Source organism: Pomacea canaliculata, linkage group LG13, assembly GCF_003073045.1.
Source record: "Pomacea canaliculata isolate SZHN2017 linkage group LG13, ASM307304v1, whole genome shotgun sequence".
Taxonomy (NCBI): Eukaryota; Metazoa; Mollusca; class Gastropoda; order Architaenioglossa; family Ampullariidae; genus Pomacea; species Pomacea canaliculata.
In genome coordinates this window covers 17143183-17194320 of record NC_037602.1, presented here as the reverse complement: position 1 = coordinate 17194320, position 51138 = coordinate 17143183, and the positions used below count along the sequence as shown (strand labels likewise).

Here is a 51138-nt window from a genome sequence, read left to right as displayed (position 1 = left end):
TAACTTTAGAACTGAAGTCGCAGCAGTCAAGGAAATTTAAGCAGTGCCACTTCGAGAAAGAAAACATTGGGACGATAAATTATGAAGTCTCCAACTTTTCTTCTCAAACTTTTTTTTTTCCCCTCTCTCTCTCTGCGCGTGACAAGAGACTGTCCTCGTGATCTCCACGCTCTAAACAAATGGAGGTTCCAAATGGAAACGGCTTTTGGCTTGGGTTCTCGCCCGTTCGTGCATATTCATCGATTCATTCGTTTCCCGGTCACGTTAACAGAACTGTCCGATCGCCTTACACTCCTCTGCTCTCCCCCTCCGGGGGTCGTTTTGCACTCATCCAACGAAACGGAAGTCAAGATTTAGTTTGGCAAGGGCTGGCCCAGCCTGGCTCTCCCCTTAATGCGTCCAAACCGTCTGTCAACCCAGTGGCCGAGCCCCAGGCACGTCCGCCAACCCCATCCCTCCCATCTCTCTCTCATACAAACAATGCGAGGTATCACTAAAACCAAACTAAACCAACAAAAATCAAAACTGCGCAGTAAGGAAAGACAAAACTTTTCGGACTTTTAAACTAAATTTCTCATTGTATTGATTTTAGACTTGAAACAACTTTGCGATTCAAAGATTTCATTTCTTTAAAAAAAAAATTCCTGCCACAACACAAACACCAGAGCCCGTTTTAAATTTCAAAACCATCTCCTGAATTATTATTTTTTTTTAACACTAGTTCAGGCTCATTCTGATTCATGGCATCCGCGGCGTCTCAGACTTACAGATTTTTTTTTTCAAATTTAAAAAAAAAAGACAACTGAGCTGTGGAATAAGCAACCGTTCATAGGAAGCATTGTTCAGCATCTCTTCGTTCCTTCCTCACCTCCACTTTTTTTAAAAATCTCGTCTTCAGTCTTCATTAAATATTTAGGAGCAAGGATTTAGATTATTGAAAAAATGGTGGAATAAGACGATGAAAACTTATTGTGAATTATATATCACCAGCTTTCGCTTGCGCTGAGACGGATTGTCCTGGCAGTACAAACTGTACAGATGCCTGCACACACGATGCCACTGACTCGCACCATGCTTTTTTTCAAAACTAAGACGTATCCAAGGTAAAAGTTTGTGGTAAACAATTTGTTTCCAAGGACTGCAAGTGTTCGGTGTTTCTCGGTGCTGTACATCAAGGCCGTGGTGGCCAATGGGTATAAAGATAAGAGTATCGCCGCAACACTCGACACTTGTCTTGTCCAATAGGTCCACCGATGGTTGCCGACACCAACACTGCTCCACACTTCTTTTCTTTTTAGCTCAGTAGGTCAGCTTATATCAGCATTCGAGTCGATTGGTCTTCTTGAGAGAGAGAGAAGGTTCGCAAACATGGCGGCCTTTGTCAGTCGACAAGAGTCTGTTATAGACACGAGGAAACAATTGTTTTTCCACCTCAAAGCTTGATCGGGCAAGATTACGAACGCTAGAATCTATCCAACTTACCAAACGATTTGCTTGTCACTTTTAAGTATCACAGAAAGGTGGATAAGTGCTCTCAGGATTATAATATTTAAAGGTGGTCTGCAGAAATGGAACAAGAATCATTTATTCCGTAACATTACTTGAAAATCTCTCCGCCTTTCGTTTGTCTCCTTTTGTTACAATTCAACACTTCACAAAGCAACTTCCTAGTCAACAGGGTTAGTTGAGAACATTCCGAAACATGAAAGATTCTGTGTGGGTGTCTTAGGCCGAGACAACAACTAAGACAGCCCTGTAAACAGATGCCACATGCAAAGAAAGAACATCGTGCCCGAGACGAGAGCTGAACCCAGGACAGCCAACCTTCACTGCGCCATCGGACCACCCTCGACGAAGCCGGTATGAGGCGAAGACAGATGTGACAATGTACAAAGGCAGATCAAAAGTAGAGGATACATTTGAGAAAAGCCTCAGAGAGGAAAAGCAATGTATCGGTAACATCATGTTGAACAGTATGAGGCGAACATCATCAGGGCGACTTCACTACAGTTGATGGTCAAAGCTGTGAGAAACTAGAAAGCCGTTAAACAGATTTAATTAATCCTCTGTGAGACGAATAATTTAATGTAATCCGCATGAAAAAAATGAGAAGAAAAGTGCCAAAGCGCAGTTAAGGTGAAAAAAACAACAACCCTAAATAACATTATATCAAAAAATCTTCACATTTTTTTTCTTTTTAAACACCAACCAATCTGAACAAGTCGTATTTTTGCGACTCAATCCGTCAATTGTCTGATTAGCATATCGCCATTATCTCCCGGGTCATCTCATTTGCATCAAGCTGTTGTCACGTGTCAGGGGCTTGGCTTCATCCTGGCCTGTCAACTTAATCTTGACATTTGTTGTCAGCGTCGTAAAACTGAAGGTCAATGATCTCGCAAAAAAAAAAAAAAAATTCCCGCCACCCATCCTTGGTCGACTTTAACCACAGCGACCTTAGAACACCCTCGTGACGTTCTCTCAACAGGTTAATGGTGACACAACATGCGACTGACACTAGAGGTCGCTCGTGGCACGTCACAGTCAGGGTCACTCGTGATACGTCACAGTCAGGGTCACTCGTGGCAGGTCATAAGGTCAGTTCCTTGAATGTCTCACCTGTTCTCAGTTGTAGAGATGGGGCATTGCTTGCAAGACGGGGGCACCTCTGACGAGACTGTACTTTCCTGTCATCCCAGGGACTTCCTCCCTCAGAAAGCGGGGATGGGGATGGGGATGGAAGGCGGAGGGTCTGTGCATCAAAATCTCGTGATGTGTGTGGCGGGGGTCAGTGTAGCGGAGGCTTTTCTATTTGTGAGTAGCGTGTGAGAAGTGTGTGTCTGAGTAGGGAAGCCTGGTTAAGTGTGGGGGAGACTTTTTTTTTTTTTGGAGAGGGGGAGTGTCTGGGTAGCGGACCTTGTATTGATCTGTTTAACCCCGATCAAACACGACTGGAAATGTCTTGACGGCCCGATCTCAACCTTGATAAGGAACTACGGTCTTCCTCCATTTCCTTGCCCATTCTCGTCCACCGCAACCATTTCGGCTTTTCGTGGTGCAACTACTTGTCTGAGATTGGTCTGGACGGATGAATGCGTGACAGAGGAATGTTTGGAATAATGCTGGATTACGGCTGGCAAGAAGCTTGGCATGCAGGAAGGCCAGGAGGGATATAGCGGAAATGATGCTGAAAGCAGTTTATACTGGGGTCCATCATCGTGGGTGCCGAGTTACAACCTACGACGGATGGTAAACTTTCCCCTTTCGAAACCAGTCTGTTTGCCTAACAGCTTTTCATAGAACTCCTTGCTTCTATGGGAGGATGGGTCCGCAAAACTTTCCTAGTCGGATCGAAAGCATCATACCCACCCCTCCTCTACAAACAACAGCGACCCTCCCGCTACACTTACCATGTACCCGTGTTCTTTCCGTGCTCCTTTGATCAGTTTTTTTCCCATTATGTTCCAGGTCAACATCACCCTCAAGTGCGAAAATGCCTTTGGGGGAAAGCGATTCTTCTTCTCAACAACACCTGCAACAGGTCCTTATAATTCCACATCGGTCGGCTTGCCCCAGCTGGGTTTTTTTTTTCTTCTTTCTCTCAAGTAGCAAAAGCACTCCAACCTGACAATTCATACTTCTTAACTGTTCGAGTTAACCATACTCTATCATCAATGGATCACTGTATTCCATTCTTTTGCCTTCGAGGGATCATGTTTGTCAGACTAAGTTTTTCTGTAGTTATGAAGAGCGCCAATATTTCCATGTTTCTTTGGTGCCCTGAAGACTATCCAAAACAATTACAGAGAGAAGCGAATCGCCGGCGTACGCACTGGATGGGAGGAGGAGGGATGAGTGTTTCATATGAAGCCAGCAAAATAAGGCTATGTCATGACTTTAAAACAAATACCACATGCAGAAAACTAAAACAAACAAACAAAACAGATTGCCCGAGAAGGACGATGAACCCAGGCATCGAGATCCTCACTGTATTTTTAACCAAACCACCACCGAACCGCCTGAACAGCTCGGGAGGTCATAGTTCAACAGGAATCTAACAGAAACATCCATCGATCCACACTTCCGGAAGCTCCCGTCCAGAGCTCCTTCGCATCCGAGGGCTTCCGGCCAAAAAGCACACAGCCCGTGACGCCCGTGACCTGCGTCAACGTAATTTCCGCTCCCGGAGACGCCATCCACAGTCTCATCTCCTCCTTCTCCCCACTTTGCTCCTCCCAGTCTCTTTCTTCCTTCGCGCTTCATAGCCGAGCCATTTCCTTCCCACTTTTGGAGATTGCCGGCGGAACAAAGGCATTGCCAGAGAGTTCTGCCTGTAACTGCGCCTGCGTCAGCCAACGGCGGCAGGGACTGATCCCCACCAGCAGGATACAGCAACAATATTTGCATAGAAAGCCATTTCTCTGAGGCGGCAGGCTTACTAGTACCAGATCAAGTCGAATTTTTTCTTTTCGGAATGCTTCAGTTTTTAAAACAAATATATAATGGACATATATATATAACCTAAAGATATTTTCGAGAGGACAGGCGCGCACGCACACAAACGCATACACACATCTGTTTTATTATTTACATTTCCGGGCTAAGACGTTTCTCGGGAAAATCAATGATATCATCACATGTAGTCTTCTAAGGTTTCTTCCATTTTTTTAAAAAAATTTAAGCCACTGCTCTTTTCATCTCTTTCTCTCTTTCCCTTTTGTATTACACCTGTGATCATATTTCTTACTGGTCCTTAATTAACGATGATTAAAACAATCACCGATCTCCGCAAATTCTCCAACAGTGCAATCTCTTCTGTATATTATGAACACGAAACAGCTTAAAGATACAAATGGACTGCCATGTCAATAAAATGTCAACACCCTGTCAAACGTTTTACATCATTAGTCACAATAACGCACCTAATCCAACAAAACAACGGAAATCATCCATATCACAAAAATTAGCAATCCTCAAACCTCCTCTCAAATTTACTAGAAAAACTACAACATTAAATGTATAATTCCAAAAATACAAAGAATTATTTTGATGTATCTGGGTATTAATACCGCCTCCTCGAGACCAGAGCAGGACGGCGAATATTTTTGTCCCCGGTAAAGGGAACTTAAAGGGGAAAGGAATGCAAATGTAAGTTGGGCTTAAAGGATAGATATTTGATATTTTGAATCAGAATTGATCAAACTTTCGGGTTGCAAAACGATCGTTTATAATAGCATCTAAAAGATGTAATAAACAAGACCAAAGATAATAATAAATAAACATACAAACACCGCAATCTTATGACAACCTATCATGTGACTGACTGCAAAGTTACAGTCTGGACCACGGTTGAAGAAAAAGTCGATGATCATAACTTTATTTCGATTAGATTACCTCCTCCCCCACCTACCATCCCTCCTCCTTTAATTCGCATTGGGAAAACAAAATCAAATCAACCACAGAAACGAAAACCCGAGCTGCTAATCGCTGGAGGTTTGAAAACAAAGGAATGTAGAGCGAATGGAATGACAAAGAGGGTTTGCAGTGGTCGGCCGTGATCAATGCCAGTTTAAGTGGGAGTGCCGCTGAAGACAAAAGAGCAAAATGAAAAAAAAAAAGGTTAGACAACAGGAAAATGTGCGAGAAGACAAATGGAAAACGTGAAAGGGGAACAAAATTTCTTCTGGAAAAATCATTTCCCTCGCAGCGGGAGAAGCAGAGTATCGATCTGGTGGGCAGGGGATGAACATTAGCTTCGTGCCTTCTCGTGGTTCTGGTGCTGGTGAGTCCAGTGATGCTCCATACATGGTCCAGTTGCTTTCTGGGACCAAACTTTAGCACTAGTGACACTAAAGAGCTCCCTATGAAACTCTCCCTGTCCCAATGGGCTGCAAGGTTGACTTGGACTGAGTCTGATCGGAGATGTTGCGGTTCGTATCTCAGCCCTAACAATCAAACAACATAGTCAACATAATGTCGACATCTTGGACAGGTTTGTTTAGGCGAACTGTAGCAAAACTCATTTTTGTATACAACAACAACTAAAACCAATGAGGTCGAAAAGGAAGCATGAAAGAGAGAATGTGTAGCAGCATTGAGATGTAAAAAATCTGGAAAGGCGGGGAGGTGAAGACAGAGGTCAGAAAACCCAACACGTGTTCCGGCATCCTGAACTCTGTTTAAGACAAACCTGTAAACTGATGTCTGGCTGCTCTGCCTAACTATGAAGTAGAAACTATGCACCAGTAACCCAGACTGGTCGCGGACATAACTCACAGTCTGACAAACATGGATCTTACTCACGTGTGACTCTTCAAGAATTTTCAAAACGAGGCCTCATGAGCCTCCTGCTTACGAAGACCAATGTCCGGGAGCTTCCCAGATGAAGTCAAATCGCCAGGCACGCCTGTGTGCCGCTCTGTAAACGATGATAGATGTGATGTGGCGGCCACACTCTCGTTTCTTTCGTTTTCAAGTGACACAAAACTTTGTGAGCTATAAACTTTTACAACTTTTTAATGTTTACACCAACGCACTCCAGCTTTCACGTTTATTTACATGTTCAAAGTTGTAAAATATATCTTCCAGCTATAGCATGCCGGCATGACTTATAAACTTAAAAGCCAGAAATGTTTTTATACTAGTGTGTTTCATTTTAATGTCTGCGGCAAGATAATCACAGCTATTCAGTCGCACATAATCCAAATTTCTGAACTTAAAATATGAACAAAAAATTGAAAACCATGAACACAAGAGATATGAATGTGCATGCAGTATGTTCACAGAGGGAAAGTAGATTATCCATGTTGGTGATACACAACAAATGCAAGAAATATGTTCAATCTATGTACATGGGACAAAGCAAATTATACAGGTTCGTGACACAAATTCAAGGTGGTGGAGAGGAGTGGGAGGGAGGAAACTTGCTGTTTTACCCAAGACACCAACTGGAATATCCCAGTAAAGCAGCTAGCCCTGTAACCAAATGCCACATGCAGAGAAATAACAGCGTGCCTAAGACGAGATCTGAACCCAGGACTGCCAATCCTATCAGGTAGCAGGCGATAACCGTTGCGCCACCGGGCCACCCAAATGTAGCGTTGGCGCCAGACGTGTTCGTCTGCACATGCGCAAAAAAGCAGAGTAAAATAATCGATGTAGAGGGAAAAATCCAGAACCATCCATTATGCTACTACACCTTAAATTATCTCAGATGTTATATTATCAAAGTACGCTAAGATGCACCCTTAGGAAATCTTACATCCATTGATTTGTAAATAGGGTTTAATGCTTGTCCAATATTTGTAATAAAAATCACCATTGGGAAACAAAATGTTCGAAAGTAATCAAAACCAATTGGCAAATTCTTTCTATGATGTAGGAGGTCATACGAGATCCAGTCTTGCGGGAGAACTCGAATGGTCTCTGATCTTCTAATGGCTGTTGTATATTAATAAAAAAAAAATTACCCTCGGGACACAAGCTTGTATCTATTATTTAAAAAAAAAAGAGAGACAGGGAGATTGATGATGATGATCTGCGACTGATGATGATGATTTAGCGGTGACATAAATTTTTGTCTCTCAACGACTGGTCTGAAGCTAAGCTAACTGCCACATTGGAACTCAAAGGGCAATACTGACTCAGTATGGATGCCCGGTCACCCCATTTTTTGTTTTATTAATATATATATATAACTATAACCATTGCATGCTTTTTAGTATCTTTACATATTCTCTTTGATTTCGAAATTGAGGAGGTAGGGGGTCAGTCTGTCCATGCTCCATGCTGGTTTAGATGACATTACGGTTGGGAATGTATGTCACAGCTCATGTAGAAGGGAGTCTAGCCAAAGGTGATGGTCTAACCAATAGTTTAGCAACTGAAAACCAAGTAAGAGACAGGCAGACACCGCCGATTAGACGGGCTAGTAGAGAACTGTCCCACTCAGCTGCGCTCCTCTGTCTGCACACTCCTTCTGTTGCACTGACTGACCTGTGTGCAGGACCTGTGTCGTGTCTGGCTGCTTCCCTGGGACATGCGCCTTGCAGCAGACCACCCTGTCTTGGTGAACACTAGATGCTGCACTGCAGACATTTTTTTTCTTCAGTGTCCCAGGGCCTGCAGAATCTGCTGAACCCAGCAGTGAGACTAACCGAATCAGCAGACCGGTGAACAATGTTCGCCAGACTCCCATGCCATGCCATCAATGCCTCAGTGCACGCCACCCAAGTATGGAGGAGCCTGCTACTAACACACTTCTCTCACGAAACAAAACCATTGAAAAGCCAGACGAAAACATCCATAACCAAGCAAAAGCGGGGGTGGAGCACAAAGCTAACAGATTTTCTCACGAAACAAATTACTTGCATTTATTATAATTATTATTTATCATTACTGACAAACCTAGAAAAAGTCACCTGTTACAAAGCAAAAGCGTGGAAAAGCCAGTCGCAAGCTGTCTATCACTCGTACAATAACAAACACGAATATTACTACTAATAAAAAGGAGAAACCTGTCACAAACAGATGCCTATCCCCAGTGATTGCTCTAGGCACACAAAGGCCACGTATATGCAGACTCTGCCCCAGGAGGGGAGCCACACATTAGCGCGTGCACACCAAAGTGTATTTGCTGTGCCTTCTGTGTGACTCGGTGGCGGCACAAGCTTCCAAGTCCGCAACAAAAAACAAAAGCAGTCCTAGCCCTCTGGACCAGTATAAGCTCTGGAAATAACTTGAATTTATGCTCTACACACAAAGGCATGAACCTCTCTTGTAATAATGTTTTCGGTTTCAATTTGATATGGGAACTATTTCCCCTTTTCACAAAAATTCATGAATGACAATTGCAGAGAGAAAAATTTACTTAAAACGTGTTTTGTGGGTACAGAGAGTGTAAAACAAACCAACAAACATATATATATATTGAATTCTATAAAGAATATTCAGATTCATACGCTTCTTATATCATTCTTGTATGGAGGAACCGGGGGGTCAAGGGAGGAAGCCTCCCTTTTTAAAATGGATATTGAGGGGACAAGAATGTGAATGTTGTTTATTGTTAGCATTGAGTTTCCCCCTCCTCCGAACCCAAGCATCTTCCTACGCCGCAGGTCTGGTCTTCAAGGCAATGTTTGCCTTCCCTAATCAAACGGCCGAAAATGTTCTGAAACATTCCAGATCTTTCTCCTGATAGGCATGGCCAGTTCACTGACAATCAGTTTCTGGCTGTGTGTTGTATTGATATCTTTCACACATACACACATACAGACTGTCTCTCACCTACCCACACACACAATCACAATCTTTCTCTCACCAACGCCTCTTAAAGAGGGAGAGAGAGAAAGAGAGAGCATAACACCCTCCATTGCACAAACAAAAATGAGAAGGATCAAAAGCAAGGTGGATGAGGAAAGGGATTCCACTCACTGACACACAACAATAGTTCTCGCTTACCACTCCCCTACCCATTCACCATACTGAATACAAAAGATGGAAGATAAACCAAACGACACCCAGCAGATCGCTGCCATTGGCGTCTGCAGCTGATCGAAGGCAAGATTGTAGTCAGGCCGAGCTGGCTGCCTGCACCCCAATTACCCAACTACTTGCACGAGAATTAGATGAGGCCTCTAGAGATACCCCCAACTCCAGGACCCTTGTAAATATCTGTTCGTTTTTTTGTTTGTTTTATTTTTTGTCAACCCCATTTAGTACGTATTCACCTTTCACTTTCCTTTGATTTCTTACCTTATATATATTTACTGTCAGAATTTTAGTAAAGATAAAAAAAAGGTGGGCGTTCGTTAGCTGATTGGTTGGTTGAAAAAGAGCTCCATTAATGGCGACCATCATTAGGAGGAGAGCTGATGCATGAAATAAAATGAAGAATACCCTGACAATTTCACACCGTCTCTGCTTTTGTTCCATTGAACCTAATGGTCCTGCATCTTATCTCCATCCTTCCAAAGCATGCTGTATGCCATGACCTCTTTCTTGCAAAGCTGGAAAAAAATCTCTTCTAGAAAATTGTAATAAGTCTAAGGGACACTTACCCCCGCATACGTACGTCCAATTACAACCAGACAACACTTTGACAAGCGCTCTCAGATGAGAGTGAAGGAAAGTGGAGATTGCTGATTTTCTGTTGGAACTAAGATGAGCAACAATGGAGACGGTTGACCTTAAGCTGAACTCACACTAGAGATGGAGAGTGAAGACAGTTGATGTCAGACAGCGGTCAGAAAGGTGAAAGTCCGGAGAAAGTTCGCTGGGCGATGACGTCGACAACTTGTCCATCGGATGGTAGAACCAGAATGTTATTCTGTCATCGTTCACTGAGGACACCACTCATACACAAAACAAACCACTCATACACAAAACAAACCACTCATACACAAAACAAACCACTCATACACAAAACAAACCACTCATTCACAAAACAATACAAGACATAAACTCATTATACGAGGACACCACTCGTACCCGCAACAATTTGATATCTACTACAACTCATTACACCAGGACATCACTCACACACAAAGCAACATAGGATACAATACAAACAATATAAACCACTTCAGTTAAGCTTTCCTTGATTCAAAGATTGACATCCAGAGCACCAGAAACCAAATAATGAAGCACTTGTTCCAGGAATTAGATGAATATTCTGCGACCTTTCCCGAAGGAAATGTTGCACTCCTGTAAAATTTAGTTAGAATCCGATAAACGGTGTGGATTTGTATATAGGACACACACGAACCTCAAAGCTCTGTCTTATTTATAAGATCTGTCAATTACGCCTACTTAAAGTGTCTGTATCTTCCTCCAACAAAAAAGAATCGCCATAAACGTCCTTTTAAAAATCGTCTCTGCACGTGAATAAGCATTGACAATTGTGAACATAAACTTACTGACGCACATGCCAGGGTTTTATGGCCACAAAAAAATAAATAAATAAATAAATAAAAATAAAAAATGGGAGGAGTGGGCGGAAATTGGGTAAAAAGATCGTTGGGCAGACGAGAAGAGTCTTACTGACAGACGATGTTACTAGTGAGTGCTGCTCAACCGTTATTATCCCCACCTACCGACAGCTCTTCACCACTTTATGTGAGTCATAAAAAGTCCCCCAGGCTGCGGGGGGAACCAAAGTCCCCAGCACGTCAACAAAAATCAGCGACCGCTTAGCAAGCTGCGGATGTCGTTGACCCACAATCACGTGACAGCCATCTTATACAACTTCCGCTCACTTACTGGAAGCAAGTTGCTCTTCCTGCAAGCTGTGCGCCCAGTAAGCGAAAAAATTCGTGTGCGCGTGACGAGAAGCGTCGTGTTCTGACAATGTCTCATCGAGGCTGCAACTTCTTTCTGCCAGCCGCTTTCTGATCGATGAAATTCCCGATGTGAAAAGCTACGGTAATGGGATTCCCGGACCGCCACGTTGACACGCTTAGAGAATTCCCATAAGGAATCTTACTGTCCAGAGGGTGCCGAACGAGCTCGCTCACTCCTCTGTAAATCCTGGTGGCAGAGAGAGGCGGGAGAGGAGGAGGAATATTATAAACGGCTGGCAACCTGCCATTTTTGTTAACAACATCTGCACAACAGCCACGTAAGAAAATAACGATGTGAAAATAACAAGCGGGGTAACCCAACTGGTCGTTGTTTTCCCATCCTAGACCTTAAGGCCACGTCATCAAATGTGGCTGTATTTGCCAAAGTTTTCGTATAACGATCATGTAAAAAGTTTTGCCAAGCACACCAACATATTCGAAGACATGTGTCCGGTAATGACTCGCTACCAAACCCTCGTTAACGGCTGAAGGAAGCACATTACTGTAGCCAGCTTCCTAATGACCCGTTATGTGGATCATGTTTACGATGGTAGTTGTCTTGGTAGCAACCGTCGTAGTTGAAGGGTAAACAGGAAATGTTGTAGCAGTAACAATAACAACGATGAGACAATTAAAAAGATGATAGTGACAACGAGGACGGCGACAACAACGACGACGATGATGATGATGTCGAAGACGACAGCAACATTATTTCATCACTTCCACGCAAATCGATGACTTGTTTTTACTAACGAGAAGGCACTTACCTGTCACCTGCAGCAGCAGCAGAAGCGGTTAGCAAGATGTGCGAGTGGCGAGGCACACGATGACACTGGGCCGCCGTGCCTTACCTGGCTTGGGCGCGATGAGGAACGGCGGGACTCCATCTGTCGTCATGGAGACAGCGGCAGGCGGCAGCAGCACGCGTCTGCATCAGGAAGTTCTTGCTGCAGCGCGCGCGCCGCTTGCGTCCACAATGTGTGCGGTAACATCCAGGTAGACGAGAGAACGCACACATCGACTTGGTGCTGTCATATCCGGGTAGAAAAGAGAATGTAAGGGTGAGCATCATCACATACAGACTATGTTATGTCGTGGTTCATAGATGAGATCATGTGGAAAATATCGTTAACATACAAAGACAATGTGGTTATAGTCTGGTACACAGAAGAGATAGTACCTACAGTATCACTGAAAGCTATAGACTGTGTATGGTTATATCCTGGTACCAACAGAATTCCTAAGTAACCAACAGAAGAACTGCCTGTCGTTTGCTGGGCGTGCCACACGACAACTCTACATCCAGACCAGAACATCGCCCGATTTCTGATCAAGCAAATGGTCCTATGGCAGTCACAAACTGAACAATCAGAATAAGTCATACAGGAACTACATCCACTCAAGCTTAATAGATGTGGTGAGGACATTGTGACATGTAGCACACGAGAGAATTTCTTGTAGTCCTAACATTACCCTCAAGCTCAAACATCATCCCCACCTCCCACTTCGCAACCCCTCTGACAGCGGAAATGACACAGCACTGGACCGATGTGGACTCTCACCAATTTACGGACACATCGGGACTAGCCTTCTATGAACAAGAAAAATGAGGGGATGGGTGATGGTGGCGGCTGGATGCCAAGTGCGGTGATTTAGGTTACACCTGGGTGTTACACACAACTGGGAAGTGGCCCTTCGAGGTAAGGTCCAGTGAGCCTCGGGGCAGAACGAGGGGGAAATGCAGGAAGGAGAGAGGGTCGCTTAGTTTTCTCCATCCCGAGACCGCACAAACCATACACTTACACAGAGATCATACAGGTGCACAAACACACCTATTTATGGTTTCTATCGATGTAGGTGTGTTTGTCACATCGATGTCGCAGGTGAGTGTCACTTGCAATCGACTTCGGCAAAAGCGTTGGAGTCAGATGAAAGGCTATTTTAGAGAGTACATCAATCTCATCTACGGACTAGAATATGGTTCCTTACCAAGCTTGGTTTTTTTAAAAAGTAAAATATACAGTAATTATATGCTTGGTCTAATAATGACCCCTAGGAATAATAATAGATTTATAAAGGTGAGGTCGACAGACGACCCCTCGCTTTACAAGAGACAAATGGAGTAGGTAATGAAACCAAGTACAGTACTGGGGTCAGAGAAAGAATGAGCGATAGCCCAACCTCTCCAGTCTGATATGTGGGACTGAGAAAACCGTGGGTACAGCGGACTGACCTGCCAAGATGTTAGGGTGACACAAGCTCAGACAGATGGGGGCAAGGCCACGAACAACACGACCGCAAAGGTATACGAATTAGAAGACTTACACTCCTTTCTATGCATATACATGTATATATATATATCATTACCTTTCATCTGTTATTCCGAATTTTAAGTTCTTCACACATTTCAAGCAGCTTGGGCAAATTCGATTATCCACAGCTAAGAAACTTGTTCATATTCTCTCTCTACCGTGTTTACCCCAAAATAAGAACTAACCCAAAAATAATCCCTAGAATTATTTTTTATGATGCTATGCCCTATGAACGAATTTTGTTCATCTTTTGAAACACATGATTGACGTATTAAATTATAAAGTAATGATATTGATAGCTAAATATTATTATTACACATTAATGCTTAATAAATGATAATAAAAATTATAATTACTTGTAAATGTGCGTGGGAGATAAGTCGCAAGAAATTCAGAGTTCGTAAAGCTTGTAGATCTTTCAGAAGATGGCATGACAATATTAAAATAAATGTAGATTTTTATACATGAAGAAAAAAAATAAGATATCTCTTGAAAATGAGCCCTAAAACCTCTTTGGAGCTAAAATCAATATAAGACCCGGTCTTATTTTCTGGGAAACACGGTAATCGCCTAACTGCCGGTACTTCTTATGGAAAGGAAACAGTCGGGTCGACTTTGTAAAAAACGTATTTTTCTATTTAAAAGAAATTGCATTAGAGTTAATTAGAATAGGGACCATATATCACGAAACAGGTCTTAAAAATAATAATAAAAAAAAAACGTCGCTGTAATTATCTAGAAAACACCTTCAGTGGATGTTTACATCCTCAGTACCGTCTGTGTCGTTTCCCCGCCCTCTCTTGCTGCACTAAAGATTCCCACTTGCAGTCTCTTGACATCTTGCTCCGCCCTGACCCGCTCACTCACTCAAGGCCAGTGAACGTGCTCAAACATGTGTGACGCAACCAGCCGCACAAGCGTTTTCTGGGTTCAAAGGTCACGCACTGCATGTTCAGCCAGCTAGAAAGTTTCACCTCGCTGATTCTAATCGTCGTTATTGTTAGCAGCTGTTCGTGTTACCTGCCACGAGAGTCGGTTTACCTGTGCAGCAAACGTCAGCAATGTTGATACGATGGGGTGTATAGCGAGTTGATGGAGCCAATGTTCTGCATCTAGGGACATCTATGTACCACTTTATGTCAACATGTTTCGTCGGCGAATTCCTCGCCTTGGCGCCCTTCTCAAACAATTAGTCATGGCGGCATGGGCTAAAAAAGAATGTCATTTTTCACTCTATTCGAGTCGAGCACAAGAAGTGGAGGAAAAAAGAAAAGAAGAAATAAATCTAGCGTGGTCTGGCGACAAGATTAAATCCCACACCCTGCATGCCAGCATCCCTGTTGTTAAGGATAATAATAAATTCATATTTTATAGCACAGCCACAACATTAGCGTCATGCTCACAGCGCTAGCCATGGGATGTGTGTGTGTTTGGGAGGGGAAGGGGATTGTGTTTTACACCGACCCAGCAACTAAGGCCATGTCACGGCAAGGCAGCCAGCCCTGTAAGCAGATGTCCCATGCAGAGAACGAACAGCATGGCCGAGACGAGAGCTGAACTCAGAACAGCCAACCTTCGCTGTATTGGTGACAGGCGCTAACCTTTGCGCCATCGAACCTCCCTTCCCTCATCAGGGGCATGAACAATACAATAGATAACACCGATAACAATGATCATGATCGCTAGTATGCATCTTACTTTCATGTGTTGTTACATTGCTTTCGCTCAGATATTTTTCTTTTCTAATTTAATCATTGAGGTAATGACAGCGACGCATGCAAAAGATTAAGTAGCAAAAAGGCCTTCCCTCTTACTCCAACCACTTTTCTTAATTCCCAATCTGCTCAATATTTTTAAGTATTCTTGGCATTAGAGATTTACCAACAGATTTTTTTTTAAATTATTATTATTAAGCTGTCAGTCTCCGACCTCGCGTGCAGAGAAAAGCCTAATGTTGCTGTCACACGTACGTTTCTTATTTGCCTGCATTGCATTAGAGGGGAAAAAAAATCGACATTAAAACCCCCAACAGCCTTTATATCTATGTTATTTTTACTGCTTTTTTTATAGTCCATTGAAACTTCTGTGAGGATACGCCCTATACAAATCTACTGTATTATTATTAAAGCTTATTTCACCACAGGAAAATAAGTTCTCTTTCAGTTAGCTCTTTTGTCAGTGGTCAACAGAGAAAATTAAAATCTGCCAGTGACATCTCATCCTAAAGCTCCTTGTGGCTGTTTCCGTTTTTATCGGTAGATTTGTTTTATCTGCTATTAATGTTCTAGCAGTTGTGGTTTTATTTTATTTGTGTTTGTTACGTTTGAAACTCGCCCTTTGATGAAAACAAAAGCCATCAGCGCTTTTAAATACATAAACAATCGGGTTTCTACGTTGGGATTAACGTCGAATGAAACACATGCACTATATAGTTTAATTAAAAATAGCTAATCCCACTGAAACAAAACTTTAGGCTCGTCAAATGTCACTAAAATAGTCTTTTCTTCCCCAGACATTACCTCACAGCTTGACAGTCTTTTTATTGAGTTATTGAAACTGTATAATACTGGAGTCAAAGGACAGCATGACCAACCATAATACAATGTAGAAACATATCAGTTCTCTCCCTTACGTTCATAAAAATTGGACTGATTTACCTACCCTGATATCATGAACGTTTAAACGACGAGTAGACTGCCTCAGAACATGGTACTTTGAGCTGTAAGGGTAAAAACCAAATTGGAAGAAATGCTGCATGTCAGACGCGTCGTTCCCTTCACTTTTTCGTCGTTGTGATTTTCGGTCCGAAGTGACAAAATATACTTCCGATCACGTGAAACAACATGTCGTGAGGTCTCGTGAATGTAATATTCATTACAGCAATCCCACATCACAAAGAAACACGTTTTCGAGACATGACATCGGCACTTCTTTTATCTGACGAAACTTTTAAAGACAGCAGCATTGTCTTTGGGCGTGTTTATCTGCCGTAGTCCAGTCACTTGAGTAAAACTGACTCATCGCTACAACTTCACAATGACCGTGGGGCTCTCGTCGGCGAAAATATCAAACACTGAAGATTCTGATGCAATATTAAGCATTTCTGAAAAAGCAGAGTGTTTCATAAACGGATTGTTGTACATTTTATGAGGGGATGCCGACAGTTTTCTCCGCATTGACCTGCTTGACAAATCACCCACAACGTGCCTCGGCATCAACAAAAGAGAGACTACTCCAAAAATACTTTTTTTAAAGCCTTGTTCTAAGAATTACTTGCCCGTGGAAGTTGTCTTATAGTAACTTGAATGAGTTGATTTGTAAAGAAAGATTTTTTTAAAATGGATTTCTTGTAAATTTCTAAGACATGTATTTTTGCCAGAAAAAAAAAACAATTTGAATTTCCTTACAGGGGTTAATAAAGATGTTTTGTAACATAAAAGCTTTTTTTAATACTAATCGTGTGATGTAATAAAGTCTAGTTACAACTATTACGACGGACTTCTTTGATCACTACTATTTTCATAAAAATCCTTTTTTTTTGTCTTGTGAACCGCATCATCATGTTTTCTGATAAAAACAACTTCCAGTACTTCAAATCTGGTGACATTTTTGGCTTCTGTTGTGTTGAAAAAAAGAGTAATGTTTTGGATGCTTTTATTCGCTCGTCAGAAGTTCTGTCAATTAGAATATACAATACTGCTCTGTTCTCTAATTCATGTTATCATGTCTCGAAATCTGTATACTAGTAGAAAATTTAATGAGATGATACAGCGTACATGGCGGCAGAACTTCTGTGCCAGTTTTTGTATCTTTTATACATGTCCTCCTACATGGGTGAACACTTGCATTATCTAGTCATTCTAGTGGTTTATTATCTGCATGCTACGGAGACAATTATGAAACATCAAACAGTATAAAGTTAGCCGCAGGTGATAGAGTCAGACCAATGTTTTACTTGAAGAAACATTCATATGATTGATTCCTTCTACCACTCAATATAAATGGTCATAACTAAGCGAATATACTGCCGCCATCATACACCACTCCCTTTAAAAAAAAAGGAAAGTGAAACAAACTGACACAGTCACTTTACAAACCCTGTTTAATCTGCAAAGCCTTCATTTAAAAAAGAACATGAAGCACAGAAAAATTATCACAATGACAAAAAGCTTTCCCCTCCCCATCATTAAAAAATAACAAAAAACAATAAGTTAATGAATCATTACATCAATTAGCAATGCAGAATGCCAGCAGCACTTTGGCAAGATCAAGGATTGCATCAAGGCAAGTTTGCAGGTTGCAACATCTAGCACTACACTAGAACAGCAGGATGACAACTGTTCACCCTCAAGCTTTGCAGTACCTTTTCTTCATCATGCAGGTGACCACATTTAGGCATAGCTCACAACATTCTGGGAACACTAGTTTGTGAAACTGGAAAGAGACTACATCATCAGCCTGTATATGCAACAGCAAGCAGTCACCTGACTAGAAGAACACTGTGGCTGCAGAAGCTATGTCAATAAACCTGTCTCGGCACCCCAAATTCGACAATCCAGGGTTTTGATGTTCATACAATGAAAATTCTTAGCAAAAGCCCTAGCAGGTGATGTACTAAATGGGATGCAAAGTGATGAGGCAGTCTGAGGTTGTGAAATAATGAAACAGTGATATTAAATCTGGATGCATAATAGTTTACAGGGTTAGTCTTCAGTGGTTTTCTCTTGAACTCTATTTTTCTCTATCCTCTGTGTGGGTGTCTGTGTTGTATGTATACATGTTTTTGAGTGTGATGTGTCTATAAAAGATCATTTGATGCCTGCAAGGGTGTACTTATGGAGAAATCCCAACTAGTTTTTAGTAATTGCAGAAATTTATCCTAATAGATGAACAATGAGAAGAAATTGTTCAGACAGTAATATCAGTGTCATTCATTTTTAGGCAAGAAAGTATAACAATTTATGATGACAGTTAACTGCTCATATGAAGAGGAGATTTATGGTTACTTTCGTATTTCTCTCTATCCATTTTGCACCATGCACTGATCTGATAATCTGAAATGTAACAAAGAATACAGATTAAAAATTTTAATGAAAATGTCCTGCCACAAAAGGCATGAAACAAATATGGGCCCGAAATCCCGTGAGTAACAAACCAGCTTTTCCTATTAGCAGTGAAATGTCCCGCTTTATTGGGCTGTGGCTGGTGGAAGTGATGCTAATAAAACAAAAAAAGTGTTCACAATTATTCCACCACGACCTTGGCTAATTCTAGGGCAGATTCAGCTTGTTTGTATTCTTCTGCTTCTGCAAGATCATTTTCTGCCTCCTGAAATAATAGTAAATGGTATGTTCTATAAGATGAAGAAATCATTCAAGCTATTTTAAATAATACAGTACATTAATCCTTCCATCCACCCACAAAATGTAAAGATGTCTCAAAATATGCAAGGTTCAATATTTCTCTTTCAGTCTTTCTGTGTTCATAATGAAAGTGAATGTACAGATGATGATATGCGATAATCAGTTGATTGATGATGATGATGATGTTTATAGACTACCATTCTGACAGTGCTTTAAAAAATACTCTAACACATGGAAAGTCACACAGGTATAGAAAACAACATTTTTCAGTATTGCGCATAAGCACACATGGACAGTCAGTCCAAAGCAGCATGGAACACATGCATCTTTAACATATATTTAAATGTACATGTAATGACATATGCTTACTGTTTAACATCTGATCCTTGGTTCTTCTTTTATTGTAGATTTAAAAAGTGCATAATAAATATGAGAATGATTATTTATACAGCAAAACTGGAGTTTGTAGACGTTTTTGCTTAGCTATTTCAGTTTGTCTTCATATACCTCTATGAATTATGCTTACACAAGTAATAAATAACTCACCAATAAGGTTTTGAGTTCTTCATAAGCTGATTTTAGCCTCTTTAATGTGTCTGGTACCATTGCTCTTGACTCTTGTAGAACCTCTTGCTGCACACAAGAATCAACTAAAATTAATGATGAGGCAACATTTACAACATAACTATTAACAATAAGATGAATGTCAGATGCATGTTAAAAAATAGTTATCTTGAAGCACCAATGTGAGAAAATATTCATATTACCGCTACCATTGCTAGACCCTGTCATTTCTTTGTACAAAATGCAGGAACAAATACAAACCTGCTTCTTGAGTACGTACTCATCAGCTCCTTCTGCTTTCAGCTTTTCTATTTTCTGTGCAAATTGTTCACCTTCTTTTTCATACATATCTTTCTCCTTTGTTAATCTGCAAAAATATTTCATATACAAAGAGTTAATGAATTTTAGTTTGTGATAATTTAGTGAAGGAAAGTCTAAACATTGATTAAGACTGTAATGATATAACAATGTAAAAAGCTGGCTATTAAGGAAAACTGGAGATGAAAAAAATCGGATTAATTTTGTATGTTCCTGAAACATTTAGTTCATTAATGTACATGCAGGTGCATGCACACACACACACACATCACTTGAACGTACGTCCACGCATGTATACTCAAAAATAATGCATGAGAAAGTGCAAATGAGTTGCAGACGTTACGTTCTCTGTTGTATATTTATAAATGTCGGCATGCATTTATGCATCTACATGTCATTAGCCATTATTTTTAAAAACACTTTGATCACAACAATTTTTATTCACCGTCACCATGTTAATGAACATCGTTTAGATTAGTAGTGCGAATATTAGTATAATAATGGCCTATTTGACTAGATATGAATGTAATCCCTGACATTCTGAAAACATTAACGGTTTAACACATTTTACTTAAATGCTCTGCTCTTTGCCAACTATAACGAGTAAGAGGTCTAGATAAGCCAGTATCTATGTTTAGCACTGTTGAAAACCGGCTTTGTAAGAGTGAATGAGTCAGGCATATCAACCGGCTTGAATTAACTTGAACGAGGCATAATTATCACTAACCTTTTTACAACACCGGACTGGATTCTTATTTTCTTTAGTCTTGGATCAGCCTGTGCCATTTTCAAGTCTCCAATGATCTACACTGTCCAAAAAGCCCTCGTACACTTCTGACTCACAGCGTCGTTCAAGCAACAGTGTAAGCAGACCGACAGGAAGTCGTGTGCTGACATGCGTACAGGACGATCCCTGGAGTTATTCACCCTAGAACCCCGCGCGACGGCGTTTAATTTTTCATAATCTCAAAAACGAAATGTGTGGACTGTTTTATATGTGTGCAATGTTATCCGTTTTATTTTTCATAATCTTAAAAACGAAATGTGTGGACTGTTTTATATGTGTGCAATGTTATCCGTTTTATACACACTCAAAAATTCGAACTCACGCACGCACATACAGTAAGTTATAAATCACAGGTAGAAAGGCGATGTCAAAGCTACTGATGATAGTTACAATCGTGTCAATATTGTAAGTTGGTCATATTTGCAGGGATTTTTAGTATTCCCTCCCCCCTTTTTACTTTTGCTTTCTTTTAAGCAGCTTTATTTCATATTACACCACATGACAATACTTTTTGTGCATAACAATTACAGGGAGTAAAGACCACACACAAAAATACATAAAGAATTTAATCAGTTTTACTATAAAAAAAATTTCAAAAATACTAAAATTGTCTCATGCAGTTATTGTGTCTTGTTAAGAGTAGTATTTCTTTACTTTTGTACAAAACAATTCTCAATCACAGCTGTTTGTGATGATAGGTGCACATATATAAGCGTAAGCACACATCAAAAGTAAAAATGCCAGGCTTTTATTATAAAATTTATTTTATTTGTTGCTAGATTAGTTAAACTTATCGCTTGTTTGAATGTCATTCATTACAAACCACTTTAAGAAAGAAAATAATTCACACACATTTATTCTTGCAGACACCAATCACAAATAAAGAAATAGTTTTAGCTGATATGTTTTCCCCACCACTAAGAATACACTAAAGACATAAAAATGTAAGCATCATTTTTTTTGAAAATTTTCAGGCTGTAACTTCACTTTTAAACCTTTATGTGTTCTCAAAGGTTATTTGAGCAACATATGTCACCAACCTTCACCTACGTTGCCTAAATTGTTTAACCGACTGTCTCTCTAAGCAAATAAAGTATACTGTAAAAAGTGAGTGAAATAAACTTTGTATTGTACAGGAATATGGCATATGGTCTTGTATAATCAATAAGTAAATATTCTAGTAACAAAAATGGTTGAAACAAATTTCACAAATAGCATTTTTTGGAATTTTTCACTGCTAAGTTTTAAACAGAGATGTATAACTAGTAAAGGCTTCATATATAGTTTGAACAACCAAAAATAAAAAAGTGGTGACTATCTACATGTTTCAATCAGCAAAATCCAGTCTACACAGCATCTAACCAAAATACTATGTTATTAAAAGGCACTATAAGCACTAAGATTTAGCAATTTATTCTATCATCTTAAATTAAGAAACACTTTACAAATCACCTACATTCTACAGAAAGCTGAACATACATTTAGCACTTAGGTAAAACCATTCACTATAACCTATGTTTTTTTGTCTCATCTCTAACGATGGTATGTGTAAAAAAAAGTTCAGTATATTTAAGAAAAGACAAAAGGAAAAGAAAAAGCAAATGTAACATGGTGTATAAATTTTACCAAAAACATCATTAAGCTAGCATAACACAAAAATGCTGTGATTTTTCAGACAATTCAAAGAACATGCTTCTGTTATTCCTTTAATTATGGGCTAACTATATTAATCTTTTGGGGGTTTAGGCTTGCAACTTCGTTGATGTACTATAAGTCGATCAGGAAGGAAAGTCCGGCCACAAATGTCACAAGGCACCAGGTTACTCTGTGCACTTTGCCAGGCTGCTTCATTCATAGCGTCGAAATCATATTTTCCTGATGCTAAAACAAATATCAGTCAAATATCAAACAGTTTTTTTCTTCGTTTAAGAAATTAATGATTTTCACTTCATATAAGTGCGTGTGTTTACATCTATGTGGGCACATGCACATCGACATGTGGCACCAGATCAACCAAGTTGTAATGATTATATTGTAAGATTCTGATAATTAAAAATTAATCTTAAACAATCATTAACATGAAAAATGCATCTCTTTCGTAAACATCGCTCCTAACACACTTTCCCATAATGCTAGTCCTTTTCACACCCTTCCTTTTGCAATATCATGTTACTCTCAGCTCTTGTTCTTGTTATTTGGTTCCTCTTTGTGTTTTTCTTTATTTGATTTTATTCTTCGCTTAGTACAATTGTTTATTCTTTTATAGTTTATATGCTATTTGTTTTTCTGTCCCTCATATACTGTCCATGTTTCGTTCTTGTTCTTAAGAGCTAGCATACTTCTTAGGAGTGTGAGTATGCACTTTAAAAATTTTGCATTTATTATTATTAAAACGCTACAAGAAAAATAACAATTTGTTAAAAAATGGCCCTCATTTCCATGAATTCTCCAATTTTACATGTGCATATGCATGTCAGATGGCATATTTGTCCATGTGAATTGATGGATATTGCTGAACTGAAGCATAATCTGTGACAAGAACTTTGTCTGGGGCACTCGCAACACTGTCCATCATTCTCGAAAATACGAAATGTATATAATCTGGACTAGCAGTGCCAAGAATGAACATATGCAGGTGACATGCAAGCATTACCTAACTTCTACACAATGGCTCCTGAAATAAGCTCACTCACCTCCTATACTTCGTACTTCAGGTTTCTTTGGTTCAGGGCGACGCATTTTGGGTGGCAACTGATTGTTCTCATTGTGCCATTTCTGCAAGCACTGTGGCTCATGTATAGAGATGGACTTAGTGCCAAACTCTCTGCCACAAATGTAGCACACAACAGTTGGTGGTCTACGTATCACTTGAGTGCTTGATGCTGGTGGAGAGCTAGATCCTAGATCTGAGGTCTTATAAAAAAAAAAAATTAGCATTTTTTTTCTGATGTCGTTAAAACCATAAACCTTATACAAACTGCAAGTATTATTGTAGTTCATCAATACCATCTGAATGCATGAAAAAGCTAAATCTTATTCTAAGCTAACATATACAGATGATAATTGACCAGCAAGTTTTATTCAAGGAAGATATGTGGATCTTTTCCACTGAAATCAAAACAGCAGGAAAAAAAGGACATACAATTTTGCAGAGTATAGGTTGTGATAACGTATATGTGACAGTTACAGCAACAGTAAATTATAGAGCTACATCTGCAGAGATAAAAACAACTTACATAAGACTGGGCAATGTAAGTCGTTAACTTCTTTTTCTAAAGTTTATGTGAAATGTTTCAATAAATCTTGATTTTTAAACTTAGCTTTTTCTTCATGTCACAGTTAGCTTGTTGAATAGTACCAAATCAGTGTCTCACATATATACATATAAGGGGTATTTATAATGTGCAGCACCACGACCAAGATAGAACACACTCAGTGCACACCAGCAATGATAAACGAGCAAATAGCAGACTATTATATATGTATAGGCACAGAATGTAAAGCAATGAATGAAGGTGTAAATGATACTGTAAACAATTGGAGCCGCACTTGATGTTAACATGGCAGACAGTATTGCCAGGGAGTTAAGAATAGTAATTCAGGGATAGTACTTTAGATATGTTTTCAGAAAATGTTTGAATGTAATCTTGGAGTCAGAGTGGCGAATGTGATGTGGAAGAGAGTTCCACTACTAAGCAGCACAGAGGGAGCACACAGCACACAGTCTGTTTTCTATATGTGGCTGTCTTTGTGGGAGGGAGGGATAGAATACACGAGTCTGATAAGGAGCAAAGGTTTTGGGTAGGGGAGTGGACAAACAAGATTTCAGTAAAGTAGCAGGGTAAGGAGCCTTCCAAGAATCCATAGCATAGAGTTTAGAGCTTGTAGTCTACTCTAGCTTTAATTGGTAGCCAATGAAGAGAAGAAGAGTGAAAAAGTGGTGTGACATGTTCATGTCTGCGAGTTTGGAAAAAAAAATGAGCAGCTGAGTTCTGGACTTTCTGAAGCTTGTGGACAGTCAGCAAGAAGAGAGTTGCAGTAATCTAGTTTAGACAGAACAAATGAGCAGATGAGAATTTTGGTTGTTGAGATGGGCACAGTATGACAAATGGAGCTGATCTTCTGGAGCTCATATAGTACACAGCATGACAGATGTGAGAAACATGCTCATAGAGAGACATGTCAGCAGACATTATGTAACCTAAGTTACATGTTGAAATTACAAAAGGAACATTGCCATTCCTTTCCCGAACAGATCGAGACAGGCAGTGAAGAGTAAACTGGTTCTCCTCTATGAAAAAATAAAAGCTTCTGTTTTTTGCTTCATTTAGTTTTAATTTATTGTGGATCATCCATAGTCTAATATCAAAATAACATTAATCAGACAGTATAATTATTGGCAGAAGACTATGCAGTTCTGTGCTTGAAAGTACATATACAGATGCACAGAATAAAATTGAGATCACAGTGAATTGAGATCTTGCTGAATCTTAAGTTAATAATATACATTTGTGTTGTCCATGGGGGAATAGCATAAGAATTTTTTTTATTTTTGCACAGCACTAGCTTACATCACTAGCTGAAAACAGAAATACAATTAAAACACCAAAGAGAAGGTGACAATTAAACCCCTATGTCTCCATCTTACCTTGGAAGTGGTACCTCCGAGCCTTCCACTTGTTCCAGGTTTAGGCTTGCAGGCTCTTTGATGGACAGGTAATCGGTCAGATGCAAATGTACGACCACAGTTAGAACATGGCACTAACTGACCTTGAGCTGATTCCCATGCAGCCTCATTCATTTGTTCTCTGTTAGAAAAGCATGAAATACTTTTGTAATCTTGATGAACAGATCCTATCATGAATTAGTCTCTGAGAGAGGCAATGAAGAAAGATTATTTTGCTAACAGCCTGCTAGAAAGAAAAAAGATACTATGCCAGCAAGATGGATTTGTCTTTTAGGTTTACGCCATCCAACTTAACTAAGACCACGTGTTTCCAAGGAATAGAGACTAATATAGGTACTTGTAATTGTTAAGCTCTGGTCATCACCAATTGTCTTTGATAATATGCAGCTTGTGACATCTCTTTTTCAAACATATCATTGTCACCACTACTACCACCATTATTTGATTGAATTATTGGTAGCATGACAGAAATGATTATCTAATATGAACAAAATACTCCTCTGCTTCTAATTAGTACAGGTATCACGTGCACTTAGCAAATACACTAATTATTATTATGAAATGTATTCCTGACTCTAATTGATGTTATCATTCAGTGTATAACTTGTACACCATCCACTTTCTAATAAATCCTTAGAGAGATGCTGTTGTTGCATACAGTGTTCATATACTTAGAAAATACAATTTGTGTTGCCTCAGATACTTTTAAGAAGTAATGAACAAAAACTTGCTTTATTTTCAAATTTTCTTTCTTCTATAAAGCAAAAATAATCTTTTTCATTACTCTACAGATCTTGCAAAACAGTTTTCATTTCAACCTTTTATGCCCTAGTTGATTTTTTACCAGTTATATTTTAAACTAGATCTAGTTCCATAAAAATAGTTAAGCCTCACAGAATATTAAAATTTTATATTTCCTGCAAAAACATATTAACAATAACGCTAGAAATAAACATACAGTTTTCTTCAAGAAATATATGATTTTATTGACATTTGCAATTATAATTTTTCCAAGCAATTTCTGCTGTAGCTTTTGAATATGAAGACATCTTGTAAACAAGTGTTGTTGAAGTTGTCACCAGCTGTTGGTAGATTGCATTAAGCAATAAACGTTTTTAACATAACCTGCTTCATATGACAAATAAATCTATTGGCTACAATTTTAAGTACCCTGCACAAAATGCGCTGTGCATAAATTGTACCTACAGAGGGTAGGTCACAGCCAGTAGTTTTGCTAGTTGCCTGCACCACCAATTAGTCATATCAGATTATCTGCTTCTGGTTGATGATGCAATACTAGATGGTGATTGAGAATGTCAGTACACCCCTTTTCCCAACCAGAATTCCTTAATAAGGCCCAACCTTTTTAGGTGGTGCAGAAAGTAAAGTTGTTGCTGGGGGTTCTTAATGATGGTTCTTAATGATGGTTTTTAATGATGGACATCACATTGTTGTCCCAGGTAAGGCAATTTGAAATGGTTCTTAAGAACCTGAAATGGTCAACCTGCTCTATGGCCTCAACAGGGTTCCACAGGACCTCTTTTTATGTGGAGCTTTACTACCATCTCCTTGGTCTTAGATACATTTAGATATAGCCTATTTTTCCCTGCACCATGGATCTACTACCATTATTGTTGGAGACAAGACATTCCATTATGATGCCATCAGTGAACTTCACCATTTGAATGGATCCATGAGAGAAGAAACATTTGTTGGTGAAGAGACAATGCAGGCAGATAAAGAGGAAGCCTGAGCACACATACACACAAAGTATCCATAGACATTCATTCTACAAAGAACAAATTTAAAAAAAAAACTAACCTAGTCATTCCAGAACCTGAGCCAAGAACCTGTGGCTTTTTAGGAAGGGGTCTTCGTGACTCTTTTGGCAACTTTGAGTTCTCAATCTTCCATTTCTCCAAGCACTGAGGTTCATGGATTGGCAAACTTTTTGTGCCAAACTCTCTCCCGCAAATGTAACACACCACTGTTCGTGGTCCCTTTGATGGTGATGGCTCATCTGGTGGATATTGATCGGAAGAACTGGAGAGTCCTTCTCTAGATCCACTGCTTGTCACTGCAGCTCCCCCCTTTGGTGATAAACCAGTGGCATTACTAATTCCTGACCCACCAGCTTTGGGCTTGCAGGCCCTTAGATGCACAGCGAGTCTATCCGGGTTGAAGGTGCGGCCACAGTTGGGACAAGGCACAAGATTTGCCTGGGCACTCTGCCATGCTGCCTCATTCATGGCATTAATATCATAACTGCCACCTGCTGCCAGCCCCTCCGGTTTCTTGGGAAGGGGTCGTCTTTGCCCTGGTGGTAACTTGTCGTTCTCTACCTTCCATTTTTCCAAACACTGAGGCTCATGAATGTCAATGGACTTTGTCCCAAACTGGCGTCCGCATATGTAGCAGAGTACAAACCTAGGACCACTGGCTCTGGGTTCTGGAGGTGGGCCTGTCTGATTGAGTGAAGTATATGTCCCTTGCCTCTCCATTCCTGAGCTTGATTTTGGAGTACCCTGTTGCCTGACAGTCCGTAATGAGGGACTGTTGTTGCTATTCGTATTCTTGCTTGCTGGGCTGTGAGAATTTCCTGCAAGGTCAGGGTCAATCCTCTTGTTTAAAACTTTTGGTCCACTCAAGACTGCAGTTACAGCCCTGTTGGCAATGCCTGGGTCATTCTCTTTTGATCCAGAACCAACATCCCCAGGTTTCTTTAGAGGACTCGGTACTTTGCCGGGCTTGCAGCTCCTCTGGTGAACTAGAAGACGATCTGGCTGAAATGTCCGTCCACAGTTCTTGCACTCAACTAAGTTCGCCTGAGCACTTTGCCATGCCAGTTCATTGAAGCGGCTAGTGTCGTCTCCCTTTCCATTTATAGATGGCAGGATTTCTGGCTTGACAGGGGGTTGGCGACGCTGTCTCTTAGGCAGACGGTCATTCTCAGCATGCCATTTTTTCAAGCACTGGGCTTCATGAATTGATACTGACCTGGAACCAAACTCACGCCCACAGATGTAGCAAATGACGGTAGGGGGTCGATGAGCCATGATGAAGTCAAGAACTGCTAATTATTCCTACCTGCAACATGGCAAGCTCATTAGCAAAGGAAGCGCCTATGTATTACTTTGCCCTTCACCATAGCCAGTTGAGCAGTGTAAGCAAGCACACTAGCATTCTAACTTACTAATGCTCTTTGTGCACCTCCCTTTGCGAAACTTGCTGTTTCCATAAATCAAATAAAGCAAACAGTGTAAAAACTGATGCAAGATGAATAAATAAATTTAAGCTGTTTGATGAAAATTTGGCTTTTAAAAGTCACCATGTGAGCTAAAGAAAAGACCATCATAAGCTAAGTAAACAAATTAGTAAAATGAAAAAAAATTCTGTGGGAGATAAGCACTACTTAAATTCATCTAATCTCAGCCAAATGAGATTATGCAAAGAAAAACACATTTTCAGTGAATCTGCACTAATTAAACACATAAATAATAAGAAAAGAGAGCTATTAATTTTGAAGCATTGTGCAGATTATTGTTAGGAAATATTTCTGAAAGCCCACTCAACTCTTGACAAAAATATTTGTAAGTCACCTTTTATTACCCAGAATGAACAAAAAAAAGAGATAGAAACCAAAGAAAACTGGATAGAAAATGGTACTATAGAGATAAGAGCTTATTAGGGTGCCACACAATGATGATAAGTAGCAAGTCTGACAAACCATGCATTTAAGAATGTAAAGTCTACCACTTGTAGACATCCAGTGAACTTGTGTAAGCTAAGAAAAATTGTAATGCATAAATCATATTGTTATAATTAAGGAAAAAATAATCAAACATATGCTTTGCCTAAGTAACATTTTGATAGCCATTTTAGTATTCATCATTCACAAATATGAAAGCTCAAGAACAATTTTTGCAACAGTTTCAAATAGCACTTTACTTAATATCTTGTTTCCACTCTATTCCAATGTTGCATGTATAAAAACTGAAACATATGGTATCCTATAAGCAGATTAGTAAAAAAGGAAGAACAAACTTTTATAACTGTGCAAAATCCAATGGCTTACAAGGGTTGTGCTCAATTTGAAAAATCAGAAACTGAATATGGTCAGTGCTTTTAAACATCTTATACAATAGAATTTTTTCATTCCTCTAATAAACTCTCATCCATCTATATTAAATGATGATGTCAATATATAAAAAGTTCTAATATCTATTTTCTTACTTAAAAATTTATGAAACTTATAACATGTATTCTTTCTTCATATTTACTTTTTGCTTTGCTTCATCGGGTATCACATCATATTTCTGTTACTATCCAGAGGTTAATTAATTAATTGTTACACTACTGTTATATAATAACAACTTATAAACATTCATTAATGTAGACAACTGTTTAATCGATTAGGAAGTGACACAAATCAAACAATTATAAATGATGACATTATAGGAATGGCATACAGTGATATATCAGTCAGAAGACAAAAATTTCAACCGACTGTAAACTGAAATGTATATTGTATGAAGACATCATGCTGACTATATATAATATATGATAAATTTATATTATATATATAGTCGTCAAAAGCATAATTATATTATTTAAATTAAAAGCGCATCTGATGCCCATCTCATATACTCACTATATATATATACTTAATTGTATCATTCTCTCAATAAAGTTATTTATTTATTAACGCTTTATCTTCTAAACTAGTCTTTGCTAAACAGCTTATACAACAATGAATGTTTACTGCAGACGAAGCATTCGAAAAACAGATCTGAGAATAGATCGATCAGTACTAAACGATCTATACATTAAAAGGAAAAAAAGAAACCAAAACATACCTAGTTACATCGACAAGTCAACAGCTGCCGACGATCTCTGGAGTATAAAACATTTTTGCTTACAGAATGGCATTTACATTTACCTTTCAAGGTATCGAGGACCCTGACGACCACCTAAACAACACGCGCCATATCTCAACGCTTGTTTCCAAGGGAGCTGCCGAACTACAAATAACGTTTACAACACATCATACAGTTCGTGAATATCTTTCTGCTACTTTAAAAATGAACAAATAAACTTTAATTTCTATGAAGGAGCTTGCGAAACAGCATTAAACTCAAATAACGGACATTTATTTTGAGCCGTTTCACGTGACGTCATTAAAATTTAAGTGGAGGACGAGAAGCCGTTATGGAAAGTAAAGGCGTTGCCGGAAAGGCACGTGTCGTTGCACGATACAATCAGTGATTTTTGTGTGTGTGTGTCGGGTTTTCATACTTGATCTGAAGCGACAAAGAACTGTCGGTCTATCCCTACCCCCCGGCTAAATTTACTAGCTATATATAAATTCACGAACGTACGTATATGTATAGAAGATTCCTAATATAAATATTTCTTTACTGGTACACAAAAACAAAAAAGCACATTTGATTGGACCGATGTGATTTATTTGTAATATTTTATATCTGGAGCTGTTTCGTGCATATTAAATTTGTGTACCATGTATATATAATTATATAGTTGCAATTGTTTTTGTAAGTTATAAAAGTAAAAACAACATTTCGGCATCGACAGTAATTTTTTTTACCATTCAAGTCAATTTTTAATGGTTATAATGATAGGTATTTTTGAGCGTCACGCTGGCAATAAAATATCTAATTTTCACTTATACTCGTCTGCATCCGTTTAATCAAATATATTTTGTTTCTGTTCCCCTCCAGTATAATGCAGGCGACTGATCGAGCGATCGGCGCCTATAGGTACCCACCATGCAATGTTTTGATCTTCAAAATATTAACACATAAAACCACTTAGTAGAAGTACGTGATTATCATACGTGACGGTTAGAGAGTAATGCCTATAGTCTGCTTTCGGACTGTGGCGTTCGTAGTGTTCGCAATTCTTAATACGTCTTGAGTGCGCAAAGATTTAAATACGGAATTTCAATTTGGGGGTTCTACAGGAAAAACAAAAGGTTCTACAATTTATGGGCACACCTTTTTTATTTGACAGCATTAAATGACGTTGGAGTAAGTTGATAAAAGATTAAATTGTATAGTTAAAGACAGAAAATTACAAAAAATTCCATTTCAGGCCCCCCACACAAATTCTCAGCACCGTTCCGGGCTTTACTACCCTTTGTCACTCTTTACTGCGAGAAGGTACAAAGATAGCAAAATGGCGTCTGCTCAACAAACAACTAGCGTAGTACCTAATCTTGCGAACTATATTTTGACTGAAAAGCTCGGAAGTGGTAGCTATGCTACAGTTTACAAAGCGTATAAAAAGGTATATCATCTGTATCAAAAATGATGATCACCTAAGGCTGTTTGAAGAACTGATCCGACGTCATGATGTGTGTGTAGATTCAAGCAGTCAACTTCTATCGTTTTTATCGTGTTTCTTGTTATATAATATAGTTAAAAAATTAAAAGAGAGAAGAGCAGGCTGACAGCATTGAAGATAATATGTAATGTTAAAAAAGTGGTACAGATTATTACAAATGTATTTATTTTATAAATATTTTATTTGTTTTTAAATTCCAGACAGGTATTCGTGAAGTGGTTGCAATAAAATGTGTTCTGAAGAGTTCTCTAAATAAGGCCTCAACAGAAAACCTGCTGACTGAAATAGAACTGTTAAAAAATTTGAAACACGAGCACATTGTGGAGCTGAAAGATTTCATAGTATGTAAATATTTGTATATCCTTTAATCTTTTATTCTCTTGGTTTTTCTCTTGATGCCAGTTTCTTACTAAGCTGTGTTTTTTCTAATGTTTTCTTTTATAGGTGTATGTGTATGATCACTTGTGTTTTTGTGAATGTAAATGCTTTTTAGTGTACTGTGAACAAGAAAACTTACATCACTAATTGTATGATTAAATTTTTAGTATGATGGAGCACTGTCTTCTGTCACTTGGGCTTTGCACGTCACTTAGAAGAAGACATAATCTATGATCTTTCATAATAGTAATAGATGTATATAAGAAGATATCACAGATATAAGGGGCATTCTTACATTTTTACAGTAATCTTTGTTTGCAGTGGGACAGCAAGTACATATATCTTGTCATGGAATACTGCAGTGGTGGAGATCTTTCTCACTTTATCAAAAGCAAACGAGCTCTTCCTGAGAGAATTGTCCGCAAGTTTTTACAGCAGATAGGTAGGTAGGGGTGTGTGTTGTGGATGGGTATGTGTTGGGGTGGTTCAGTGGGTGGGTGTTTGTGTGCGTATGTCTCTGTCCATGCACATGAACATTTTTATTTGTATGCTCATGTGGATTCCTTATCTGCATATTATGTTGTTCTCATTCACCTTTTTTTTTTCAAATCACACTTAGAAGCCAGATTTCAAAATAAAACTGGCAGTCACCTGCTAAGCATCCACAGGTCCGTAGTGTTTGGCATCAAGCGGCATCCATGACAGCCAGACCTCTGCTCTGAGTTCCTGGAAGAGCCTACATTCTTGTAGGAGGTGTTCTGTGTTTGGTTCTACATCTCCACAGGAGCACATTGGGGATGGCACCAGGTGGAGTGTGCGGTAAAGGTGATCCTTTAGTCTGTTGTGCTCTGTCCTGAGGCAGAAAATTATCACCTGGTCTGATCTGGACAGATGATGATGGCTGTCTGGTGGTTTGGATGGTCTGTGCAAAGCCTTGATGATGGTCTTCATCTCTGCCAGGCTGACCTTGCTTTCATCCTACCTAGCTTCCGTTCCTAATTTTGCCCTTCTGTCAGCCTGCTCATTGCGCTTAATACCACAGTGTGAACACTACAGTACTGTTTTAAGGTAATTGGTATTTTTCAGTGCTGCTGTCAGCTTAAGTAGCTGGTTATTGTGAGCGGCTTGTAGGACAGATCGTATGTTAGGAATATCACTTGTGAGTCTATGCTCACTTTGCTTCTGACATTGATTACTGCACAGATTAGGGCTTCAACTTTGGCTCTGTAGTTGGTGCAGTGAAAACTTTGTCCATCTGGGTACCAGACTTATACCCCCAGCTCCTCCATTTTGGATGTTGTCTCTGACCCATCTGTGTAAGCTCCTATCCATGCTTTTTGGAGGGGTACTTCTAGTATGGCAAGCATCAGTGTTTTCTTGCTTATGTCACTGTGTTTATCCTTGACTGTGAAGTGGGGAATTTTGATGCAGATGGTAAGACGATTCTGTCACTTCAAGGAGGGGATGAGTAGAAGGGACCTGACAGGGCTTCTGCTAAGGCTAAATTCTTTGGGGTCCCAGGGACCCCTTCATATTTTTAAGGGGTCCCTGTTCTTCGCCCAAATTTGAATGGGACCCCATTGACGAAAATTGAAGGGGTCCTCCGAACTTTTAATGCGTACTGTACGCAATTTTTTGCATAAGCAGAAGCCCTGCCTGATTCTCTACTTCTGTGGGCAGTTGTTTCTGGTGTTGTCTCTGTGGTGGCTGTGTCTTTCACAAAGCTTGATCTTTTAAGCCTGCCTGAAGATAGTTGTGTTTGTCTGGTACTCATTAGATGGCCTGTGCTGTGCTTGTATTTGGTGACTTGTACAAATGCCTTACACTCTCTTAGCAAAAAAAGTTAGAAAAATTTATGATACATTGTATTACATGTGATTGTCACAAAATTTCACAGAAGGCTTAAAGGAGGAAACATTTTTGGATATGCCTTATTGCTGTTCCACTAACAAGTGGATGAAATCTTGATGTAACAGAGATTATTTACTATGTTTCAGCTCTTGCAATGCAGTTTCTGCATGATAACAATGTTGTTCACATGGATCTGAAGCCACAGAATATACTGCTGACAGCATCTTCAAACCCCAGTCTCAAAATTGGAGGTTAATACAAACTTAACTATCCACTTATTATTGTTTTACATTTTTAATTATATTGCTTGCATTATTATGTCTGTCTAAACTGCCATGGTGAAAAACAGAATGTAATAAATGCATTAAAGGAGGAAGGAAAGAAAGCAAGACAAGGTGTGTATAACATTTCCTCCTCAGATAAAACTTTATGTTGACATGATATCATTTTCATTGTCAAAAAAGATTTTGGCTTTGCCAAGCCTATGCTGGAAGGTGATCAAATGGATGTGATGCGAGGATCCCCCTTGTATATGGCACCAGAAATAATCTGCAGGAAGTCTTATGATGCCAGGGTTGATCTTTGGTCCATTGGTGTTATCTTATATGGTAGGTTGGCATATACTTTAATAATAATAGCAATAATTGATTATTATCTTTTTTAAGCATACTAAAGGTTCTACTATTTTTGAGCATCTTTGTTGCTCATACATGCACAGGTGGATCGTTGTGGATATGTGTGTATATGCACACACACGTGTATGTGTGCATGAACATGTCTGTTCACTCATGGGAGCATGTGTAATTGTTGTCCTTGATAACACTCTTTAACTGGCATTCTTTCTCTTGATAAATTGATGTTTTCAATTAGCACATTGAGTTTGGAGGTGTACTATCATGTGCTTTTTTAAAAAAAAATTGTTTTGTGATTCTTTTTTTATAGAGTGTTTGTTTGGAAGGGCACCTTTTGCATCCCGAAGTTTTAAAGAACTTGGCGAAAAGATATGGGACTCAAAGCCGGTTGAGGTTAGTATCTATGTTTCTATGCTGAGACTTTCATAGTTCCCTTATGTATTGAGAAGTCCTTTTAAAAAACAGTTTCTATATGTCATGTAGTCTCATAATCTTATCAGTCCCTTCTTTCCCACATCATCATCAACCATGTAAATTCCATCCACAGCTTCCTTTAGAACACTGCTCTCTCTCTCCCCCATTTGCTTTAACCCCCTTGGCTTCAATCCTGAGTGTGAATTGAGGTTAAAATAGATTGCAATCCAAACAGCTTATAGTTGCATGAATGTACTAAAAACTGGTCAAGAAACATTTGGTAGCTGGCTGGTTGGTTGGTGGGTTGCTGGGTTTGGCAGGAAGATGCTTCCATTTATTCAGTCATCTCTTGACTGTTACAATTTGACACATTGCTATGCTGGAGGGAACAGTTAGACAGACACAGCAGCTTGCCATTTAGGCATGTCTTGAGAGGTGCTGAGCAGGTCCTGCATGTAACGACCAGTCCACTCCTTCACATTTGCAAGCCAGTTCTTCCTCAATTAACTACCTTCTGAGATACCCTGAAGAACATCTTAGAACGTTGTAGTTGGTCGCTTTGCCGAATTAGACTAGTTTGCAGCTCTTCACTGTTGTGAGAATGGGTTCCTGATGTCCCGCAACTGTGCTCCATCAGCAGCCTTCTCAGATATTTGTTTCCAAATACTTGGATTCTCATCTCAGTGTCAGCAAAGATGATGGTGATGCTGCACCAGATCCTGTTGAACCTGACCATTGCTGCTATCATTATTCTGATCTGGAGGTCTGCAGTGCCACTGCCATTTTTGAAAAGTGTGTTTCCTGAGTACTTAAAGCTGTTCACCATCTTGAGCTGTACACTCTTCATGTGCATCTCTGCTTTGTTGTTACCTCTAAGTGAGGCCACATCCAAGATCTTTCAACCCAGTCAAAACATGTGAGCTCCAAGCCTTGGCCAGTGCTTTTGTCATGGAAATCCTTTGCCCAGTGATGTGTTAACATCATGATTAGCCTTTACCATTCTTAAGATTACCTAATAGGGCCATAAACCCATGGCTGTGGGGTGCTTTTATTGCAGAGAGAACCTGTTTTTCTTTTTAGATCAGCCAATGATTGAAACACAGTAATTTTCAGGAAATTTAACATGCTCATTCCTAGTTTTACCCTCCAGGGCATATGTGGATTCAAACCCTGCTCTCTATTAAGCACTGTCATTTTAGTTACCTGCTCAGCTGGAGAAGAAGCTCGAGACCCCTCAACCACTGAGGCACTCTTTAAAAGTACTTCCACCAAGAGGCGATTGTATACTAATAGGGGAGAGGGAATGGGGAGAAAACCTCTTATGACCATCCTGCAAACAGGTGTCTCAGAGAGTGTCCCAAGATGAGAATAGAACCTTGCACCTTTAGTTCAGTGGTGACAAGTAAGGGTTTTGGCCACTACATTGCTGTTATTAAAAGGTGAGGAAGAACTTAAATGATACTTGGTTAATCTCTTGGGCTTAAAATATTTACGTTTCTGTTAATTAAAGATGTAAACTCTTAAGACTTTTTTTTGTCAAATTTGTTATCTTATAAAGCTCCCGCCAGGGGTAGAGGTCTCAGATGATTGCAGAGATCTTTTGCTGAAGCTTTTACAACGCAATCCTGAAGACCGAATCTCATTTGAAGAGTTTTTTAATCATCCTTTTGTTGATCTTCTACATGCTCCTTCTCCATACTGCCTTCGTAATGCTGTGAGTTAAACTATATTTTTGTATACACTACAAGCCATTTTTATATAAAATATGGACACTTTATTTGATTAGATGTGCAATATGTGCCTGTCTATTTGCTTCTGTTTATCAGCGTCCAGTAATCTTAAAGGATAATCTTTGTTGTCATGGTGAGAGCTGTACTTAGTCTCAAAACTTTGTCAGTACTTTTGCTGGCCCCATTTATAAATCTTTTTAACACCATGCACACAGATGTCTGTCGTCTGTCTTGTGCATAGTAACTAGTGGCTAAAAGACTGCAATGTAGTGTAAGAAAATGAAGAACTATTTAATACAAATTCAGTGAAGCAGGGGTGTGGCAACCAGCTAGAGATGAAGGCATTGTAGCTATGTGAAGAAGAGCATCAAGCTGGATTGTAATCTTCTTAGAAGCACATGTGTCATAGTGTACCTGTATGTTGAGGGAATGGGAATGGAAGAATCAGCACTGTTTATCCTGTCATGTGTAAATGCTCATTTGTTCCACAGAAAGATATTGTGTCACAAGCAGTTAAGAAAGACACAGAAGGAGACTACAAGAATGCAGTCACATTGTACTGTAATGCCCTTGCCTTCTTTGTGCCTGCCATTCACTGTGAGAACCTGCAGAGCTTTTTCATCATAAATAAAACCCAATAGACCCATTCATGCTTCTTCATCTTCATATTCATCACAAATAAAAGCTGATAGACCTGTTTGTGCCTCTTCATGTTCATTTTTTTGTTAATCTGAAGATTTAGTGCACACCAACATATTTCATTGCTGTGTTTCTTTTTCTTTATTTGCCATTATTTCTGTTGTATTTCTCTTTTTCTCTTTTTAAAATATTCTTTAAGGCTGATGGATCTGTGGTGACCTTTTATTATTTTTATTTTATTAGTTTTTCATAATTTATTGCAAGTGACAATTGTGTTTAAAATTTCTTGTTTGTGTGAACATCTCTGGCTGTATCTGATTCATGTAATTAGAGGTGTGTGTGCTTTGGGTAGAGGGGATTGCAGTTTATTGATGAAGAGGGTAGGAAACCCAATGTTACCTACTCTTTTGAATATTCTCCATGACACATTTCTTATCACGGAAGTGTATAGGAGATACAGATCCATGTTTCTTATAGCACCAGAAGAGGTTTAAGCACTGGATGTCTGTCAATAGAATTCTGACCTACAGATATCTTTTTCTATAATATTCACCCCTCTTTTTTTTTTTTTAGATGAAAAAGATCCTGTGAAGAAAGAGGCATTGAGAGCCAAGGTCAGTCCACACAGTTCATTATGAGCTACTCTAGTCTTGTAAAAATTACTGGCTGTGGTTTTGTTACTGTTTGTTGTGCTTACATTATGGCTTTGTTGTTCCTGTGGTTAATCTAGAATTCTACATTATATTGGGTCCATTGTAAAAATATATATATATAAACTTGAAAATCCAACAGTGGAAACAGAAATGTGAATCTGCCTCGCAGATGAGAAAATTCGAATCAAAAGTAATGTTTTAATACTGCGATCTTGAACTACCAATTTTTGTCAAAGTAATAGTAATTTGAAAAATCCATTAGAAATTCATGCTGAGCTGTAAAATTGGCAAAAATTCTGTATGAAATGCACACAGACTTGACATGTATGGAACCTGTGTATGTACCTTTGTGTTGATGACTGTTATACAGAGTTCTGAGTCTCCATGTTTCCTCCATGATAGGTGTCCTGGTTACTGTTTCTAATGAAGGAAATAATAAGAATTAGATAAACAACTAGTTAAGATTTTCTCTGTTTATTAAATGCAGCTGTACAACTAAGATTCAATCATGATTTGGTCATGAGCTTCATATCTTGCAGGTACGTGAATATATGATGAGAGCAGAGACGCTGAAGCAGCTTTTAAAACCTCACAAAAGCAGCGAGAGTGTGAATACACTAGAGCGGACCATCTCCAGCGATGGTGATGAGAAGTTAGGTCAGAAACTATGTGAGAGAGAAGTAGTATGTGTGTGTGCATGCATGTTGGTTATGCATTCTTGTTACTTCCTGAAATATAAGTGATAAAATATAAGTGATAAAAACAATTTCAATCTTAAGGGCCTTTTTGAACGCCCCCATCTTGGCCAGTATCTCTGTAACTTTTGGCTTAGTCAAAATATCTTGGTATCCACAAAACCAGCATTGTGTCACAGTCCCATATGTGCCCCAGATATGTATTAATGTCACTGAAACACTCCAGCTCACTTATCAAGCTATTCTTGACACAGCATACATGGCAGCGTCCATTGTGTGTATCTTAGTCATGATGATGCCCATTTTAAGTTCACATTATTATTAAATCTGTTTTTTTTAAATCTTTGCATGCTATAGAATTGTATCTATTGTTCAAAATAATAAATGAAAGAAATTAGAAATAAAATTGTTCTTTCTTATAGCATGTGCATACCATGTATATTCACTTGTTTTGAACTGTTTACCGGCCAAGCTTTATAGAATGAGTCTTTTATTGCAGCAAGTATGTGTGGTGACAATAGTCCTGAACTTCAAGCAGCAATGAAACTCATAGAAGCTGCAACAAAGGAGGTTAAGTCATGACACCATTTTCTTTCTTTACTTGATTCTGCACCTTTGGTGGTGCTGTATAAAAGATTATTCAATGCAAACAAAGTAAAATTGAAGTATTTTTTTCTCATTGTTTCCTGTGTCTATTTTTACTTGATGTTTAAGGAAGTAAGGAATGAATTGGTTAAGAAAACTGTTAACTACATTTATTCTTTTTGCTTAGTTTCTTTTTGAGTTACATGCCAATTTTATTTCTTAGCATGTTTGTTTATTCCTTTATTTTACCTTTCTTCAGGTGGAACGAGAAGAATTTGACAAGGCCCTTAATCATTATGAGATAGCCCTTGGAGCTATCATCAAGTTATTACCAAGTGTGTTCATCAGCTTATTGACTGTATATAGTTTGATCATGTTTCCAGTTAATTTTAAAAAAAAAATTTCAGGTTTTTAAATACTAAACAAAACAATTCCAACAATGATAAAGAAAGATAATTATTTTTATTGATACTTGAATTTTCTTTGTGTAATTATTTTTTAAGTCAACTGATTTTGGAACTACAAGAATTAGCATTATGTAATTTTAACTGCCTTTATCCACATCGTTGCTAGACAGACATAGATCTATAGATATATTGCATTATTTTATCTGTTTTTACTGTTTTCAACAACACTTGTATCTGTCAGGTGAACCAAAGGGACCAAGGAGAGATTTGATTGTTCAGCAGGTGAGAGTGATTTGAAGTGTTGAGAGGCAGTGATGCCTGAGATGATGGTTGTAATAAAGCTGATCAGGGTGTTGAGGTTGTTGATATAATTTTTACTCTTTGATTAGAAGGTTTTGAGTAATTTTGTTGTGAATGTTTTTTTCTTGATAAAACATTTTACTGTATTTATTTATTTATCCAAGTGTCAATAGATATTTGCATATATTTTTACCGTTTGAAGTTTTAAAAATTAAACCTGTTTATTTAGTGCACTTAACTTGAAAATGATAAATGCAATCTTAAATAAGTTTGTTTTATCCAAACATAAATTGTGAAGATAGAAGCTAGGAGGAACAAGTACTTTTGCTTAATATTTGAAAATTTATTTTGCTCGCTCATCTGACGAAAAGAAGTAGATGCCTTATCCGTTATGCCAGGTTTGTTAAGAGAATTTTCTAATGTTCTCACAGGTGAAATTATGGATGAGCAAAGCAGAAGAGATCAAGGCCTATTTGGCCATTAGAGAGTTGAAGACAGAAGATACCTCCAAACAGGAAGAGGAAGAGGACGAAAGTCAGACAGGCATAATGAGTGAGTTGTAACTTATTTTTTCATCAGCATCACTGCAGTTATTCAGGTCGGCACCTTCATTTAGATTATAATAAAGAAAGGATATATAAGGAAAAATTACATGCTGGCTCTGACTTTCCACCAACATCAGCATGCATTTTTGTAAGCAAGAACTAATGAGGACTTTGATGCAGATAAGACACCCCTTCTCCAAAAGGAAGAGAAAGCTAGACAAATTCATATCTCCAAAAGAGAAAGACAAACTTGTGGATTTTTCTGAAAGAAGGAAAAATAGATAAATGTGTGCATTATACATCATTTATCTCATGATTTTTTTTGTTTTGCAGATTTGTGCCGTCTTCAGTAGCATTGTAGAAGGTCATTGCCTGGAACTTTTGCACAAATAGGCTGTGATAAGAGGAATGCTAGTATTTTCAATAATTACTTCTATATGGAAGTATTTGGGGTGGAAGAAAGGATTTAAATGTGTCGTCAAACATCTCAGAAGGTGGAAGGTGCTTATGACCATGGGGGGTTTGTATATAGCAAGTGATAACACTTCAGAGAAGCTGTACCTGGGGTGTGCAGTCAAACAAGCAGGCTAGCTCTCCATACATGCTACACACTGCTCATCATAGCCCAGAACATTGCAACTTGCCTAGAGACCTGTCATGGTGTACTAGTCATTTACATCCGAGATCCTGTTGTGAACGGCAAAGAAGAGTGACATTCCAATGGTACTGTAAATATATTTTCATCATTTATAAACTCTCACTGATTTAGGGTGGGGCTGGGGGCAAAAAGACAAAGTACATAATTGTATTTGTCATTTCTTTTATTAAGAATGTTATCTTGCTAAAATGCTGCCAAGAAACCTTGGCCATTTCACATATATTGTGGAAGGACTAACTTAAAGACAGTGTAATATAGATCGATGTGGGGATAATAATGCTTCCGTTTTTAGTTCATAAATTGTCTTTCGAAGTTACCGGTCCTCAGTGTGTCTGTGATTTTGTATATGTCAGAGGGGGGGGGAAATGTGGGTGGCATACATGCACATATGTTGAGAGCATTTGTGATTGACTGTCTTAATTTATAAATGATTTTATACTGGTAATAAAATACACCTTAAAATCTCTAATAATTGACTTTCAAATCTGTTTTCATAACTAAATCAAGTTGGAACTGCTTTTAGTTTTGCTTGTGGTAGTTACTGTTATTTGCAGTTTTGTATTTGTAAGTGTTTGTGTGTGTGTGACTTTGTGCTTGTGTTTCTGTGTAGAAATCCATGCAGAGAAGCTGACTATTGGCTTTAGTAAGGGCAGATAGCTGTGCAGGTAAATTCTCATGCCAGAATGCACACATTTTGTTGTCAAGTATTTTAGAAATTCCTGTTTGGCCATCTTCCCTTTCCACACATTCTTGAGAGACGTGAAACTCTCACATCAGCTGCAGATGTTTGTGTTCCCACTAATGAAGACTATGATGACCTGTGTGAACGCGAGACCTCAGCAAACCAGAGATTTGTGTACAGATCGGTGAGCAAACTTATGTGCTTACATTGTTATCTTTTTGTTTTCAGTAACAGGCATACTAGGGCAGTGGAAGGGGGGAGATCAAAATGTCCTTTACTAAGCACTGGTCAGGTAGAGGAGGTTCTATATGATTGCCAACATTTCGTCACATTCATGCGGTAATCAGTGAAATCGGTAACCTGAGAATGAAAGCTGTTGTGATGTTTCACCTTAAGAATACTTAGTGCAGTATGTACAAGCTGCCGAAGGTCTGACATGTCAAGTACTATACATAAATACAGAAAAGAAACAGTGATTGTATGTGAGAGGATCGAGGAATGGAAATCGATAAAACAAAAACAAAATCCTGACGACATGTTGGTTATCTGAAGGGCTATATTGCGAAACCCACTATCAAATTGGGGTTAGAATAGTTTAGTGAAGGAATTTATATGCCAGTCCCTTAGAGATTGTATGATCACTGAGCGGTGCGAAGTTAATTCTGCGGCAAAAGCCCTCCCGTGGAAAAGCAATTCACGCAACATATATATATATTCGACTTGAAACAACCGAAGAGCTGTATCACGAAAACACGAAAAAGATCAGAAGACTTTTACCTTGGTGTAGCCGTATACCTTATGCCTGTATATGCTGGTTTGCTCGCTCTCCCTCTGCCATTAAAATCAAAAACAGTAATGTCTAACAGAATAAACACTTTCAAAGTAAAAATGTTCATTTGACCTTTTGAGTCTGTTTCAGCCCTATTATATTCTTTTTATGTGCTCAAATTGATCTTTCGGCTTTCCAGCTTTGAGACATGATGCATTAATTTTGTGAGTAGTTTTCTTGAAGTGCAACTGAGTGCTAAAAAACCCACAGAGAATCTAAATAAAGTATACCTTCCTTTCTGAATGCAGTTCTCGTAGAAAGGAGTTTAAAAATAAACGCACTACCGTCTGCTTAGAATGAATGGCGAACAAAGTTAAGACTGTGTTGTAATCAAGAAACGCCGCCATATTCTGCTCACTCTTCCAATAAATTACAAGACCCTGTGCTGCTCCAGAGACATAAGCTACCGTAGTATGCGATTGCCAGAGAACCTTTGCACTTTATCTAATTTGTCGAGGAAAGGAGAAATAAGTAGAAAGGTATGCGCCGTCTTTGCCTGCAGTTCCTTCCTTTCTAGAAGCATGGCAGCGGGAACTTCCTTGACCTCGGTGTCAACAGTCTGCTAACGGTCCATTCATAACAAGGTTTCGTGACTGGTCCTCCTGCAGCGAGTGCTTATCCTCCATCCCGTTTCCTCTTGACTTGGTGAAGAGGCGGAGGCTGGCATAAAGAAAGAAGCTGTCTGGTTCGATAAGCTGTCAGAACTGAAGATGCTTGAAAGTGGCACTTAAAGACGGTCCTCGAGTGTAAAACTGTTTTTAAATGACTGGGTTAAGTTCATCCCAAGTCCATATTAATATCTCAAGATTCGAACAAAGAACTCTGCTCCTTTTACTCTGTTGTCTAGCTTCTTTAAAATTACATTAACAGTTTAAAATCCTTTGAACTTTGCAATGCGATTTTGAAGAGGTTGAAGACCTTGTGTATCGCGCGATATCATCAAGGTTTGTTACTGCCTTCGATAACATCAGAAATCAATCAGCCCGAGCTCCTTCAATCCCCCATTTTTTGAATATTTTTTTAATGAAACTCGCAGTAGTGATGTTTTGTTAACCTCGCAGCACCTGAAGCTTAATTTCCTGTTTTAACTCGTTGTGGACTTCAACAAAATCATCCTCCCCACCAATCAAAGAAAAAAAAAACAAACTTGAAAGGTTCTTGGCTTTAGACCGGATGCAAGCGGCTGTGCTTGTGGCTGCTTTCTCTCCGATCCAAGGCGACAGCCTCTTAGAACTTCCCTGAAGAATGAAGCCGACCCAAGACGTGGACTTCCGAGTTATCTTCTGACCTTTGACATACCTGGTACAAGTTATCTCCCCACCCTCCACCTACCCCCAGACACTATGGGCCGTAGCTGAATGGAGGCAGCTTCACCTTCGGTTACCATCACCCATTTCCCTCAAGGCAAAATTCAAATTAGCATGGTGGTCTTAATATTAGCGAGAGTGGAAGCCTTGCCTATAAGTTAAAGCCTGACGCGATGGTCGCCATGCTACCCGTGCTCCAGGGGAAGGGGTGCAAGTGAGAGGGGGATCGGCACGGGCGCGTGAATAAGAAGGAAGGAGGAGGGAGCGACGCAATTCATCTTCATTATGGAAACTGCAACTGTGACTGGCGACGCTGGCGGTAAGCACTGTGCAGGTACGGGTACATCCAAACTGGGTATCGGAACTACAACGCAGTTATAAAACGAAAAATACACAAGAAATGACTGGAGGTGAGTACTGTTCACGAAAGGAACCAACTATTCAAATGGAAGCGCCATCTATTGATCGAGTTGTTTCCCTTCAACCACCAGACACTCGTTGTTCGCTGGTTTGGGTTCAATCACCCATTTTCACAAACAACAATCATTATTCATGAAAACACAGAAAAAATGCATTCAAACCACAAAAATATAGAGGACACATACGATACTCTTCATCCTTTATCTTTCCTAGAAGGTAAACAGGTCTGGAAACGTGGCTCCAGAAGTTCGAGTATCATTATGTACAAACACCAGCAACGATCCCCACATTAAGTAGTACTGGAGTAAACTTGCTGAAAACAAACTAATGATTACAAAACAGTTTGTGTTTTCACACACACACACACACACGCACGCTCGCACGCTATCAAACATACCTCAACATCGCCGTAGACACGTGTAGGTGTAGATACATTTAAAAATAAATTCGTCTAACGGTCCATTTAACAAGCACTGACCATTCGATTAACAAGTTTGCAGCAAATCTGCACATTGATAACATCACCAACTTCCCACTTCCCCACCAAGGTTTACATCAATCAAACTTAATAAAATCGTATCGTCCATTGTGTTAGTCTGTGTGCATCAATGTATACAAACAATGTGTTTATATCAATATGTATGAAACAATACATCAATCAGCTACAGGAGAGCTCTCCATCCTGTCTTTTAACCAAATAATCCAGTCAAAATTGTGATTACTTTCGCGAATTTCGACACCAAAAGCTCCATTGAGTCTCTGTGGGTCATGGTCAGTTCGGGGGAAAAACAAACAACAACAACAACAGCGACGTGTGTTGACGATGGAGGTACACGCGCTGCTGTCGTACAGTTCAGGTCCACAGGAACTAATGAGGACATCACGTGACTGCATCAGTCTCCTATCACAGACCTTCCAGCCTCCGATGTCTGCATCACACCGAGAGTAGCAGAACTCGACTGCAAGGAATTCCTCAGGTTCTGCGTCAGGCTGTCTGGCCTCGAAAGTTCCACGAACTGTCACACGTGAACACTCAGTCCTCATATGTCACTGGATAGGTTTAAACAGTTCGATGGACATTCAACACCGAGTTAACAGACACTTTCCACTGATAGCATTTTCCACTGAGAGAACTTTCCACTGGTTTCGAACTTTCACTCCAAACGAGCGTGAAACCTCACCTGCATCATCTTCAGATCCATTAGGACAATAACCGTTTTCATCACCAACCACCACACGGTTCGGTCAAATGATCATCTGCATTTTCAATGTTTTGTTTGTTTGTTTTCTCGTAGGGTTGATGAAAGTTTCTCAAGACTAGGGAATATAGACTTCAATCACAACAATGGATACCAGCTAGCGGTCAGCTGTGACATCAAGAGTGGGGGCAGGTACATTTCCACTAAGACATCAGATACACAGAATGAGTTATTTCATAGTGGAATGAATATTAATAGTATAAATATAAAAATAATGAAAATGTTTTAGACAGCTCTCCACCATATCATGGGAGGAAAAAGGAAGTCAGTGTCACCACCAGGTAAATGTCATTGCCTGACATGCCGCATTTTCAGCATTTTAATGGAGACAGCTCCAAGTTACAATGGTTTCTGTCAGTCAAGAAACTTTATGCGAAGATTCAAAATCGCATTTCTGATCCCTTCCATGTGCCTGAATTTGCCTTCAACTCATCCGTCTTGTCCCTGACGCCTTTCCAGATTCGTCGGTGCCCCTGTCCCTGCCTTGGAGGTTAGTTCCCTTTGCTGGTTGGTCACCTTTTTTCTTGCATCTTCCTCCCTGTGACTGTCCCCCTCCTCCGATAGCTTCCTTTTGATTCTTTTATTGCGCGGCTTTTTGCCCTGCTTACCAGCGCCATTCTTTTTGCGACCTTCTGTCGTGCTGGATTCTGATTGGCTTTTTTTGCGACCATCCGTCGAACTTGATTCTGATTGGCTCTTCTTTCGATCGTCCGGTGTGCTTGATTCTGATTGGCTTTTTTTGCGACCATCCGTCGTACTCGGTTCTGATTGGCTCTTTTTTCGATCGTCCGGCGTGGTTGATTCTGATTGGCTCTTTTTTCGACCGTCCGTCGTGGTCGATTCTGATTGGTTCTTTTTCTTCTTTCCGCGCCTCTCTTTCTTCCTCTTGGGCTTGTTGCGTCTCTTGCGTGTTTTGAAGACAGTCTCTTTCTGTCCTGTCGTAGAGCAAAACACCAGCCGATTAGCGGAAGGTCAAGGGTGCATAGCAGCCAAGAGCATTGTGGGTAAGAAAAAAAAAAGTTGGGGGATGGGTGGGACAAGAAACTGCATTGGCTTAGCGAGTCACGACACTCAATCACTACCACCACCACCACGACGGCCATTACAACACTGATGCTCTCACATGACAAAGCCAGCAAGGTCTTGTTCACTTTAAACCTAAGTCAGCCAGCTACCCCAAAATGGCGACATCCACACCATGAACACCGGCGGTTTCATTAACCAAAAAAATGGAGGGTTTGCTGCAGGTTGACACCCTCTCAAATGTGCGCCTAGTTGTCACATCGTCAGAGCACTACCATCATCATCCTCACGCGCTAGGTGGCACTGGGCTAATAGCTTGGGGAACATGGGCGCGTGCTCGGGGTTTGCGATGCAGCGTGTGGCATCTACGAGGGGGGACACACAACAAAAGTCTGCGCATGCTTGCGAGGGAAGGTGACGTAGGTCATCAACGGGAGATCATGCATGGGAGCAGAGTAAAGCGGGAGAGTATAGCAGCTGTCATGGCAACAAGAACACTACAAGTACCTGAGAGTGGAAAGGGCGAGGAACTCTCGCCAGACACTGTCCGCTGAACGTCCGCGCTCCCCCCTCCAGCAAGCAGGCCGTCCTCCGTCTCTTCGTCCTCCTCTTCCTCGTCCGTGTAGTTGCTGTCGTGCAGCTGCTGGTGGGGGTGTTGCTGCTGGTGGTGGCGGTGGTGCTTCTGGAAGCACAGCCGCTCCGTGTTGGTCACCAGCCGCGGGCAGTCGTACTCCTCGTTTCCCTCGCAGCGGCACGTCCGCAGCTTGTGGGCGCTGGGCTGGCGGTAGAGGATGTGAACGCTGTTGCGGCAGCGCAGGGTGCACTTGGTGCCGTGGAAGAGTTTGGCGCAGTGCTGCACGTAGTACTGCAGCGCCGTCAAGCATGACGTGTCCGCCTCGCAGATCCATCGCGCCAGCCCGCAGCTGACGGCCGCAGTGTCGTCACGGACGCGAGCCATGGCCTCCAGCACCTGTCGCTGGCACACCTGTACTCTCGCCTTCCGCACCTCGCACAGCTGATGTCCGCTGCAGTTGCAGTTGACGAAGGCCAGTCCCGCTCCGTCCGCAGTGGCCAGCAGCGACACCAGCGCCTGCTTGCACGCCGTCGTGCAGTGCGTGTCCTCGCCGTTGATGACGGAGCTGCAGCCGACGAAGAAGTTGTTCAGACCCATCTGGCAGCCCGTGCGCATGGTGCAGTGCATGCGTGCGTGCTCGCACAGCTCCGAGCTCCCAGCCAGCAGGTCCTCGGGCATCGGCAGCAGTCCAGCGCTGGCCTCGTCAGTCGCCCCATCCCTGTTGGAGTTGTTTTTACCGTTGCTGGTGATGTTGGTGGAGGTGGACGTAACGATGGACGAGACGGCAACCAGGGCGAGGGAGGTCGCCAGAAAACATGTTGCTGAGGGAGGGATGCCGGTGCGGATGATGTCACGCGCGAGCATCCCCGGTTAGGAAGATCTCTTTTTCTAGAGGTCTCTGCACGCTGAAGTCGTAGTCAGGTTGACACTGGAGTTGCCACAATAGCCAGTGACATCAGCAGCAAAAGGGTTTAGTAAAATCAAGCAGTTGAAGGGGATGTGATGGAGGTGGGGTGACTTCACGAAGACGAGGTGAGGTAGGTGGCCCACACGTGCACTGAGCGCTGACGGACTGGATACCACGCCATGCCGCATGCAGGCCGTCACTGCACAGAATGCAGTCTGTGGTTGAAGGAGGATGGGGGATAGAAAGACCTGCCCCTTCCTTTCCACCCCACCTTTAGAGCAATTTCCACGGAGGAATCTCTCCCTAGAGCGCCTGGAGACGATTTATCCTTGATAACACTGCCGATTCACTTTGTTGTCCAAGAGGGAAGTGGAAAATCTGGATGACTGACCGCGGATGAGCGCGTGCAATGAGTCGCACGTCTACCTGAAGGACAGCTCTGACTGGCTTCTTGCGCCTGAGTGGAGAGAGTGAAAGGCGAGAGCCAAGGCGGTGAGGGAAAAGGAGAACATACTTCGCTTACAGTGCCCTCACCTACACGAGCGATTCATTGCGGCGGTCCTCGTGCGTTGCTCTTTGAAGAAAAATCAAAAGAAGCGGCATCATGGCGGCTAACATCACCAGCTCCTCCGTCAGCGGCCGATGTGGCTGCTGCGACATACGCCAGGGTTTGTTTACTACACAGCCACGCGCTCACCCGCCATCGCTAACGCCGCCCACCCGCACCACCACCCCTCCTTCTCTCCCTCCCTCTCCTCCTTGTCAGTTCTTCCTTCCAGTTGTCCGTCTTTGTGCTCTCTAATCGCCTCTTTCCCACTTTTTGCTGTCAAACTACACGCGCGCTGTGGATGGGCGCTGACGACCAGTTCGCTCTCCTGACAAGTGAGTGGCCTCTATATCTGTAGTTTCTCTCACATGCATGTCTGTCTATCTCTCCCCCACCTCCCTCCACCCATCTCTCTCTCACATGCAGCCTCCGCTTATCAACAGCCACGGCAACAGCAAACAGAGCCGAACTCACGTGCATGCAGGTGCAACAGCGATAAATCGAACACGCTTAACACTGGAAGTAAGATGCGGTTAGATAAATAAATAAACCAGAAATGCGGGTAAAAGTACCGACACAAGATGTGAAGAACGTTGGAGGCGCAGTCCGCGAGCGCTCTGGGCAGCCGCAGGGGTTCCGCAGACAGTTCGCCGAGGGCCGACGCCGCCTATCGTCTGTCGGTGGACGCGATGCGGGGCCCGCCTGCTGCTGCGTGTGCTCCGCGCCCCGACACAGCGCCACCCCCACGTGTGATCGCTCCGGTCCCTCCCAGTCCTCCCTTCCCCTCCACACCCCCCAACAAAGGTATTCAATGTGTTCTGGTGGAGGCTGGCTCGGTGATAAGTGACTGACGAAGAAAATGAAGTATCTTCCAGCGGGGTAGCTGGGTTCATCAAGTCTCTGTCTACCCTCGAGAATCCTCCAAGAATTTTAATCTTGTAAAATGTAGTGACGTCGTACTCTCTCTTTCTCTCTCTCACACGCATAAAAAAATAGTAGATAGAATACTCGCATACTCTCTCTCTCACACACACACACTTGTTAGTTATCACCAGATGCTCGCACTTCCTTCCAGGACCGCGGCCTGTGTGTCGTAATCAAATCTGACGACCCTGAACCCACCTGACTTTCTGAGTGCAGCAGGCGGGAACTCTTCATCAAGAAGGAGAGAAAGGATGTGGGGAAGCCGTTAGACAAAACGTCATCCTCATCGGTGATCATCTACGCCATACCGTGCTATCGTTGTCAAAGGTGACACAAAGAACATTTAGACCTCGTATAGCAAAGTATAGCACAATTCCTGAAAAATTGATGGAAACTGTTTTTGAACACTCTCCGATCACTTGCATCTGTGCGGACTGTGGTGTGGTTTCGCCCCTTGCAGAAGCGATCCTCACCCGAGATGGTTTCCGGGTGTCGTGAGAGTCAGAGACTGTTGCCCTTACAGTGCGCTGGCTTCTCGCCACCCGGTGGTGTCTGGGAGCAGAAACAAAGCCGCCATTTTCATCGTCACCCGCGCCATGTGCTTCTCATTAGGATTTACCTAGTCCCTTCTTCTCCAACCCTTTCTTCGTGACCCACCCCACAACTTACCCACAGTAGCCCCCTCCCTCTTCTCCTCACTACCACCCCTCTCAAACCCCAGTGTGAGAAGATCGCGAGCAGCTCTTGGTTTGCCGACTTTTCGAGTTTGGAAGGTCCTGTTCCTTCTTGCCGCTTGTAACGTCCCGGATCTCCTCTGACATGAAAATGACAACAAAAACAACAAACAACGAAGTCAAACACTCGTGAAATCAAGCAAATGTCGACCATACCCGCTTTGGTCCTCGAACATCAAAAACTCGGGTACGGGAGGAGAGAGTGGGAAAAGGATTCCGGTTGAAGTAGGAGGGTGGGGTAGGAAAGGTGTGGAAGGTGGGGTTGTTACAGCTTTGTTGTTCTTTGTGCTGATTACCTGTCACAGATTTATTTACCCCTTCCAACCTTTGCCGACTTTTCATGGAACATTTTTTAACAAATGCTGAATAAGTCAACATTGTATTCAGAATCTCAAAAAAAAAGAGACTTAAAAAACCAACATTTTCTATAATTGTGGGCATGGTCCGTTGATTTCGAAGCAAATAAAAACATGAACGACTGTTATTACATTGTGAGACCAATCTTCCTGTCACTCCACGGCCATTGCAGAAACAAAATTGCAATAGGCAGGCAAACCGCATCCTGCTGTGCTTCACGCAGGTGAATGTGCCGCCACTGACAGGTAAAAACTGGCAACAAAAGTATTCACAGACTCCAACCTTTCCATTCTGATCCACTCAGTGGGCGAGTAGCCTCACCCCTGTAACACTGACCTCTGACCGATCGCCTCCT

At 40.6% G+C, this 51138-nt stretch overlaps 4 protein-coding genes across 10 annotated transcripts; 1 reads left to right on the top strand and 3 right to left on the bottom strand.

Annotated features, from left to right (window-relative positions):
• Positions 1 to 17735: 17735 nt before the first annotated feature.
• On the bottom strand, positions 17736 to 20786 carry LOC112554002 (tubulin-specific chaperone A-like). Its single transcript, XM_025221556.1, has 4 exons — positions 20624 to 20786; positions 19840 to 19945; positions 19561 to 19647; positions 17736 to 18979 (listed from the first exon to the last, which is right to left on the bottom strand). The coding sequence occupies exons 1-4, from the start codon at positions 20680 to 20682 to the stop codon at positions 18896 to 18898; spliced, it is 336 nt and encodes a 111-aa protein (XP_025077341.1). The 5' UTR covers positions 20683 to 20786; the 3' UTR covers positions 17736 to 18895.
• Positions 20787 to 21429: 643 nt separating this feature from the next.
• LOC112553999 (zinc finger protein 474-like) lies at positions 21430 to 30388 on the bottom strand. 5 transcript variants are annotated; one of them, XM_025221550.1, is made up of 5 exons: positions 30310 to 30388; positions 27192 to 28457; positions 25332 to 25491; positions 23377 to 23596; positions 21430 to 22564 (listed from the first exon to the last, which is right to left on the bottom strand). In XM_025221550.1, the coding sequence occupies exons 2-5, from the start codon at positions 28424 to 28426 to the stop codon at positions 22410 to 22412; spliced, it is 1770 nt and encodes a 589-aa protein (XP_025077335.1). In that variant the 5' UTR covers positions 28427 to 28457; positions 30310 to 30388; the 3' UTR covers positions 21430 to 22409. The 5 variants fall into 5 exon arrangements, with proteins under 5 accessions (XP_025077335.1, XP_025077333.1, XP_025077337.1 ...); XM_025221548.1 differs by having other exon boundaries at positions 30227 to 30359; XM_025221552.1 differs by lacking the exon at positions 30310 to 30388 and adding an exon at positions 29319 to 29332.
• LOC112554000 (serine/threonine-protein kinase ULK3-like) lies at positions 30227 to 41918 on the top strand. Of its 3 annotated transcripts, none has more exons than XM_025221553.1 (15): positions 30227 to 30421; positions 31934 to 32074; positions 32433 to 32553; positions 34109 to 34213; positions 34427 to 34570; positions 34905 to 34987; positions 36567 to 36722; positions 37230 to 37335; positions 37951 to 37991; positions 38570 to 38687; positions 39225 to 39295; positions 39570 to 39645; positions 39959 to 39999; positions 40449 to 40569; positions 40896 to 41918. In XM_025221553.1, exons 1-15 carry the CDS (start codon positions 30293 to 30295, stop codon positions 40913 to 40915), a joined length of 1473 nt encoding a protein of 490 aa, XP_025077338.1. In that variant the 5' UTR covers positions 30227 to 30292; the 3' UTR covers positions 40916 to 41918. The 3 variants fall into 3 exon arrangements, with proteins under 3 accessions (XP_025077338.1, XP_025077340.1, XP_025077339.1); XM_025221555.1 differs by lacking the exon at positions 30227 to 30421 and adding an exon at positions 31549 to 31743 and having other exon boundaries at positions 40896 to 41915; XM_025221554.1 differs by lacking the exon at positions 30227 to 30421 and adding an exon at positions 31549 to 31676 and having other exon boundaries at positions 40896 to 41910.
• A 3971-nt stretch (positions 41919 to 45889) lies between these two features.
• LOC112554608 lies at positions 45890 to 49653 on the bottom strand. The gene is made up of 2 exons (XM_025222496.1): positions 47248 to 49653; positions 45890 to 46652 (listed from the first exon to the last, which is right to left on the bottom strand). Exons 1-2 carry the CDS (start codon positions 48176 to 48178, stop codon positions 46147 to 46149), a joined length of 1437 nt encoding a protein of 478 aa, XP_025078281.1. The 5' UTR covers positions 48179 to 49653; the 3' UTR covers positions 45890 to 46146.
• Between the last annotated feature and the right edge of the window lie 1485 nt (positions 49654 to 51138).

Bases quoted from the DNA above. Each gene is read 5' to 3' on its own strand.
- LOC112553999 (XM_025221550.1), bottom strand. From the start codon at position 28,426: ATGGCTCATCGACCCCCTACCGTCATTTGCTACATCTGTGGGCGTGAG. The intron at 25,492-27,191 runs GTTAGTTTTTTT...CTTTTCTAACAG, and splicing joins TCAGGTTCTGGAATGACTAG to AGAACAAATGAATGAGGCTG. The intron at 23,597-25,331 runs GTAAGATGGAGA...TTTTTTTATAAG, and splicing joins TCGGAGGTACCACTTCCAAG to ACCTCAGATCTAGGATCTAG.
- LOC112554002 (XM_025221556.1), bottom strand. From the start codon at position 20,682: ATGGCACAGGCTGATCCAAGACTAAAGAAAATAAGAATCCAGTCCGGT. The intron at 19,946-20,623 runs GTTAGTGATAAT...ATATTTTTGCAG, and splicing joins CAGTCCGGTGTTGTAAAAAG to ATTAACAAAGGAGAAAGATA. The intron at 18,980-19,560 runs GTGAGTTATTTA...CTATTATTTCAG, and splicing joins AAGAACTCAAAACCTTATTG to GAGGCAGAAAATGATCTTGC.
- LOC112554000 (XM_025221553.1), top strand. From the start codon at position 30,293: ATGGCATTTACATTTACCTTTCAAGGTATCGAGGACCCTGACGACCAC. The intron at 32,075-32,432 runs GTATGTAAATAT...CTTTGTTTGCAG, and splicing joins TGGAGCTGAAAGATTTCATA to TGGGACAGCAAGTACATATA. The intron at 40,000-40,448 runs GTGAGAGTGATT...ATGTTCTCACAG, and splicing joins GAGATTTGATTGTTCAGCAG to GTGAAATTATGGATGAGCAA.
- LOC112554608 (XM_025222496.1), bottom strand. From the start codon at position 48,178: ATGCTCGCGCGTGACATCATCCGCACCGGCATCCCTCCCTCAGCAACA. The intron at 46,653-47,247 runs GTACTTGTAGTG...GCTCTACGACAG, and splicing joins CTCGCCCTTTCCACTCTCAG to GACAGAAAGAGACTGTCTTC.